This window comes from Erythranthe guttata, chromosome 14 (assembly GCF_056151865.1).
Source record: "Erythranthe guttata isolate IM_541 chromosome 14, IM_541, whole genome shotgun sequence".
NCBI classification, from domain to species: Eukaryota; Viridiplantae; Streptophyta; class Magnoliopsida; order Lamiales; family Phrymaceae; genus Erythranthe; species Erythranthe guttata.
The window spans coordinates 14,230,394-14,299,327 of NC_142546.1; the positions used below are offsets into that span (position 1 = coordinate 14,230,394).

The following is a 68,934-nucleotide window of genomic DNA, read 5'->3' on the forward strand; positions in this document are numbered from 1 at the left end:
CTAAACCTACGGCTCCTAACTAAATTAATACTTAATAATATATATTAAATAATAAAATAATAACTAATGAATAAATATACGATATATTAAATATATATCGTATCAAACCACCCCTCTTGAAATGAACCTTGTCCTCAAGGTTCGAGTTAATTTGATCCCTCTCCTTTGCGCTTCCACCTATGTTTGACTTCATTGACTTGCTTCCCGATTGACTCCGAAAAACACGATGAACGACCGAGCTTTTTAATACATTGTTCATGCTGATCCAACGAAATTCCAAAGGCTACTTTAGCGAAAATATTCAATCTTTTTCCCGACAAATAAACTTTTTCAATCGTCTTTGTAGATTTTGTCTCCTCCAAACTTACCATCGGTTCTTCGTCTCCTTTCTTTTGAACACCATGGAAATCTCCCAATATCCATAGTAACTCTTCGCTCTCCTCTCTGGTTAATTTCTCGTCTTCGTCCCACTTTATCTCGGTTGACTCCGATTCTTCTTCTTTCGGCTCTTCGTCCCACTTCATCTCAGTTGAATCCGATTCCTCTTCTTCTGGCGAACTCACAAAAAATTGGGGTTCTTCGAAAAAGTCATCGTCGTCCTCTTCCTCTTCCTCCGGCGATAGGCTCGGCAGCGGCGGCGGCGGTGGCTCTTTGAAAAAATCATCATCGTCCTCTTCCTCTTCCTCCGGCGATAGGCTCGGCAGCGGCAGCGGCGTTGGCGGTAATGGGCGGCGGTCCCTTCGACTTTTGTGTTGGTGTTGACGTCGTCTGTGACTTTGTTCGAGCAATTTCTGAAAATCAATCCGTAATCTCTCTACGGATTTCTCCAATCGCTCTAACCGTCTTGTTTCGGACATCATGATTTTCACAAAGTTTTGATGTGATCTCAACTTTGCTCCAGCTTAGCTTTGATATAATCTCAGCTTTGCTAACGAAGCGTTGGTGTTATCGCAACTTCGCTCTGATACCAATTGATGCGATCTCTTGTGTATCATAAGAATTCTTTACTGAACGTAAGAAAACTCTTCTTTATTATTTCTCTGCATAATAAAACCCTAGCACAATACGACTATTTAAAGAGAATAAAACCCTAGAATCCTAACCTAACTAGAAAACATAATGACCTATACTAATAAAATACTTAATATCTATCCTATAACCACTAAACCTACGGCTCCTAACTAAATTAATACTTAATAATATATATTAAATAATAAAATAATAACTAATGAATAAATATACGATATATTAAATATATATCGTATCATGCCCAATCACCTTCAAATAAGGTTTCAGTTCAACAAATTAACTAAAGCTCAATCAGAGAAGTATATATATCGTTTAATTTATTTTGTTAAAGGTACGTTATATTATTCTAACAATTCAACTGCTCATATTTTATCAACAACATCTATTATATACACCTGATTTGAGCGTCGGAAGTGTTTCCATCGGATCAACCCGACTTAATTTACGTGTATTCTGATTGCAGGTAATCTCCGAATCATCTAGCTCATGAGCAAGTGACTCCCTTGCTCTTCCAGTATATCCTATCACAATTAATATAAGTGATCTATCCTAGCACAATCACAGTTTTTTATTTATTTATAATTTAATTGTGAGTTTTCAATATTTTTTACGGGTTTAAATTTGTTTAAAATAATTAGTATTTTTGTATTTAGTAAAATAAAAATTAATATAACAGTCAAATCAAGTTACAAGACAAATCATTAAAGTGAGCTTTATAATTTTTTTTTTGAAGAAGAGATATATTATTAGGCGATGTTCGCCAAAATCATTGGAAGGATATCACCTTCAATACAATCATGGCCAAATAGTTTAGCAATAGCATGGGTCATATGGTTACCCGAACGCTTAACAAAAGTAAATCGACATAAACTAAAATAACTTGCAAGGGATAAACAGTCCTTTATGTAAGCCCCAAATGAAGACGTGGAATTTCTTTTGTCCCGCAACACCGTCATCACCTGGAGATTATCACCTTCGATCACAACATTCTCCCATCCCATTGCCCTAGCTTTAGATATTGCTCGTAAGACCGCATGAGCCTCACCGTTAACAGCACGGGGACGCCCGTTAATCATAAAAGCTCCCCACCATAGACATTGCCCTCTTGCATCACGAGCTACGCACCCTATAGAATAGTAGTTCACTCCTTTCGGAAAAGCCGCATCAACATTAATTTTCACCACACCATGCTCAGGCGGTTGCCAATGTGACGGATGCGAAAAGGGACGACCTAAGACGGGATTATGTTGGCCCTGCTTATAATTCCCCAAGAAAGATTTACACCAACTTATTACCTCTCCATTTAGCTTACCCTCTTCACCATGAGATTCACGATTCCACAACTCCCATAATTTCCACATAATAACAACTGCTAGACAAAAATCATCAAGGCCCAGCTTCTGGTGGAGATAATCTACCCACTGCCAATTGGTCATTAATACATCCATAGAGAGGCAACAAAATGGATGGACCTGCCAAATGGCTTTTGTACCACTACATGAGAATATAATGTGGAGAAAAGACTCAGATTCTGCACCACACTTGCGGCAACTAGGGTCCACCTCGATTTTTCTTCGGAAAAGCTCCAACTTGGTGGGGAGGATATTGGAGCACACTCTCCAAAGAAAAATCTGAACTTTCGGAGGGACGTTAAGCTTCCAAATCATTTTCCAGTTAAATTTGATAACTCCACTAGTCGACGACGAGTCCAACCGCCCATAATGAGTCGCCCCGGTGATTGATGAAAGAACATGATGGTAGCAAGAACGTACTGTGAACTTTCCGTGATTTGTAAATCGCCACACCGAACGATCTTCTGCAAGTACGCTGCCGATAGGGACCTCGAGAATGCGGTCTTTGTCCACGGACCAAAGATATTTATCAATACAACCTATGTCCCATGAGTGTGAGATTGGGTCCATTAGATCCGACACCTTATCCGGGAAGGGAGAGTGGATCGGTCTCTTAGTAAAGACCTTGAGTTGGCCATTATCCAAGAGCCACGGATCCGCCCAAATAGAAGTCGATAGACCATTTCCGATTCTCTTCCTCATCCCAGACCGTACAAAATCCCGAACCAACCAAATACTTCGCCACGTTGCGGAGGGTCGCCCACCAAGATCAGCCGAAAGAAACTCACCACTGGGAAAGTATTTCGCTTTCATAATTCGAGTCAACAAAAGATTAGGCTGAGTCATTAACCTCCACGCTTGTTTTGAGAGCATAGCTATATTGAGTGAGCTTTATAATTATTTATCCTAAAATACATAATAATTTTTATAAGGGGCAACTAAAACAAATCCCAAAATTTTCTCATTTTAGTACCTCCAAGTTTAAAACCATTCTTTATAGAAGTTTTTACAACTTTTTCTTAGTTTAAAACTATCAATAAAAAAAATTGTTAGCAAAGTACAAAAACGCCCTTCATCAACCAAAATACAATTTATACAAACAAAATTTTTATTCCTCGCTTCAATACCAAGGAAAAAAAGAAAAACAAATCATCTCTTCTTCTTACCAAACTCAAATCCCTTAAACCCTATCTTCTTCATCTTCTTAAATCCTCCAAAACATCTCCAAATTCAAAAAATCAAAACCTCACAAAACTTATAAAATGGAGTTATAAGACAATAATATGGTAGTATATATGGAAAGAGAACCCATTAAGTTATGTATCCATGTTTTTTTTGAGTTTCGAAGTCGATTTTGAAGTTATTTTCTTTTTAAACCCGCCGGCAATTTTCGACACATACAGGTCGATTTTTGGGTCAATTTTCGACACCAACGTGTCGAAAAATATAAAAAAAAATAATAAAAAAATTCGACACATACCTGTCGAAATTTGGAGAATTTTCGACAGTTATGTGTCGAAAAACACTATTGGTAAATTTTTTTTTTTTTTTTTTTTTTTTTACCAATAGTGTTTTTCGACACATAACTGTCGAAAATTCTCCAAATTTCGACACGTATGTGTCGAAATCTGGTTTTGTTTTTTTTTTCTAAATATATTTTTCGACACGTTGGTGTCGAAAATTGACCAAAAAATCGACTTGTATGTGTCGAAAATTGCCAGCGGGTTTAAAAAAAAAACTTCAAAATCGACTTCGAAGCTCAAAAAAGACATCGATACCTACCTTAATGTGTTCTCCTTCCATATATACTACCATATTATTGTCTTATAACTCCATTTTATAAGTTTTGTGAGGTTTTATTTTCTTTAGTTTTGAGATTTTTTAGAAGAGTTTGTTGTGAGGAAGAAGAAGGAAGAGGTTGAGGGATTTGTGAAGAAGAAGATGAGCTTGGAGAGATTTTGTGTGTTGGTATTGAAGAAAGAAAAATGAGATTTTTAATATTTGTATGAGATTTATTTTCATTAAGAGTATTTATGTCATTACTTATTTATTATTCAATTTTTATTTTTTTGATATTGATGTGAGAAAAATTTGGAATTTGTTATAGTCATTCCCTTTTTATAAATTAGATTTTTATATAGCTCGTCACTATAATATAGTACGGTCAGATTTATTATTTAATTAATTTCTTAAACTCTAATTTTGGTTTTGAATGAAACTTTAAAAAAAAAACATTATTTACGAACTATTATTTTCAAGAAATTGTTAAATGTGGGCCCAATATTGGAATGAGGAGGGCCTATCCATACGCAGCCCATTTTGGCTTATTGGGCTTTTCAGGTTTTATTTTATAATTTTAATTTTGTATTGCCTTTTCTTTTGTAAATACTAAAATTAAAATTATTATTTTCAACGTTTTTTATTTAGATAAAAAAAATAGAAAACAAAATTAATTTAAAATTAAAATGATATTTTAAGAAAAAAAATATTAATAGAGTTGGTTAAAGGATGATTATTGTTCAACCGGCTTTTGATACTTACCAATTATAAATAGGTTGATTGAAATTTTTAACCCGATCCAATGAGTTGGTTAAAAATTTATTATTCGCCTGAAAATACAGTGGATAATTCTGTAAAAACCAACCAAATCCGAGCCCAACATCCACCATACCTTCATTAAAAATACTGTAATAAATTTACAAATAATTGTACAGATATGTAAGTTGCCATATTTATAATAAAATTCATTTATTTTTTGAGAGGAGTATATTATAAATAGGGTAAATTACACCCACACCCCTGAGGTATACTTAAATAACTGTAAGGTCCCTGTGGTATCGATAATTACACTCACCCCCTGAAAGGTAGTTAAAAACTCTAACGGGATAATGCATTGGATACATTATTTCGATAGGGTTCTAATGGACTATTACTTTTAGCTAGTTGTGAAAATAACATAGAGTTATGGGGAGTTATGTTGTGACATGGCTCCCCCAATATTTTTTAAATCACCCATAACTCTTTGTTGTCTTCACTATTTCCTGAAACCAATAGTCCGTTAGAACTCTATCTTAATAACGTATCAAATGCATTATACCATTGGAGTTTATAACTACATCTCAAGGGGAGAGTGTAATTATCGATACCACAGGGACCTTAAAGTTATTTAAGTATACCTCAGGGGTGTGGGTGTAATTTACCCTTATAAATAAAATAATTATTACACGTCTAGAGAGAGAAGTTAGAGAGAGAGAGAGAGAGAGTGGAGAGCAGTGAAATCCCCTTCTATGTCAGAAACCACTGTGCTGTGACCGATAGATCAAACTCTACTATAGTACAGTGAAGAAGCTTCTTTGCTCGGAAAATTCTCACAGCTGCAAATGAATCCAAGCAAAATTGAGGACGATCTGTTCCACCACCTTGGCCCGCCGCCGGACCACCACGAGCAGTTCATGGACCCTCGCCTAATTCAGCCGCACACCTCCATCGACGACGACGAAGACGACGTCGACTTCTCCCTCACCGAAATCGACATCTTCCGCGACGACGAAGACGATGACGTCAGCCACACATCTTCCGATGCGGAAATCCCCCTCCCACCTCCAGACGGCGACGTTTCGTTTCAGAACCCTAATTCGCAGAATCGCCATCCTCCTCCTCCGTCAATCGAACGCAACAAGAGGCCAATTCATCACCCTCCGTTGTGCATTAGCCCCGAACCCTATATTTCGTCCCAATTCTACACCTTCAACAAGGATTCGCACGCTCTGATGACCCGGTGCTTGATCGAGTGCCGATTGGCGACGCCGGAGGAGATCCGGGCGGCGACCTCGCCTCCGGTGCTCGCGAGTTGGCGCTCGGTTTGGAAGGATCGGAACGAAGATACTGCGTATTTGACGGCGTGGAAGCGCATCCAGGAAAAGCTAACCATCCACTCGTCGGAATCCGCTGCCAGCACTGCCGGTAATAACAGCCATTTCATTTGTTTCAAGAATAATTCTACTCAATACGTTTCGCATGTTGATCAGTGGCAGGACATAGTGATGTCACTGCACTGTGATGGGGATTTTAAACACTTGGGGTTGAAAGAAACCATTGAGAGAATTAAGCAGGTGTGGACTGTGGGAGCAAAATTTTATGGCATACCTGAGAGTTATATCAAGACATGTGTGGCTGCTTGCCCGGTTTGCTCAGACGAGTCTTCAGGTTGTGCTCCGAGATCTAAGAGACGCAGGTTTGAATACACGGAGTCTTTTGATGTGCCCGCCAAGGAAGTACCAGTAAAGTTGCAACAGCTGGCTGCGACCCATAAGGTCGTGTTGTGTATACGACAGAAGTATATTAGGTACAAACCATTTATGGCGGAGGTTAAGGATTACGCGTGTCACAGGGCAGGTGAGCCAGCTTCCTCGAAAAAATCAAGAATTCAGAAGAGGGAGCCGTATACGTCAAAGCGGTGTGGGTGTGGGTTTCGTATAAGGGCGATAGTTCCAATATCAAATTATAATGAGAAAGATAAGACATTTGTCTACGAGGAAGAGGGGACAGCTGTGTTTAAGCTCTATGCGGTGCATTCAGGACATGAACCAGGGCCGTTGGATGGGAATGCAAGGATTATGCATCGAGTGGTTGGACATAAAGGGGGCTTTCTGATGGATCACGAGACTGTTTACGAGATGGCTGATGATGGGGAAAATGAGGGTTTCGGGTTCTTTGGGAAGGATCCAGGAGATCTGAGGAATTCAATTTTGCAACAAGTGCAAGAATTGAAGAATGAGTTGGGCATGCTCGAGGGTAGAATTGGGAAAGTTCCACCCCCGTTCTTGGGTTATGTGTCGCGCGATCTCTTTGAAATCGTGAATAAGCTCAAGAATGTTGCGGACGATGGATCAAAATCTGTTGGGCTGTTGTCAGAGAAGCAGCACATGGATGATGTTTTGGTGGTGGAGCACGATTTGCCGGATTGGGTTGACGATAACCACACAAGGATCTATGGGGATGGCAAAGATATAGATGTTATAGAAGATGATGAGGACAGCTTTGGGAGAACTCTTGGGGAGGTTGTTTCTTGGGAACAGATGAGGACTGAGTGCACAAATGAAAAGGATATAATCGGTGAGACTTGTAAAGAGGAGAAGTGGCTGAAGTGTGGTGAGTTTGATCAGAAGGTAATCCTTGGCTGCAGTAACCCTATGCTGACCAAGCCGTTAGGGCATGACGAGGCAATAGATTCAGATGTAGGTCTTTCTGGTTTGCAGGTGGATGGCTTCTATCAGGAAAATCCCAAATGGTTCGACTCTCCTTGTGCGCTGGATCCTGGAGCTGATTGTGGTGATGGTGGTTTCAGACATGGGGAGATCTAGTAGAGACCAGTTATCTCGGTGAACCCACTCAAACTTAATCTGAGTTTATTTTGGTGTCTTTAATCTTAATTTACTGTTGGAAGTCGGTTGTATGTTTGTGTCTGGGAGGCTATTATAATTAAAGTCCCTTATGTGTCTTAGTTGTGTGTAATTTCTGTAGTATAGCCATAATGGCATCTCTGCATATACTTTAAATGTCGCTCTGTTGACTTTGTTTGGTTTTGAATTTGAACTTTGAGTTGCTAATATGTTATGTTTGCTTCCCTTGCGACTGACCCCTTCAGCTTTATTTGGTATTTGTGCGTTTCCCATAGATGTATTTCTAATTTTCTATTGTTCAGATGCATCTTATATGTTATTGCTTAATGCCTCATTAGGTATTGTGACAACTTGCATTCTTCTTTTAGAGAAAATCTCACTATATGATTGTTAAGTAGTTTCTGTTTGCCAGTTCTTTCTTGATTGTTCCATTTTTACCGCCATTGGAGATACTGACAAGTAACAATATGTCGACTTTGATATCTTGAATGTCAGGTTCCAATTCTAACATTTCTGATTGTCTAGATGTTGGCATGTCATGGGTTCACTATATTGATGATATTTTCAATCTCCTGTCCCCTGCTTTAATGTTATTTAAGATTTGACTTTGATTTCAGTTAATATAATTGGTCTTTGTGGTCTTACGCCAGTCGTCTTGTTTTTTGCATGCTAATTATTTGTGCCCTTAATTTGGTTGAGGAACCTGTATGTTATTCTTTGCATACATGGTAATGAGCTGATTTAAGATTTTAACACATACTACAATGGGAATGGGCTGATTTATGGTTATTTTATCCGATAAAAAGATTTACCCTCTGTTATAACTGTGTTATTCTGTGAGCAGATTACATAATATTCTGTTGAAGTTATTATTTGAATTTGTTTCTCTTCTCTCTACTTATACTATAAAAGCTATTTCCATTTTTAAAAAGTAAAAACTCTTATTTTGCTGTGTTAAACATGGTAGAGCATCTCCAACAAGGAGAGCTGTATTCTTTATTTAAATGAAAGTTATAGTTACTCTACATTGTCTTTGCTACCCACTTTAGCTACTGAACCCGATATGCGATAAAACTTTTGAAACTCTAGTTAGTATTTGCCTAAACTATTTGAAGTTCGAGATTACTTTCTAATTTGTATTTTGAAGTTGTATCATTGAGACCTTTTGGCATAATTTGTTTTTTAATCATAAAATAATAAACATAATTAAAATACTATAAGAACATACATTAGGGAGATTGTAGTTGGGTACTTTTGGAAGAGAAAGAGAAGCTGAAATTTTAGCTCATCCTTCAAAGTTAAAAGGTTCTTATTCAAGGTTGAGGCATCCTTCAAATTTTTAGCGTTCGTTGTTGGAGCATCATTTTTTTAGATGGTTGACAAAAATCTTGAAATTTAGCTAACAAAAAGGTATATATATTTATTTTAATTGTTGGAGATGCTCTTAGACACCATTATTTGGGTTCCCAATGGTGTGATCCATGTCCGAAGCTGAGGTTGTGTAAGTTAGTTTGCAATTTAGGACTAATGCTTTAGACAGTTATGAGTAACCTAATTTTATGTCAAAGTTGGTTTATTAACTTTTATTGAGAAAGAGCATTTCTTCTTACTTTATAGAACATTGATTAAGGAAATCTTTCTCTTATTGATGATTAACTCGAAGGTAATAAACAAATAGCAGTAACCTACGGATGGGGTATTTATCGATGCTTAATCATGGGAACTAATTAATTCCGATGCTTATTTTGCAAAGCTGTTAATTTGATATAAATGCAAGAATTGATTCTGAGTGTTCCCTACCATTTTTTTCCTGGGATTCTGAGCCATTGTTTTGTTAATCTAGGCAACCATATTCATACATTAAAATCATTTCGCAAAGATTACAACTATTACCATTTTTAGGCGTGGGGGGATCTTCTATTGAGCACGATTGCATTTTGATTTATTTCAGTGGCTATGTTTTAGCATTATAAATTAAGATTGTTCTGATCTTATTGGTGATTCACTTTTAAATTTGATTTACTAATACTCCAAAATATGCTTGACATCTTATGTTTGCATTTTAACTGAGTAGCAACGATAATATTCTTTGACCTCTTACTTTAGATTTTTTTGCTTTTTAAGGAACAACTCAACCTACCTTTCATTCAAGATGTTTTCGGTTTCTAATACTTCAATTCACAAGTAGTTTTGCATAAGATGTCATCCGATTTGAAAAACTAATTCTGTTCGGGATAATGAATTTATTTTGAAAGACAGAAGTAAAAACTATGCTGAAGAGGTATTCCCCCTAGTAATGTGATTTAGAGTTTAAACCTTATCTATATGTAATAAATGTGTGACAACATTTGATGAGTTGGCTTTTAGCAATGTGCTTTGTGTTCTCGCTCATTAAAATGTGTCTTCTATGTTTTTACACTATCAGCCATAATTTGCTCTCAATTTTAGTTCCAGCTGTAAAAAGGCTAATAAACGTACGAGTTTCGAGTGTCTAGGCATAAATCAGCTTCTGGATTGAATATAAAGTATAGACATCACGTGGCATAGTGGATTATAATGCAGTGACAGGTGGAATTGATACCATTAAATGATATTGGTGACTTACCGCTAACAAATTGGCAATTGTAGATGCTATATGTGGAAATCTGGTTTTATCATCCCTTATATAATAATTACTGGCTGTTTACAATCTTTAGATTTGCATACGAGTCCACCTGTCACGCTGTATCTGCTTTTGTTTGTATATGGCTCTCATACCATATTCTTGACGTGTGTCTCCTTGCATTCACTGTATGCTGACGAAAACAAGAGCAATGTGTCATTTATGTATCACATACGACGTAAATGACTCGAAATAATGGTATATTTTTTACAATGGTAGTTGCATCTTACATGTGTCAAAATAACTCTGTATTCTGGTGAAGTATCCGAATTTCTTAGAAATCAATTCTGCATTATCGTTGCTCATTTAATACTTCACATTCAGTTATGTGAACTTCTAGATATGATTTGCTTTTTAATCTATTGTTAAGATCGAGTGAGATGGAGATGCTACTTAATTAGATATCATTCTCTTTTCAATGTGCTATGTTTTTTTCTTTACGATTTGAATAATGTGTTCCTCAATCTTTCGTTGTGGCTCATTTTAAATGAAGCACTTGGTTCTAAGAAGTTATATTCGGACTTGATTTTTTTAATAAATATTTGTGGATTTTGAAATGATTGATGTAGCTCAAAATCTGAATCTCTTTGAAGTTGTGTAGTTGTCCATACTACTCGTTTGATAGCCTATTTTTTTTCTTTTTTTCTTTTGCAGACTAGCGGCTTGTGTTAATCCAATTTGAGAGCATGCTTCATGTTGTGGCTTCAGGTGTCGAGGCAGGTTGCTCGATGTAATCTGAGAATTTGAGAAACTAGCACCTTCTTGATGAAATCCATTTGAAATGATGCTGCAAGCTTTGTTTATGAGCTCCCCCCCCTGGAAAATCGAGTTGCCTGTGGAACTTAAGAGATCACAGCTTTTTGGTCTTTCGTGATTGCTCAAATCTTGACGAGTGTGTACAAATGGTCTCTCTCTCTCTCTCACACACACACACACATACACACACTCTCACACTCTCTCTCTCACACACACACACACTCTCTCTCTCTCTATCTCACACACACACACACACTCTCACACTCTCTCTCTCTCACACAGACACACACACACACACAACACTCTCTCTCTCTCTCTCTCTCTCTCTCTCTCTCTCTCTCTCTCTCTCTCTCTCTCACACACACACACACTCTCTTTCTCTCTCTGTCTCTCTCTCTCACAGACACACTCTCTCTCTCTCTCTCTCTCTCTCTCTCTCTCTCTCTCTCTCTCTCTCTCTCACACACACACACACACACACACGCACACACATATATACAACATATCGCTCATTCACTCATCTACTTATGCAGGATTGGACCACTGCTTTCCATGGGTAAACGAACAACACGAAAATATTCTTTGATGATGAGTGACTTGATCTGATTATGGTGAAGATCACGTTACTTGAAGGTTTTTGCCGTTGGTTATGAGGGTTTCGTCTATCTATAAATGTTAGCAGGTAAAGTTTCATGTGCTCGGACACTTTAGCTTTTTTGTATCCGCAATGGGCTGATGTCATCAGCTGACATCATCATTGCTGTTTCTTTGCAGTAAACTTGGAAGTCTATGCTTCCATGGAGAAATCAAAATCTCAATGCCAGACAGAGCCCAGTTGATGTGCCCAAAGTTCTGGATATCACTGGAATGCGCGGAGAAATTTCATGTGCGTTTTTTACGTGGAGAAATTTGAATTTTGAATCTTTCCCTCGGTGGTTCATTTAAGAAACAATTGCATGGCTATATACATTTAACACTGCTGAATATTTCTGATTTAGTTTCGTCTAGTGTTCTTATGAGAGATCTTTGTGGACGGGGTTTTTGCGTTGCAACGCACTTGAGCGTTGATAAAGCTTAGGGCCCAATTCGGTATGAAAGTTCACTCTCTTATTTTTTCAAAGATGGGTCTGAAATCCAATCAAGTGGAGAGAATCCACGAATGTAATTCTGTTTGGATGATCTAGCGGTTGACAAGTGACGATGTATGATCGAACGGTTGGTAAGTAGTGGTGATCAATACAGAACAGAATTGATAAGATGATATAATTTTATTTTATTTTCTTTCAGAAATTAACTTTATATCTGGCCATTACAATAGACATGCACGAAAGAGTTCGAATTGTCTTGAATTTTTTCGGGTTTTTTGCACTTTGCACCCTTAAATTACACCCTTAAATTGCAAAATTGGCAGATTGCACCCTGTAAACATAAATTGTTTGGCACTTTGCACTCCAAGTCACTTTTGGCTTAGAAAAATTACCTGCAACTTGTTGAAACCCCGAAAGGTGGGTAAATTCGCGATTCTTTAATTATCTATCCTTTTTCCCTAGTTCTTAATCACCATTCCACCATTTTTATCTTTCATCCCTTCAATAAAAAAATCCTAAAATCTTTTTAACCCTTTCTTTCAATGGTAAAATTGGTATAAACACTAAACAATAATAGTAAATTACTTTTTTTTTCTTTTGAGTATGAAAAATAATGTAACTGAAAACTTTAGGCCGAGCCCTCAAATTTTAATAGTCAAATTCAAAATAAGGCTACGGAGAAGTTTATTTGGTGGTAGAAAGGTGGTGCCTATTAGTTTCATGATGGGAAGATTTTTGTGCTCTCATCGAATAGTTTGGATCTGCAAAATTATTAAAAAAAATAGTGTTGCCATGGAATAAAACTTGATTTTCTGAAGGTGTGTTATCGGACTCTTGTCTATATATTCCGACCATTCTTGAGTTTTAGTTCAAAATTTACATATTATGGCAAATAGAAACGGCTAAGAAGAATTTATGATTTTTTTTATTAATAGGACGAAAATAAAAATGGTGGAACGATGATTAAGAATTGGTGGAAGATGATATATAATTAGAGAATTGTGAATTTGCCCATCTTTCAGGTTTTCAACAAGTTGCAGATAATTTTTCTAAGCCAAAAGTGATTTAGGGCGCACAGTGCCAAACAATTTACATTTAAAGGGTGCAATCTGCCAATTTTGCAATTTAAAGGTGCAAAGTACCAAAAGGGGGTAATTCAAGTAGGGGTGGGTTCGGTACGGTTGCCAAACATTTGGCTCAATACCGTGTACGTACATTGCGGTATTGAAAAATTTCATACCGTTACCATACCAAAAAGTTCGGTATACCAATGTTCAGCATACCGTTATTTTCGGTACGGTACAATCGGTACGTGGTACTCTACCGTACTTGGTGATGCACAAAAATTAAAGAACAAATGAGTTAAAAATATACATATATATCCCAATTGAAAATAGTTCTAGTTACTCTTGTATGAGTTCTATTTTATTTTCTAAGAAGGTCCAGTGTATAATCGGAATAATTAACATAATTTGCTTCATCGAAACAAGAACATATATCATAATAATGTAAATGTTGTTAACAACTAGGTATTTGTTAGGAACTTGATTGTACTTAATAATTATTACATATAATAAATACTTTACCAATGCTATACATACATGTAGGTAAAAAAATAAAATATTCATACATCATATATAATAAAATTAGTTGGCTATAGGGAACATAAAAGACAATTTAGTAGAACATATATGTTCAATTGCAAAATTCAACTTAGTAGAAAAAAAAATAAAAAAAAAATAAAACAATACACTACCGCTAACTTAAGGGAAAAATAATTGTTGCCATTTATAAGATTCTAAGTAAACAAAATAGAATTACAAAAAATAATATCGGAAAAAACATATTAATCGGATTAAAATGTAAATTGCGGTACGGTACGGTATTACCGTGGTATTAGAAATACAATACCAATACCGTACCATATTGTAATGGTACGGTACTAATACCGTACCGTAGACAATGGTAACCGTTCTTTCGGTAATTTTTCGGTAATCCTTGATTGGTATACCATTGTATATGGTAATCGGTATTTTTTTTCCAGCCCTAAATTCAAGGGTGCAAAGTGCAAAAAACCCAAATTTTTCTCATAATGGAAGAAAGAATTATATACCATTGAAGCTAAAATAACCTCCTTGTTTGTATAACTAAGAGCACCACCTGAGGTAATACCTATTTGCAAAAACAACCTCCTTGTTTGTGTAATTATGAGCACCACTCTAAAACTAACGGGCTGCAAAAAAACCCTTTTAGAATGTTGTAATTGATCCATGTGTTCAAATAATTAAATGGAAGAGAAAAACAGGGCCATAAATTCATATTTTTTTTTCTCTTACACTTGGCCCCTCATGCAATGTAAAACCTTGCACAAAATCCCTTATGACACAAAAACGACTAGTTAACATTAAAAAAAAAAAAAGATTTATAAAATTATAAAATGGATATTCCATCGAATCTACCTGATTCCGTTATTAGTAACTATGTGAGAGTAAATTTGTTAGATGAAGAATACCTCAGAAGAGTGCTCGTAATCACGCAAACATTGAAGATTTTTTTTTTCGTAATCAAGTCTTACATAGGGAAGGGGCCGAAGGGCAGCCCTTGTTGTTTGTCCTAAATTAAAACAAAGAAAATCTAATTCGAAAATTCAAAACCAAGTGTGTGGACCCCACAATACGCTTCCTTTACGTTATATTTATATTATTTGATTTAAAATATAAAAGGAAAAAAAAGGCAAAAGAGAGAAATTCCATTCAATTTCATATCATCATTTCATTTCCCTCTCATTATAGTTTGATTCAAAAAAAGCAAGCGTTACAAATTTCCCTTACATTTTCTAGGGTTTTTCGATTCACAGTTTACTTACGCTATCGTCTCCCCCCAAAAAAACCCTCTGCTAATTCTCCAACAAGTTCGGAAGATAGTACGGAATCACCACTTTGATCAGGCGCGCTTCAATTTCAGGCATGCTCTTATTCTCTGTTTTTTTTTTTTTTTTTTTGTTTGTCGAAATCAATTTATTTGTCACCAAGCAAGTTATAATTTTTAGAAAAATTGAATTTTTTATGTTGTGAATTGTGAATTGTTTGAAATAGATGAATTTTCTGTTGGCTTTGTGACGAGATCAAATAGTTTGTGTACTTTTGTCTCGAGTTCTCTATATGTAAATGTTTTTTTTCTCAGTAGTGGATACTGTTATTTTTTTTTTGGATAATCTGATGTTTATATTTTGGGTCGATCTCGGTGCAGCAGGCTTGGCTTTACATGTATAGTAGCCACCGTATTGATCGACACTTGCAAATGGCGACCAATTGTGGTTCTCTTTTATCCGAGCTACAGGTGAGAATAGATGATCTTTGGTAACAGATTTTCTCATGTGCATGTGCTTTAAAAAAAATAAAAAAATAAAAATTGACCTTATACATATTATAATTTTTTTCTTTTCTATTTGCTAATGGTGGCTGAAATCAGAAAATATGGGATGAGGTTGGAGAAGTCGATAATGAAAGGGATAAGATGCTTTCTGAACTCGAACAAGAGTGTTTGGATGCATATAGAAGGAAAGTTGATCATGCAAACCGCTTTCGAGCTCAGTTGAGACAAGCAGTTGCAGATGCTGAAGCACAGATGGCAGACATTTGCTCTGCTTTGGGAGATCGACCGGCTCATATAATGAAGGTAAAAATAGGTGCAAGAAACGACCCAAAAAAAAAAATTGATATATTTACTATATATAGACTTTATAATATTTGTAAGTATTATTTGCTATCTGAAGCAGGGTTCTGGGAGCTTGAAGAAAGAGCTTCAAGCGATTATGCCTCAATTAGAAGATATGAAAAAAAAAAAACCCGAGAGGAAGGGTCAATTTGCAGAGGTTCTGAGACAAATAAATAGTATCTCTAACGAGCTTTCAGGATCCAAGGACGAGAACCTTAGCCCAATGGTTATTGATGAGAATGATTTGTCAATGAAAAGATTAGATGATTTACGAAAGCAGTTGCTTATTTTGCAAAAAGAGAAGGTGCCTTTTCTCGTATTCCATTTGTTCGTCTAATTGTTGTCACTTAGATTTACTCTTGATGTTAAATTGTTGAGACTATTTTGTTTATGGCAGTATGCCTATATTGTATGATTGCATTTAGTAGGTTGATTTTGAATATATATATATAAATTAACTGTAACATATATATATGCAGGGTGAGCGCCTGAAGTATGTGCATGATCAATTGAATGTTCTTAACGGTCTTTGTGTGGTGCTCGGTATGGATTTCAAATTAACAGTTTGCGGTGTTCATCCAAGTTTGGATGACTCTCGTGGCACGAGAAGTATAAGTAAAAATACAATAGAGAGATTATCCGGTACAATATGCAAGCTTAAGGATGTTAAGTTGCAGCGCATGCAAAACGTACACATGTTCTTTTTCTTTTCTTTTTTTCAAAAAAAAAATAAATTATCCTTTTCCCTAACTTTTGCATTTTCAGCTTCAAGATCTTGCAATGGCAATGGCGGAGCTTTGGAATCTGATGGACACACCAGTTGAGGAGCAACAGATGTTTCAAAATGTAACACGAACACTTGCTCTTGAAGAAAATGAAATAACAGAAGCCAATAGTCTATCTTTGGAGTTCATCAATAATGTAATTTCTGAATATTCCCTTAAGAAAAATAGTATTAAGTTTATTCCTCATTCCTTGTCTTTAATCCCTTTTTATGCAAATTCCATACTTTGCGTGTAATATGTATACGATGTTTCGTGTTCTCAGGCTGAGGCAGAAGTTATGAGGCTTCAAGAAATGAAAACGAGAAAAATTAAGGAAGTTCTTTTGAAAAAGAAATTGATTTTAGAGGAAATTTGTCGAGGAGCACACATGGTCGTTGGAGGAAATCTTGGAATGGATCTTTCTGTCGAATCTATTGAGTCAGGTACAGAGCTTTTTTGAAGAGAAAAAACAAATGAAAAAAATATGGATTTTAAAAAAAAAACTCTAGGAAATAACGAACAGTCGGAAATAACCTGCAAATTCCACCACTCCTTCCTTAATGTCATTACGATCTTGTAGGGGCAACAAGTCCATCTGATCTTCTAGAACAGTTAGAAGTTCAGATATCCAAGGTTCAAGACGAAGCTTTTAGCAGAAAAGAGATTCTTGAAAAGGTTCAAAAATGGTTGGCTGCTTGTGAAGAGGAATGTTGGCTGGAGGAGTACAATAGGGTTGGTCAAATACTATTAATTTAATTTAAATTAACTTATTTTACCTTCACATGTAAGCGTATTTCTAATGCAGGACGACAATCGTTATAATGCTGGGAGAGGCACGCATCTTATGTTAAAGCGTGCTGAGAAAGCTCGTCTGCTTGTCAACAAAATTCCAGGTATATGGCTTTTTTTTTTTTTCGGTTCTTAAGTGGGACTATCGAGTTACAACTATTGTGTAATAATCTGATCTGGGTATATTTGTATAGCAATGGTGGACACACTGAGATCAAAAGCAAAAGCTTGGGAGAAAGAAAGAAAAATCGAGTTCCTTTACGATGGTGTAAGCACTTCTCGTGGACACAATATATAACTCGTACTGTCAAATTGAACTTCAGTTTGGTTTTATCTTTTTTTTTTTTTTTTTTTTTTTGTTTATTTCGTATATAGGTTGGTCTTAGATCCATGGTCGATCAGTACTGCGAGTTGAAGCATTTGAAAGAACAAGAGCGCCAAAAGCAGAGGGTATGCAGAATTTTGTTTTGTTTTTTACATTTACTTTTGAATATGTGTGGGCTTACTGAAAAGTAAATATTAATAAATATTTAAATATAATTCTTGATCATAATTCATAACTATCACATTAGAATCAGAAGAAGCTCCAGGGGCATTTAATGACAGAACAAGAAGCCATATACGGGTCGAAACCGAGTCCAACGAAGAGTGGAAGCAAGAACTATAGACCTTCAACTGGCGGCGGCGGTGGTGGTGGTGCTGCTAATAAGAGGTTTTCATTAGGAGGGGCTGCTCTTCAAAACACGCTTATGAAGAATAATAATCCTCTAAAGCGGCAAACTTCTAATATTCATCACCAGAGTGGCTTCTTGGCTCATTCTTCGGGTAAATCAAATTCCGAAACTTTTTTTAAATTCAGTTTCAGTCATATGGGTGGAAATTGCAATGGAATTTTCAAATTTTGTTCCGTCCTTCGTTTTTGGAGCAATTTTTTTCGTAGTAAATTACATTTTAAATCGATACTATTCTACTATTATGTATTTTATATTACGGGTTGGAATCAATTTTTTTTTTAATTTCGCCAATTTTATCCGAAGATTTCTGAGTCTACATTCCAATTTTTGAAAAATATCGATTTTTTTACTTCCTAAAATATCGATTTTTTCTTTCTTCAAAAAATGCTAATTCCGATCGGATCTATACGATTAACACCCCTAGTTGTTTTGCATAATGGTGGATTATCTAATGTCACGATTATGTTTTGATTTAATCTTTGTCTTAACACAGGCAAGAAGAACACATCAGTTGGCCCTATGAAACACCACTCCACAAATGCATCAAGCAGCACGCGTAGCAACGGGCCGTCGGCTCTGCGTAAGGCTCTCTCTCCCATATCATCACTATGCTCGAATATAATTTCCTGCAACTTCGAGGACCAGAATGCAAATATCAATGAGTTCAAGGACCCACACACTGCGTGTAAAACACCGACGAAGATGCCGGTTCCAACTCCGGCCACTCCTCCAACGGTGTCTAACGCAATGCAAACCGCTACGACCCTTTTCACACCGGGGGTGGTGCGCGGTAACGAAGAAGTAGTGGATTATTCTTATGAGGAGAGAAGAGCTGGTTTTGACATTATGCCTAAATCATTTTCTAAGCCTTTGTTTTGAGTCAGTGACGGTTATTTTTATGCTACACTCAGTGAAGACTATATCGGGTGATCTTTTATCGTTTATCTACAGACCAATGTGGGTGTGTGTATCACTCGGTGTAGCATATAATAGACAAATTAGTGACTTTGTAAAATCATTAAGGAATTTTAATGAGGGATTTTTCACTTTTAATTTTTAAACCCTATTCTTTGTCAGAATTTGCTGTCAACCCCCTACGTTGAATGTCTGTCAGGTGCCACGTGTAATCTGCATAAATCTCTTTCAAGATTCTAATTCATCCTTAAAACAAATATAAAACCTATACCACACCAAAAACCATCAGTGGCATTACTAGTAATTTCAGACCAACTTCCAGGGCAATTTCATTTTTCACCTTTAACATCTGGAGAAAAAGAAAAGGCAGGTCAGCAGCAAAAGAAAAGAGGTTGACCAAAAGATCCACTCTCTATCACTATGGGTCCCCTACATGAATTATTTTTTTACTTCAAATAGAAAAATATTATCTGTAATTCTCAAAAAGAAAATTTTCACATTCAAGAACTTCAAATTTTTTTACCCCCATTTTTGCCAGATTAAATGTACCAGTAATTCTTCTCCCTTTTTCAAATTGAATCCTGATTTCAAATCCCTGTTCACATTTCTTTTTCTTGTTTTTCTTGATTAGAAAACACAATTAAATTAATTTTCTTCTGTTATTTTTTATTTTCTTCCCAATTAAATTAACAAAAGAAAACCAGCTGCAGTTCGTTCAGATTGGGAATTGAGCACCGTAGAGATTGTGTATGTATAATTTCTTCTCTCCCCCATATGTTGTTAAATATGGTGTGTTTATTTATTTATGTATTTATTATTATTTTTTTATGGGGTTTTGCATGGTTTGATTTTTAATGAGTAGAAAAATATTTTATTTTCAGTTTTTCTTAGTTTTGATCAAGGAAAGATTGAATTTTTTTTTCTTTGGTCTGAATGTAAAAGGTTGTCTGAACATTCAAGAAAATGGTGATTTTTATTGTAGGGTTGGTAAATTTGAGCCGGGTTAACTTATTTTGCCTGATTGTGATGTTTGAATTTCTGGGTTTTCCGTAATACTTGTGATTAGGTCGTGATTAGGGAATTTTTTTTAATAAAAAAATGATCTTTACTGTTTACCTTTGCTAGATCTTTGACCCCTTTATTATCAAATTCTTTGCAGGATTATTAGCTTTTTTTTTTTTTTTGGTTTCTTGTTTCCTGATTAGCAGCATTGAGATCTTAATAATTTGCAATTGCTATGGATTCGTCGAACAAAATATCGTCTGGAGCTTCATCGAGCCACCATGTCGCACAAAGGACCGAAAGTTCGCTTGTAATGATTTCACATTCGGAGAATAAGAAAAGGGGGAGGCCAAGAAAATATAAACCCGAAGCATCTTCGAGCATGGCTTTTTCTCCAATGCCGCCACCGCCACTATCTTCGTCGGCCCCACCTGCAACCGCCAAGTCCTACGTGGAGGGTAAAAAACCGAATCTTGCGCGCCAAATCAATTCGGACAGAAAACAAAGAAATAGAATCGGAGCAGAAAAACTAGGTAAAAAAAAAAAACAATGTTGGACTCGTGTCGTGTTTCTAAAATCGAAGAGTGCGTAATAAATGTGAACGTTTTTTAAGTGCATTCAGTTCGAAGCTATGGGGTTTATTAACTATGTTCTTTATTATAATGTATTGTAATTGTTCGATTGTTGTACTTTTCTAATCACTGAAATCAACTAATTAATGCAAGGTAGTCAAAATCGGGATTGTAAGTAAAATCGAAAGGGAAGCTATAAAATCGTAATCGTAAAATCATGGGATCATACATTATATAGCATGCCTAATTTTACATATATAAAACATCCCTAACATTAATAAAGTAAAATCGTAGGATTTTGCCTGGATTAGGTGTCCACTAGATTTAACAAGGTAGAGGGGGGTAAAATCGTAAAATCCCAGGATTTTAATCGGGACTTTAAGTACCTTGGATATAGCTTTAATATGAAATTGGTTACTACTCGTAGAATTTATGAATTAATTCCGTACAATGAATAAATATCTGATATTGTGTTCTTGTTGATCTGCAGATGATTGGGTGGATTGCTTCACCGGGTCAAGTTTCTTGCCTCACGAGATAACAGTGAATACAGGCGAGGTAAATTTATTAACATTGGAATGGCATTTTCGTAGTTAATACCTTTTTTCGTCTAATTCTTTTATACGACATCTGTGAATGGATCCATAAAGCTGAAACATATGCAGATTTAGCTCGTAATTTCTTTTTTCCTTCTATGTAATGAAGAATTTTTCGGTCGAAAAATTGTTGAAATATCTTCGACTTAGGGACTTAGTCATGTTTCCTTTTTACATAAACATTTGATCACTTTCGATTATTACTGCATTAATTCTACACGAGAGTTAATATATATATATATATATATATATATATATATATATATATATATATATATATATATATATATATATATATATATATATATATATATATATATATATATATATATAATCGAATTTTGCTGACCGATTTTATTTGGTTAATAGGATATCTCTACAAAGATAATGGAATTTGCGCTACAAGGCCCTCGAAGTGTGTGTGTAATATCTGGCAATGGGACGGTTTCGAGAGTTAAAATTAGGCATCCGAATTCTTCGGGGAGCAATTTAACTTATGAGGTTTGCTTACTAATTTGTCTATTTATTTATGTTCTTTAATTGCTAAAGATTTTTTTTTTTAAATTAGCAAAGTTTTCACATATTCGACAATATCAAAGTTTTGAAATATTGTATTATGTTTGCGTTATATTACATTTGGTTTGTTATGTTTCCTAGTTTGATCCTTGAAAATTGGAAGGAATTTAATTGTAGGGTCGATTTGAAATTATTTCTTAATTGTAGGGTCTATTTGAAATTATTGCTTTTTCGGGGTCGTTTACTCCGATAGAGAAACCAGGCTCCAAATTCGGCAGGCAAGGAATGATGAAAATAAGTTTGTCCGGAGCCGATGGTCGTGTCGTCGGAGGCTTAATTGATGGTCCTACAATTGCCGCCGCTCCCGTTAAGGTACATATATATATATTTACAGTTTATTGCATTTAGTACCCCTGTGTTATATAGAATTGCTAAAAAATGCCTCGTGTTATAAATATTAGCAAAAAGAAAACCCCTATTTAGTCCGAATAGGCAAAATTTAAAACATGGAAACAACTAAATATTGGATGTTGAGTGACAAAGTTACATATGAATGATATATTTTGATTCATGGATATCTTTCTCATCCGACATCCAATTTTGGTGATTCAAGTTTGATTAGAAAACCAACTCAAAGAAATACAAATTCCGTGTTTTGAGTTTTTCCAAATTCAGACTAAAAAATGGTCAAACTCACATCTGAAGTCGAAACGGTATTATTAAAACTTGAAACGACATTTATCACATCTCTTTGTAAAAGGAGTACTAACTCTCTCTCTCTCTCTCTCTCTCTCTCTCTCTCTCTCTCTCTCTCTCTCTCTCTCTCTCTCTCTCTCTCTCTCTCTCTCTCTCTCTCTCTCTCTCTCTCTCTCACACACACACACACACACACACACAGGTTGTTGTTGCGAGTTTTCTCATGGGCAGTCCCGAAGTGGTCAAACCTAAGAAACTGAAAACCGAAGCTTCTGCAGGCCCGGTCGACGAATCGAGCGCGCCCACTAAAAATGTGGAGAGAAATTGCTCAACTATATCTCAGAACCAAACTAATTGGGGAACTTCAAAAACTGTAGAAAGATCAACTGCAGACATTAACATTTCCTTGCATGGATAGTTCGGTCGAAAAGGTTGCCTAGCTGGCGACTATCGATTGGTCTCTTTACTTAGTTAGCTCCAAGTGGGCAGAATTTGAAACCCTATTTTCATTTTTTTTTCTCGGAAATATTCATGGCATATATTATTACTTCAGTTGCTGTCAAATAACATCATTAATTATGAACAATATTTGAATTTGATTAAATATTATTGTACTTATCGAACTATTTCAACAGCTCGTGTTAATCGATCGATTATGCAGAAATCACCATGGAAGAAAAACTTAATATATGATGATGATTGATCAAAGACTCTTTTCTGATGCCCATCCTTTCTTCTCCAGAGCTTCCCTCAAAGCCTGTACATATATATATATATATATATATATATATATATATATATATATATATATATATATATATATATATATATATATATATATATATATACATGCGCATGAATTACGACACAAACTGACTATATGCCAAATAAAATAATATAATTAAATTAAATTAAATCACCTTAATCCTCTTTCTGTTTACGTCAAAATCGAAATTCCCTAGACGTGACGCAGATCGATATTGCACGATAGATTTCTTGCCCGGTGCAAACCAAAACTCAACATCATCGACAAACTGAGATACATAGCACAAAATGGAGTCACACACACACACACACACACACACACACTTAGAAGGCAAGAGAAAATAATAATATACTTACCCCCAAGATTGGGCTTTCGTATTCCACTCGAACATAGTCGTCTCTTTTCTCTGTTATTTTAGGCGTGAATTTGTCTGGTTTCGTAGATTTTATCTATGACAAAGAAACGTTGGAAATCACCTTTATATTTCTGTGCACACATTTGCACACACACACACACATATATATATATAGAGAGAGAGAGAAAGAGAGAGAGAGATTTATTTTACCACTTGAAGAAGCTCTTCCATTGCTTGTTCTTTGCTCACGGGCTTTTTACTCCCTCTACCCTCCGGTGGATTATAATTCCTAACGAAAAAGATTACAACGTACAATGTATCGTTATGCATTCACTTGTTTCACTACACAAAACACAATATTTATACACACACACACACACACTCATGTATGAGAAAGATTGATACACCTTAATAAGACATAGGTTTAAATTTCGGTCCGTATAAAGTTCGACTATACGCATGTATGAAAAAGAGAGGCAAGTTATATAATGAAAATGAAATAAATAGAAAACACATGTTAATTGCTGGTTTTGACCATAGACAAAATTTGAATAAATAAAAAATTGAATTGAAGGAAAAAAGAAAAGGAATAATAATACCAAGGGGGAGCATAGTGTGTGAGATCAGTGATATTCTCAGAAGTAGAAACACAGTTGTTAGTGGCTGGGCATAATGCTAGTCCACCTGTGCTTTTCTGCACCCCCAAGTATTTTGGTTTTGTTCCACTGCATCGCATCGCACAGAATTATTATAAGAAATTCATTCAGCAAAATTAATGGAAACAGAGGAGTGAGATTTGAGAAAGCAGCACCTGAATTGGAAAATGGCTCCAAGTACAGCAATTTCACTGCTCCTCAATATTATTTCCCTAAAATCAAAAATAAATTGATGATTACCTAAGTAAGTGGTTAATACATCAGTGTGTGTGTGTGTTTGTGTGTGTAATTACCTTCTAGTCTTGGTTTCAGCGGGTGGGTCCTCCTTCTGTGAACGAATTGAAAGTTTGATTTGGGAATTTGGAGAAGAAATATATGATTTTTTATGAATGAACAAGTTAGTATTGGGGGTTGCCGCCATTGAACCCATTTCTCAAAGCTTGTTTTTCTTTTGTCCACATGGAGAGGAAACTACATATATATAGACTTCACACTATTCTAATTTACTATTCACACTACCTACCATTATTTCTCTTTTTCAAAAAAAAAAAACAAAAACGTGTTTTTGACAACAGCACTTTATTATTTTACCGTCCATCAGTGGTGGTGTATAAAGTAGAATTTTCTGTAGGATAAATTACGGTCGCCCTCTAAAGTAAGGTCAAATTACAAAAAATCCCCATCATATTTGAATAATTACAACCATCCCTCAATTATAAATCTTATTACACGTTCACCCTTGTAATGTAATGACAAATTCAACATAATCTTCTACTTTTCGTTGAATGTTCTCTAGTTTGTACTCATTTTGTGCAGCAATGCGGTTTCTGATGCACCACAATCCGATGTTTACTAGCCAAGAGACGCATCTTATGATCATCTTCTTTCAAAATATGGAGCTTTAATGGGGTAAAACGGGTACAAACTGAAAAAATATTCCACATAATTCAGAAAATTCAACTAAATTTGACACCGCAACGATGGACGTGTAAGAAGATTCATAATTGAGGGATGATTGTAATTATCAAAACATTAGGGAGTTGTTCATAATTTAACATTACCTCGGGGGTGGCCGTGAGTAATTTACCCTACAATTTATTGGCTTTTTATTATTATTATTATTTTTTTTTTAGCATAATTATAAAAGATTCATGAAGTACTTAATAATAAACCAAAACAAGATAAATAAAAAAATAATAAAAAATGTTCAGCCTTGCAATAGTTGGTTCAAGCCATTAAAGAAGCTGAAAGACAATAATGTATCTTGCCTTCTTTAGGATGTATAATAGTTTCACAGATGGCCCTCTGCTTTTTTAGACCACCATTTCTTTCAAAAATATTCAAAATTAAATCGAGACAGAAAAAAAAATGTGCTCATTTACGCACACCGACCAATTCAACATCATACACAAGCCACGATTTTGGTGGAACGTTTTCTCCTGCTCCGTATTTTCCCACACTGCACCATATTTAAAAAAAAAAAACAATAATTTGCGTAAAAAATAGTTTTACACAAAGGAGTTTAGCATTCACGATTTACGAAGATTTCGAGCATAATTACCTCATAGATGGTGGAACAATGAGTCGCCTCTTGTCACCTACATGCATACCTGAGCACATATTTTGTGTTAATAATTAACATTATATCTATAAAAACGAAGACTAGTCTATTTCAATTCACAAGATAGCTAATAATATACCATCGATGCCAAGATTCCATCCTTCAATAATTCTTTCATCGCCTGAAAAGTAAAACATACAAAGAAAGACCAGTTTTCATTTTATTTTCTCCGACCATAGAGAAAATAACCATGGTTCGTAAAATTGCATAAAAAAGTAAAAAGCACTAGAATTTTTTACCTAATCGGAACTTGCAGGCAGTTTTGCCCACATTTGAGTCGAAAACATGACCATTCTCCTTCAACATGGCAGTGTAATAAATTTTGACCTGGTGCAAGATTTCATTTACTCAGACTATTAAAAAAAATGGCATTATCGTAAATATACACAACAAAGTGAAAAAAATCAAGAATATACCTTTTTTCCTGGAGCAGCTACTTTTCCATCTGACAGTCCATTTGTCACCTCTTCAATGGTCAGCCCGTTTGATAAGGTCTTGTTTCGAATTGGGTTTGCATTTTCAGTCTGATTAGGCGAGCCCATGTTCGAGCCTCCTTCGCCTTGAGTTTTGTTCTTCGTCTTTTTCTTACATTTCTTCTCAGGCTGACTAGTAGCATTAGCACATTTTACGAGGACATCGCTGCAAATAAAAACTTCTACTATGTGACACCAGTTTCATGTTCTAAATTTAATTGTCAAACTAAACCCCATTTATTATCAACAAAGAAACGAGTAGACAAAGACGGTACAAACTTATCAATCTGTTGTCCCTTGTCTCCATTTTCCGCTGGCAGATCTTTCATTGTCGAGTCGTCGTGTACTAAACCCTGTCCTAATGCACAATCTTTACCAACATTGTTAGATTCCTCTACAGTTCCTTCTGTGCTCGTCCCTTCCAAATTAACTTTTTTCCTTCTCTTCTTCGATTTTTTACTACTTCCAGATCCATGTTCTACAACATCCCTGCTTGAGCAAGTAGCGTAAGATGAAAGCTAATTACAGTTTTACAAAAATTGCCAAAGGAAATAACATTCTTACATATTTGTCGGGGCTTCAACTTCGTGATCTTTATCTTGAATTTCAGAGGTTTTCTCAGAATGTTTCTTTCTTTTCTTTGTCGGCTTTTCACTGATTTATGCCCCAGAAAAGAGCAGAAATAATAGACGACGAGTAAGATTCGTGTAATAGTAGTTTACAAAAAAAAAATGAAGTAGAGGTACATACAGATCACCAGATTTCATCTGATTCTCTCCATTGCACATAGGCAGATTTTGGTCAATTATGTTGACTTCTACATCGTTTCCATGAACGTTATCATTAATTAAGGCAACATCGTTTTCCACAATAGCTTCACCCTTCACTTCCCTACATAGATACACGAATATAGATCTAAATCATGTAATAACACAAACATGTGTACGTATGTAAAATATCCATAATATCCTCACATCACAGGTGGGAGGCTGGAGCAACATTGAACAAGAATTACACGGGAAAAGTGATAGCAAAGTACAATAATTTTATGGCTCGATTACCTTTCCAGTTCGCCGTTTTTATCTATCGGATCAAGCTTGTCGTTTGACTTTCTGTCACATACAACGTTATCTTTTGCCTTTTCGCCCATGTGTACTGTTGCCGGAGCAATCTTTTCTCCATCATCAGTCGAAGCTGTTGTCTTTGCAGCTTTTTTATTCTTAAATATAGATAAAAGGAAGCCGTCGTCATCTTCACTCTCAGACGAATTAGCATCACCATCTTCTTCATCGTCTGACTCAACCACTTGGAATTTCTTCGTAAGCCGTTTACCGCGAGCCTTTCCATTCTCCAGCTTATCGTTTTCCGGTGTACTCTCATCCATATCTTTAATAATCACACAAATTTCAGAAAATAAAGTCGACTATCAGAATAAACGTTAATAGCATCATTGTAGATAACAATAACAATAACCATACAAATGATCAAGAAACTACATATCTTATAACAAGATATAACGAAACATAATAGATAATTTATGAGTCATATGCCTAAATCAATTGAATCATATACATTAGAACTCTTACAAAATTGCAGCTACAATATTCCAACACGAACATCTGATTGTAATTACATACCTTGGCTGCTTACATCAGGGGATGGTGAACAAACTTGCACTTCATTGTCATCAATGAAACTGTCCTCGTATTTATCCTCATCACTACAGTAATTAGATCCGTCTGACTGGCTATTCTGAATATCCACACCAAACGATTCTCTATTGACTCAAAAGTAAAGGAAACTCAAAATTACCACCATGTAAACTAAACATAAACTCGAGAACAACAAAACAATCCACACCATAAATAATGAAGGAGTTGAAAAATACCCGTCATTGCATCATAAGATATAAATAGTATTTAGGTGGCGGCTAAACTGAAGAATAAAAAAAAAGAACGACGATAAAAAAAAAAGGATACGTGTCGCTCTGAGGATGGTTTAGTTGACTTCGAGCGACATAGTAACCAGAGAGGAAGACGCTTCGAGGGCCGATAACAGAAAACATGACATCATACGATTCCTCGAATTCCAAATCTAACTGACACGACTCTGTTTGATTGGGAAACAAAGCACAGATCAAAACTGGAGTTCGTTTACCCACGTTGCACTGTAGTATACTCTTCTTGGTAGCATCACCGATTCCCAGCATCGCCTAAACAAAAACTCGTAATTACGTTTACTGCAATTGAATAGAACATATTGCAAAGAAAAATCACAAAATTTAAGATCGGGTAAGCGGTCTCCTTTCCCCATCATTACATTCACATATCTAAATTTTTGTTAACACAAATTCAATGTGCATTGTGTTCATAATATCATTATCTTCATTCAAATGGTTAAAAATTTAGTAATCCAAGAAAATCGTACCTGGGTAATTCGAAGCCTTCCACTAGTCTTTTCACAAGAATGAATTACGGGCTTCCCCGGTTTCACCTCAATACCTGAATAAACAGTAACAAAATTAAAATTCACACACACGAACACACACACACACACACACACACACACACACACACACACACACACACATAAAAGTTACACTCATGAAAGAAAACGCACAAAAAAAATCAAAAAATGCAAATCATCGAAGGATTTCGGAGGTGCGCAACATGAAATTTGAATAACAATAATAATAAAATAAAATGAATCGAAAATAAAACACAATCTTTAGATTAGAGACAAACAAGAAGAAGAGAGAACGGCTCACCCCAGAAAGCCATTCCTTATGTAGAAAAAAAAAATCAGGAATTCTCGGAAATGAAGAGCAAATCGTGATTGCTTTATGCTTACAATTCTTGCCTCTTTTGAACCCTAATACTGTGTTTTTGTGTGTGAGAGAGAGAGAGGTTTTGGTGTTTTGGGGAATATTGAACATTGATTAGGATCTTTAAACCCTAAAATTTATATACGCGCTGAGCGGCGGAACGCGGGAGTCGGCACTCGGGTGTGTGAGAAAATAATTATATTTATGACCCCTTATGTTTGCTTTTATTTCAATTGCACCACCCTTTTAGCTTAGGATGTAGCAATTAGCCCCTATGGACTCAAAACATAATTATTCAAAAATATGTGTCTGTGTATGTATATATTTACATTGGAGGTGAAATGTTTTGTCGTTATTAAATATGTATTATTTTATAAATTTGACGAATTAATAATTTAGCCCTAATGTGGTCTCACTTCAAGAATTAGCTCGAGCTGAGGGACACGAGCTGAGAATCAGAATGCGAGAAGTCCAATGCATGCGTGTTGTAGGGACGAATAATTACTGCGAGCACAAAAACTCGAGCACTTGAGCTCCGAACTCTCCAATTAGATGCAAACATTCACTCATAAAGAGCGTTAGGGGGCGCCGGGATGTTTCCCAGCAAAAATCCTCTCACGCTCAAGTCAGGAATTATGAAAAATGATACAATTCAAAAGTCGAAGAAAAATTCGAGAATATTCGGGATTGGGGATTTCTATTATAAGAGTAGGTAGTGCAAGACTCGTAATTAGGCTACGTAAGCTATGGGCTCAAGCCCGTTAGTATCAAACAATTGGGCATAGTTTACCAAGATCATGAATCACATTTTCTCAGTCGGAACCTATAAAAAAATTTAATTTACGCAAAGTTATTAACTAATCGAGTATTAGATTATCGAAGTTCTACTGTATTGTCACACAACAAACATTAATTCATCATCACACATGTAAAACAATACATTTGAATATATGAATTGGAATATATATATATATATATATATATATATATATATATATATATATATATATATATATATATATATATATATATATATATATATATATATATATATATATGAGTGGAAATTAAGAAAAAAAGACTAATCCCAAATCATAACAACTGCAATAACTCCAACACCCAAAACCACAGCCAAAAACTTAAAGAATGGAGTATCAAAGTAACACTTAGCCACCGGTTTAAATCCTTTGGAAATTAAATGATTAATTGCCACGTAGATAAATACACCGCAAGCGATTCCCATTGTGATAGCGTAAGTCCAATCGGCGCTTCGGCCTTGTGAGGTGGCATCGAGAGCGATGCCTATTCCGATGCCGACGGGGCTCGAGATAGCAAAGGCGAAGGAGTAAATTAGTGTCGTTAAAAATGGTCGCTTTGGTATCATTCTTAGGAGTGCAATTCCCATTGCTATTGCTGCGAATATCTTGTGTAGCGATATCGTCCATAGGTTTCTCCATGCATCGCCTTTTGTATCTGGCATAATCAAATAAGAAAAATTAAAAATTAAAAATTACGAATCGGGGTTTTTCACGTTATTAATTTTTCTAGCAATGTAATATTAATTAATTTGACATGCAATATGAACGCATAGTGGTAGGATCGGTAATGGTTTTCGATTTTCAGCAAAATCGGGTGGTGGGGTCGGATAGGTGAAATTGGCTGATAATTGTCCGACCCGACCCATGCTCAGCCCTAATTTATATAGTAGAATCTCAATGAATTAATAATTTCGATTAAATAATAATTTCTCATGATCCCGACTCGGTGAAAACGTATTAAATTATTAGTTCGATAATTTAATATTTCGTTAAATTAATAGAATTTTGTTAGTCTCAACTTAAATAATTTATAGATAATTTATAGAGATTTAACTGTAGATATACCTGCAATGCCGACAGCGATACCCTCGAAAACGGAGTGGAAGCAAAGAGCGAGTATGAGAAGTACGGTGTCGCCGACGGACGAAGTCGTCGTCAAGACAGGGTTATTATGGTCTTTTCCACCTTCCACGTCATCATTGCCGCCTCCGTTGTTTTCTCGGACAACGTACGCAACGACGCAGTCGCCCAGCATGGTCAGAAGATAGCCGGCCGCCGCCAGCATGAACGCGAAAGGGTACGGCTTCGGCGTAAGATCGGCGAACGTGGAGTTCGAATCGCTGAGGAAATGCATGAGCGCCGTCCCCAAGAATACCCCTCCGGCGAACTGAGTCCCCAGCAGGAGAAAGCTCTCGTTCCATCTGTAGAAGTACGGTGACACCCCGCCGGCGAACGTGGCGGCGAACATGATTATCAGGCACCAGATCTTCACCAGGACCAGCCCCTTCGAGTGCAGATCATTCTTGCTACCGCCGCCGTCGGCGGTGGTGGTGCCGTTTGCAGTTGAAGTACCGCCGGGAACCTCGTCGTCATCGTGGCCGCCGCCGCCGTGGCTTCGGATCTCCGGGAAGTGGAGGAGCAAGACGAGAAATATGATTACCAGAGTTGACTTGGCAGAAGCCATGTATATTAATATGGCTTTGATTTGATTTTTTTTTCTTTTTTTGGATAATATGTATTTAAATAGATAATTATATTGGAATGTGTATATATATAACATATGTATATATATTATATATATATATATATAGTATTGTGTCTTGGAGAGTAGTACAGATTTGACTTTTACAATATTGTACTGCACAAAGAGGACGACCAAAAAAAGAGTACTTTCACTTGATAATTAGCTGTTTTGTTCTGTCCAAATGAAATCTCTCCTGAAAAATGATTACGAAATTATATTTATTAATTAATTCATTATTGCAGCAATTAAACTGTGGTGACCACGGATCCAACAACATGAAACTTAGACAATCATTATATATGGGTTTAATAGCATTTTGCAATCTCGATTTTGTCCTTTTTTTTACTTTACCACCTTAAAAAAAAATTACACGGACACATCCGAGGAAACTCCCAAGGAGGAAGAAAAACCGGAGCTTTAGTTTAATTAGTTTCTAATCCAGGCAAGTTTTAAATAAGTTCAATTGACTCCTTAGAAATTTCATATCACACCCCCATAAGGAATTTCGGGTGTGGGGACTAAAAGTGAATAAAATTTTAACTTTAGAGGGTTAAAATACATAAACTAATAGATAAATAACACACTAATGGATCTGCCCCTGCATATGATATCTAAATTGCTCCGGGCGATTTAATTTGATAATAACATATTGGGCCAAACTCTGAGAATTCACATGAATTTGGGCCATAATGATCATTGTGAAAACTTAATGGGCTATCATCTCATTACAAAAAAATATTAAATAATAAATTAATTAATTAAATTAAAAATACCGATATGACCACACTATTTTATTTTACCCTTGGTTTGTTGGAATATAACTTGTGCATGACAAATTAAATTAATTTTTTTTTCTCTAAATAATCAACACAGTTAAACGTCTATAAATTAATACAATTGGCTCATGGAAATCCTATTAATTTAGCGAATTATTAAACTATCGAGTTAATAATTTAACACATTTTCACCAAGTCGGGATCGCGACAAACTATTATTTAATCGAGATTATTAATTTATCGAGGTTCTAATGTAGAACAAAAGTAGGGTAATATCGTCTTTTGCACGCACTTAAGAAGGGTTATAAAGTCATTTCACACGGCCTTTAAATTGGCATTAAAAAAGGACTACTAGAGTGTAACAAAAATCAGTTGAAAATGATGGATACAAATAACTTATCCCACTAGTAGAACTCATCAACCAATTAAAGGAATTACGGAGGATGTTATTTCAATATATATATAGTTTATGAAGCAAATTATATAACTAAGATTGATTTTCATGATTTATAATAAATTAAATAAATAAATAATTGTAAAAGAAAGTTATCTCATAGGGTTTAGGAGTTGGTATTTAGGGTTTAGGGTTTGGTATATGTATATATATATAGGGGTTGGGGGGATTTTTAGGGTTTCGGCTAGTTACAAACTCAAATGTGAACACATACGCTTTCGGAAAATTAGATGCTACACTTTTTTTTTTTTTTTTTTTTTTTAAGAGAACGACACCCAATGAGGGTGGGGGGTTAGGCTTGACCCCCTACCTGTTTATAAAACAAAATTTAAGAAGTACATAATGAGTTTCGCTCAAATTGCTACTGCCCAACATATGGCTAATAATAGCAATTGACAAACAAAAGACAATAGGTAACTAACAAAACGTTAAGAAAACGGGCAAAACAGGTGGCCCAAATAATAAAAAGGACGGGGTGGGAATGATCATAAAAGGTCGGGGAAGACCAAGGTAGACCGTTCGCCTCACCACAACAGCCGAGGCCACTTACACTTTCGCCAAAAATGGGCGAAACAGGTATAACGGCTGCGAAATGTGTGGCACCATTCGGCAAACAGTCTAGTCTTGATAGACCCAAACAATCCATAATCACCCCAACCCTTCCTAACATGTAAAGTTCACGAAAATTCCTAAATTGCCAATAATATAAAAACGTGGAATGCGTGGCACCTATGTGCGAGACTGTCGTCGAAATGATGGATATCCAAGCTGGTCCATCCGAATCATCTGCTGAATAGGTCGAGGAAGTTCCGCTGTTGTGAAGGTACGAGCCAACTCGGTCTGACACCCCAAGTTAGCTAATGCATCAGCTACTTTATTGCCCTCCCGGTAGATATGTGTAATCCTGTACTCCAAAGTAGAAAGAGAGTTCCGGATCGCCGTGAGAGAACTCTGAAGACTCCAATGACCTTGGTCCGTGTGCGAAAGAAGTCGAACAGCGACATAATCATGTATATGTGGGCTTAGCGGTTTTATTATTATTTTTGTTGTTATTATTTGGAGAAAGTTTTTTTATTTTATTATTAGATTTTTTTTTTTAGTTTTTTTTTTTTTTTTGTAATGAAGGAACCCGCAACCAACTATATAGGTGCACTCGGTAAATCTATACTCTCGTATAACAGCTTGCAAACTATACGAGATACGTAAACTACACTAGGCTGAACCATATATGACAAGCTCGACCTAATGACCGTTGACAGGGGGATTCGATAGGAAATAGAACCAATAATCTAATACTCTCTCCGTCCCAATTTAAATGACGTTTTGGGTTGTGGCACACATATTAAGAAAATCAATAAATGTGTATAGATTATAGTGAAAAGCATAGGAAAATACTAATATATCCTTGACATTAATTATTTTACAACTAACTAATTAGGAGTGATAAAGGGTAAAATTGAAAATAATGCAATTAATGATGCATTGAAAATCTAAAATGACAAATAATTTGGGACAAAAAAAAACTCTCTAAAAAGACATATAATATGGGACAGAGATAGTAATATCTTCATAGCTAGTTAACTTCTACAATTAATTAGTAGATATGTCAAATTCGGTAGACTTAATTAATTACTTTTGACTTACATGTTACATTCAAGACCTATATATATATATATATATATATATATATATATATATATATATATATATATATATATATATATATATATATATATTAATCCCATGTTAAACAAAAAAGGTTAAATTTTTTTTTAATTAAAACAAAAAATTATTTAAACTCTTCCAATATATAAGGAAGATTAATGAACGGTAAGAAGAGGGACACCCTCTTATTCGGTGAACCATAAAAACAAGAGCAATAAAATATATAAAAGTAAATTACAACTAGCTCCCTCACATAAAGATTATTTAAAAAAAAAACTCTTTATTTTGTGCAATTACACCCCATATAAAAGGGTGTTAATGTAAAAAATCTACAAATTTCAGAAGCAAATGTAATTATGAAAAAATAAAGGGGTTTTTTCGTAAATATACTTTACCTCGTAATTTATCCTATATATAATTATAGCACCAAACATTTCTCCATATTTTGTTCTTTCTCCAACTGGTAATTCATCCAACAGTTATCTTCACCCCCTCCCACATTTTTCTTCTTTTCCTTTCTCTCTCTACATTCTAGAGAGAGAGAAAATGTTGCCGTATCGAACCCTAGAAGAAGCATCGGTTTCTATCGGAAGAAACCTGTCGTTCTTGGAGACGTTGTGGTTCGAATACTCTGCCGAGAAATCGGATTACTTTCTTTATTGCCATAACACGATTTTCTTGTTTATATTCTACACGATTCTGCCGTTGCCGTACGTGGTTATCGAGCTTTTACGTTCGAAGAAGATCGACGGTTTCAAGATTCAGCCCAACATGAAGAACTCTTTGTCGGATATGTTGGATTGTTACAGAAAAGTTGTGATCACCTTTGTTCTTGCTGTTGGCCCTCTCCAAATCTTTTCTTACCCAGTCATTAAGGTAATAATTATCATAATATATATATATATATATATATATATATATATATATATATATATATATATATATAATATGTGTGTGTGTGTGTTTTCATTTTTGCATGTTTATTAGAAACCCTAAAGAAATTGTATTTGATATATATATATATATATCTTCTGGTTCTGATTAATTGACAGGACGGTCATTATTTTTTTTTTTTTTTTTTATGTTTTAGTAATAAAAAAAATTATATTTCTTCTGTTTTTTTTTTAATATTTAGATTTCGTTTTTGCATGTTTCTTGGAATTATCCTAAATAAATTGTATTAATTGGCATCTTTTGGATCATTTAAAAAAAATGAAAAAAATCATTGTGTGCATTCATGTAAAATTGTGGGATTTTTTATTTTTTATTTTCCATAAATATTTATGATTTATGTTTTTTTGTTGGATTCTTGGAATATTTTAACTGCCAATTTATTATATAATTCTCCGCGATTCCGTTTCGTTGCAAAAGAATTTCGTATAAATTGAAATACGGAATTAAATACTAACTCCGTTTCGTCGCAAATTATAGAAATCAATAATAATTGATATATATGTTAATTTCTGCAGATGATTGGTATAAGAACAAGTTTGCCACTACCATCAACCTCAGAAGTTTTATTACAGCTCTTCGCGTACTTTCTCGTCGAAGATTACGCTAACTACTGGTTACACAGAATGCTCCACAACAAATGGGGCTACGAAAATATTCACCGAGTCCACCACGAGTACACCGCTCCGATCGGATTCGCAGCACCTTACGCACATTGGGCCGAGATTATAATACTCGGTTTAGCCTCGTTTCTTGGCCCGTTAATTGCTCCGGGCCATATGGTCACTTTCTGGCTCTGGATGATTGTTAGGCAAATGGAAGCCGTTGAAACTCATAGTGGGTACGTACGTACAAAAAATCTCGTATTTATTTATTGGGTAAATTACAACCACCACCCCTGAGGTATTGTCAAATTACGAAACCCTCCCTCTTGTTTGTGTAATTACAACCACCCATTTAACTATAAATCTTCTTACACGTCCACCATTGAGGTTTCAAATTTAGTGGAATCTTCTAGATTATATGGAATATTCTCAATTTTGGACTATTTTTTATCCCATTCGAGCTCCAAATTTTGAAGCTAGATGATCATAAGATGTGCATCAGAAACTGTATTTTTGCACAAAACGAGTACAAACTAGAGAACATTCCACGAAATCTAGATGATTATATTGAATTTTACACCATAAGGGTAGAGACGTAAAAAGATTCATAGTTGAGGGGATATATGTAATTATCCAAACATGATTGGTTTTTTCATAATTTGGCCATACCTCAGGGGTGGTTGTAATTTACTCTTATTTATTTTTTTTCAAAAAGAAAGTTAGATGGATTTATTAAATAGATTAATTAATATTGGTATTTAGGTATGATTTTCCATGGAGTCCTTTGAAGTATATTCCATTTTATGGAGGAGCACATTTTCATGATTACCATCACTTTGTTGGAGGGAAAAGCCAAAGCAATTTTGCATCAGTATTTACATACTGTGATTATATCTATGGAACCAACAAGGTTTAATTTGTCGATTCTATCGTATTATTTTATTATCGTCCTATTTTACGCATCTCTCGTTTCTTCATCGTTTTTTTTCCTCGTGCAGGGATACTTGTACAAGAAGGAATTCGAAAAGGTAAATTAATTGTGCACGTGGTTTTATTGTGATGCCAAACCTTGAAACAGAGGAATCTTGATTTTTTTCGATTTCTAGATTTTTTTTTAGGAAATGGATTCGTAATTGATTTTTTTTTTTTTTTTTCAATTTGTATGTTGAGTTTTTGCAGGCAAGGGAAAAACTCAAGGAAAAATGAGGAATGTATGTTTGCAGAGGTTTTTTTTTTCTTTTTCTTTTTCCATTTTTACAACCGAAAGATGATGTAATATTGTAATGTTAGTTATATTACAAAAACAAGAATAATTAAGTCAAATGAATGCATATATATATATATATATATATATATATATATATATATATGTATATATATGCATGCTTAATTCCACTTTGCACCCTTGATAAATAGCATTTTGACATTTTTGCACCCTCGAAACAAATTAGTAGCACTTTTCACCCTAGAAACACAATAAATGATGCATAGAGCACCCGAAATGAATTTTTAAAGCTAATAAAGGTAATTTAATAATTTTAGTGGTAATATGGGAAATGATTAGAATAATTTTATATAATCAATTGCAGTATAACCCCTAAAGTAGAATAAGCTGAATTTTGGGAAATAACTAAAAGTAGCTTATAAGCTTATTATCCAAACATTTTAAAAATTAATTCTAAAAGATAAGATGTTACAGCTTATCAACTCTTTAAATAGTTTGTCAAACGCAAGAGCTTATCAGTTGAGATTTAATGACAGTTATATTTTAGGAAGTTTGAGTTTCGAGGACAATATCTTTCCCGCTCACTTAAAGGTCAAATATGTCATATCAAACAATATATTACCCGATTGCATAAATTGAGCCATATTTATAAGGATAATAGATAATATTCAAAATAAAAAATAAAAAATAAAAAAATAATAATGAATGAAACATGACTTTCGTTTCACGTTACCTCAATGATTAAATTAGGGTTTATTAAATATGATTGGTTATTTGATTTACAAAGATTTGCAGAAAAAATACAAGACGATGGGAAACTATATCTCTATGAAACCAGCAGCAGATAATGGTATGATAATTTTCATTTCTTGTGTGTGTATACATGTGTTTGTGTGTGCACATGTGTGTGTGTGTGTGTGTGTGTGAATTTATTTGAATCTATATATTAGGGTTAGAGGTTGCCACAATGGAAACAAGAAAGGCACCACCTGCACATTTTCTGACGAAGATCGAATCTTTCTCCTCTTTTGGCACGTGCGGGATCGACAAATTCGAAACGAATGAATTTAAGGCCGGAGAATACAAATGGTGTGTGTATTTCATTTTGTTATATCTTTGTTGTAACGAAAAGAATTGCAACCAAAAAATGTTTATGAAAAAGTGATAGATACGATGAAATTGAATTTGTACAGGAGACTAATAATCTATTGCAACGAAAACGATAGCGACTATGTATCCGTAAACTTGGCTATGGCGGACACAAGTTGTCTTTCCGCGAACGAGGAAGTCAATGTTGTCTTCAGCATCTTTCTTCTTAATCAAATTTCGGGCAATTATCTTTCTTCAACGGGTATTCTTTTGATTTCTCGGTTTATTTAAACGGCTAATTAAGGAGTGATAATAATTTATTACAACACAAAAAAACACACTGATTGATTGAGACAGGAAGAACAAGACGTTTCATAGGAATAAAGTCGGAATGGGGTTTTGCGAAATTTATCTCTAGGGATTTTCTATTAGATTCGTCAAACGGATACCTAGTCAACGACAACTGTGTGTTCGGCGCTGAGGTTTTTGTCCTTAAAAGAGAAGCAGTCGTCGAATGTGTGTCTTTGACAAGCGTTCGTGATTGGACGATTTCAAGCTTCTCTAAAATCAGATATATTTGGCATTCTGAAGAATTCATTGCTCAAGGGCAAAAATGGTACCTTTTTGTTATGTGTTTATTGCATTTATGCCCCTGTATTATATTCAATTGCTAAAAACTTCCCACGAGGGTGCCGTATGCAATAAACCTCTCTATTTTCTTTTTAATTAGGGTAAATTACAACCACCCCTTATGTATGGTCAAATTACGAAAACCCCCCTCGTGTTTGGGTAATTACAACCACCCCTCAACTATAAATCTTCTTACACGTCCACCCTTGCGGTTTCAAATTTAGTGGAATCTTCTACATTATATGGTATATTATCAATTTTCGGACCCATTTTATCCCATACGAGCTCCACATTTTGAAGTTAGATGATCATAAGATATGTTTTTTGACTTGTATATATATCAGATCGTGGTGCAGCAAAAACTATATTTGTGCACAAAACGAGTACAAACTAGAGAACATTCGACGGAATCTAGATGATTATGTTAAATTTGACACCATAAGGGTGGAGATGTAAGAAGATTCATAGTTGAGGGGTAGATGTAATTATCCAAACATGAGGGGTTTATTCATAATTTGACCATACCTCAGGGGGTTGTTGTAATTTACCCTTTTAATAATTGGAAATATATAATTGTTCCGAACTAGATTTTTTTGACATGATTTCTGTCGATAAATTTTAGGAGAGTCGTAGTTTACCCGAGAGGAGACACTAATGCGGTTAAACGAGGCGTCTCCATCTATTTGTGCTATCTCGGTTCTGAAATAGTGCAACTACGTAATTATACTATATGGATCGAAAACCAGGTTTCTGATAATCACAAGAAACGAAACTGTACGTTATTACATTACAGCATCAATATTTGGTTAATTACACACATTTTTTTAAACCTCTCTCGCGAAATACTTACGTTATTTTTTCTCGCAGCTGCTGATAGGGTGTTTACGAAAACCGATTGTGATTGGGGATGGGCTTCATTCATCGAGGTTGCAACTATTAATGATCCTAAAAATGGATTCATTGTCGACGATTCTTGTCGTCTACATGTTGAAATCTCTTGTGCCAAAGTTGTTGGACAATAATCATGTAATATTAGTTGCACAAAGTAGAGATTTTTCAGTTATACTGCTGTGCTTTTTTTTGTTTTCCTTCTTTACTTTAGGTAGCGAGGATTGATAGTTTTACTAGCAAATATTTCTAGTTAAAGCCTCTTTCGATCTTGATATTTTGACGTATGCATCGACTAATGAAGACGATTGTATTGAATGATAAAATTTAGGGTAGATTTGTAAGAAACCTACAAAATTTCAGGGGTGGATGTAATTATGAAAAAACTAGGAGGTTTTCATAAATTTCTTACATCCACCCCTTACAAAAGGGTGTTAATGTAAGAAATCTACAAATTTCAGGAGTTGATGCAATTATGAAAAAATGAGGGGGTTTTCATAAATTTCTTACATCCACACCTTACAAAAGGGTGTTATTGTAAGAAACCTACAAATTTTAGGGGTGGATGCAATTATGAAAAAACGAGGGGGGTTTCATAAATTTCTTACATTCACCCCTTACAAAAGGGTGTTAATGTAAGAAATCTACAAATTTTAGGGGTGGATGTAATTATGAAAAAATGAGGGGGTTTTCATAAATTTCTTAAATCCACTTACAAGGGTGTTAATGTAAGAAATCTAGAAATTTCAGGGGTGGATGTAATTATGGAAAAATGAGTGGAGTTTTCGTAAATAGACCTTACCTCAGGGGGTGCGAGTCGTAATTTACCCTAAATTTAAAACAAGTGCAGGCTTGAAGGCTTATTCTTTGAGAATTTCTTCGTGGAATCTGAGCACTCTAAATTAATTGAAACCTCGAAAAGATCGACTAGTCAACGATATTTTTCATTGAGTACACTAATTATGTTCAATAATGAATTTATGATTTATAGATTTTAAATCGGTATATCAAATTTTCAAACAAATTCATTCGAGAAATTACAATTTACAAGTACTGAAACATCTTTGTATGTCAGTGCCTGTAGTTTCGCAACGTATAAACAAATCAAACTTTAAAGAGTAAATCATAAAATTTCGTCAGCTGCCCAGCATGTTTTATCTAGTCGGTTATTTTTCAAACTGACGATGGATATATAGCAAAAATGATTAAGCTATAAAAATTTAGAACAATAAGACCAACCTGCAGAGGTGTGTGACGAAATTATATTGTATGGACATCGTCAATTGAGGAGCTCTTTTTCGGACAAGAGCTTAAGTTTCTGTGGAGCATGAGACGACAAGCAAATAATTACTATATCGCCATCGTTTCAAAATCAAGAAAACAGAACATTCGGTGCGAAAGAACTTTTCGTTTTTTTCAAAAACCATGGGATGCATGCATGAAGAGTAACAAGTTGTGTATGTTTCGTTTCAGAATCAGGAAATCCTTATTCAATATATTATTCTACAGATTCCTATATATATATACACATATACATATAATGCGAATAATGTGATCTTAATTACCGTAATGTATTGAGGTGGATCATCGATACTTGTTGTACCGAGAACTACTTCCCTCCCTAGTTTTGCTGTAAGCTTATGACAAACCCTAAGCTGAGAACGAACAATACACCGAAAAACGACCGTTTCAAAAAATCCCATGTAAAATAAACTACTTGCTTAAAAAGAAACACAACTATAAATTTAAAAATTTACCTCAGATCTAGTTGCCCCTCCGATTATGAAAACGAATATTCGCTGCCCCATCTTCTTGCTATTTCTCGAAACTGAATCACTGAAAAAAAAAAAGAGGGAACTTATAAATATTTCTCATACTTATTATAATGGGCCAATATTTTCTTGATTCAGAGAAAGAAGGCCAGGTGGCTACCTTGAATATCCATCGTCGGAGGAGCCAGATTTCGCCCATGTGGCAGTTCGTCTTGATCTCATTGAATGTGGACCATGTGAGGCTCCACTATTATTCATTTGGTTCCCATTACTTGAAGGACTAGGATTATTCATGCACTGGTACTCGTCTTTCGGCAATTCTCCTTTGCTCAACTTTTCGATCAACTCCTGAAAAAATAAACCAAGTTATTATTATATGTGTATTCAAACTCGAGAAAACATCAAACATATGCATTTTGATCTTAAATCAAACCTCTATCATTGGATAAAACCGAAATAGTGCCCACGTCTTTTCTTCTCCTGATCGATCCTTCCTTAGTTTATGCTTACTCTGATAATTAAGCAAACAAAATTAGTGACTTTCATGTCTAAAGTTAGCCTCGTGCTACGATTACGCGTATGAATATAGCGAGTCTATTAATATATGGGTAAATTACAACCGCCCCCTGAGCTAAGGTCTATTTACGAAAAAACCCCTCATTTTTTCATAATTACATCCACCCCACAATTTGTAGAAATCTTAAATTAACCCCCTTTTGCAGGGCGTGTATGTAAAGAATTTACAAACTGCAGGGGCTGGATGTAATTTCTCAAAAAGAAGGGTTTTTTTGTAATTACACTTTACCTTGGGGAGGTGGTTGCAATTTACCCATTAATATAAATTACCTTTGCTGAATCAAACTTCAGCGAAAATGCACCTTTTGAAGTCTTTCCAGTATCGGATCCCGCAATCAGTTTCATATTTTTCACAGCTTTCGTGTCCGCATGTGGTAACTTTGCCAACTGAAGAAGCATAAAAAAAAATAACCATATGAAAATTTAGCCTTCAGTCTGCAATTGAATTTCTTGGTTTAATTTGGCCGAGATTTTAATGCAGAATAATCATCTCTAAATAGCGGCGGATTGTTGCATTTCCGTAAAAATACGAGGCATCAGAAATTGGAAAGTGAACAAATACGCACGTATGGATAAAGAATAAGTACAAAATTTATAAAAAACGTATAGAAAAAAACATATGCATTCAAGTATGCGAGCATGTGTACCTGCATGAGTTGTGATGCTTTGTCATCCTCAAAATTTTCCGGAAAGATACTAGCGTAAATCATCATAAGCCGCAGTTTATTTTCATTCATTACATCCTGTAGGATAAATAAATAATTACCATGATATATCATAAGTTCATAACCGAGCATGTAACTCCTGGCGGTGTATCGGAGTATAGCTATAAAGATAATACCTGCTTCATTCTCAAGAAATTCATAACTTCCTTCGTTCCTGCATCGCCAAATACAAGGTCCTGCTCAAGTTGACCGAGTTCTCGAAGATCCATATCTCTAATTATTTTATTAAGTTTTCCAGCAATCTGATTGAAGGAGAGAGAGAATCAGCATTTTGCAAGTTTATATGAAGCAAATACAATTTTGTTTTCGTAAATCAATCACATTTTTCATGTTTCATTGGTCCTCCCCTAAATAAAATTGATATACAGTTAAACCTCTATAAATTAATACAGTCGGGACTGACAAAATTCTATTAATTTAGCGAAATATTAAATTATCGAGCTAATAATTTAGTATGTTTTTACCGACTCGGGACTGTAAGAAATTATTATTTAAACGAGGTTATTAATTTATCGAGGTTCTATTGTATCAGAAGGAAAATTAGAACCCTATCCAACATTTCATTACGTAAAATAACTATCATCATCAGCAATTTAGAATCAAGGTTACACGATAGTTAGTGAAACGAAATTCATTGAACAATTAGTAGAGACAACCTCAACATGGATAGACAATTTCTCCATCTGTTCGCTGTATTGCGGCAAGGCTTGAACCATTTTCTGAAGGTCGTGTGTAGAAAGCTCACCACCGTTCCTACATAGAGGTAGAGACTCGAAAATCGGAAATTGGTTACGAGGGCAAGATTAGTCAAATAAAAAACTTTTTTTTTTGTTTTCTCGAACCTCTGCTGCAATTGAGCAGCTTTGTTTTTCGAAACAAAATTTGTCATCTTGTCGTGCAACCGTTCACTAGCCTGAAAATTTTGAGGTGAGAAAAATGGCACCGACATGAAATCGAGCAAACTACAAAAGGGGAAATTCAGTGCGTGATTAAACAAACACCTCTGCTATGTGAGTGTGACGGAGCTCGAGCCAAATAGGATCGTGATCTTCCAAAAGGACTTCCTTTTTTTCGGGCGGACCACCTGATTTTCTGGGAACCTAATCCTTTATACGTCATCAGAAGATTCCTCATACGCAATTATTGGCATGCAAAAAGAAAAAAAAAGTATTTGGGCACGGAATTTACCTCGTACACATATTTATTGCCGTCCAGATTAAGCAGATCATGACACATAGCATCATAGGTCCATTCATGAATGATTGGAGCAATCTAAAGCAACAACTTCATAATTAGTCAGAGAGAGAGAGAGAGAGAGAGAGAGAGAGAGAGAGAGAGAGAGAGAGAGAGAGAGAGAGAGAGAGAGAGAGAGAGAGAGAGAGAGAGAGAGAGAGAGTAAACTTATGACACCTGGTCAACTGATCGGTCCACTATAAGTAATTCGCACGTCTCTGTTTGGGGAAAGTTGGGAACAGATGATTTGTACGTTGTAATGCAGTTCCAAACTGCTGCAGCTAGCTTGGTAGGAACTAAATCACGAACAGTAGTCATCGTGTCACCATCAAGATTGACTGCTCTATACCGCACGAAAGGAAATTCCTGAAGTGGGAAATTATATGAAAACGTTGACTAAACATTGATAACAAATGAATTCGATCCAATTACATATTTTACCTCATCGGGGGGGGGGGGGGGGGGGGGGTCAACAGAGATAATCTTCCAAATACAAGAAAATATTTAAGAATTCCATGGTGCCACCCACTATCTTTATGTTAGATAAATATTGACAAAAGACAAACTTGCGATAACCGAAATGATAAACAAAAACAAGAAGACATCAGATAGTCAACTGAGATTATCTTTTGGTACCTTAAGTGAAGCGAAAACAGTAGCGATTCGTGTGGCCATTACATTCAAGCAAGCATCAGATTTTCGAGAATTTTCAGCATCATCACCAAATAGTTCCTCGAGTGCTCTTTCATGATCAGTTATGAACCCCTGTAAATAAAATTGCTACACTGATGCCATTTCCAGCACACTAAAGACAGCACCATATACATATACTACTAGCAGATAAAGATGCAAACTTATTTGAGCTACGCTATAGTGCAACTTGGATTTTATCTTTTTTCCACGCTGCAAGTTGCATGATCAAGACGTAAGCACCAAAGTGAATTATCAGTTACCTGATTGTCTATCGTGACGTACTCCAAATTCATCTGAAATTTGCCAAAAGGTTTCGAAATAAATTATTTAACTATATATTAATATGTTCAATTTATTACTGCAAAAATGAGCAACTTCTAACCTCTCTTAATGCCCCAATGCGCGGTAAAACACTAGTATCTCTCTTTATGCGAGCAATAAGGTCTTTCGATATAGGTGCACTGAAGTAAACATATGCTCTGCATCCACACGAACACCAAGAGAAGAAGACATCCTGCAGTCAGACTCGGTACAGCAGATAGGCAAGACATTAATTCAAGTATAGAAAGAGTCCTTTAACATACTTCCTGTATAAAGGTTCTCTTCCCGACATGTCAGACAAGAACAACACGACGCTGAAAAGGAAGCAGAGATTAACAGTCAGTCCTGTATCATCTTAAGTAATTCTGAATGAGATTTCAATCAGATAATAGATAAAATGGCAATAACTGCTAAAACTATACTAAAACATCCGTTAATATAGAAATGTTTGAGGAATGGGTTTCGAATAACTTATAGTAAGAAAAAAATTCAAAATTATGGGTTGATTTGAACAAATATGACCTGCTTTTTAATTTGTACATACTGACTGAAAAACTGAAGACAACGATAAACATACTTCTCTTTCGAAGGTTGAATAAAATATATGGCATCCATTGAAGTTAAAGGTTGTCTTCTTCTGTAAAGGTCTTCAACCACTGAGAAACCGAGAAAAGAAAAACGATAAGAACAGATATCTATTTGAAAAGAGACATAAGATCAGATTACTATTGGTTAAAATGAAAGTTAACAGATATTTTTTATGACCGCAATCGTAGAAATGCTTACACGAAACTCCTTGGTCTGTGATATCTGACATTTTGCATGAGTTCGACATCACTTTTAGAGTAACTTTATCCATGATAAGTACCTGCCGACCAAAACTAGGTAGCTAAGAAGAGTATATTGTAACAACTAAAGCGCCATAAAAGAACAGAGGAAACAATGAAAAACTAAGTGCAATTACAAGAATAAAGAGCTCCGTTTCATATGCAAGCCTGTTTGGGAGGTTTAGCGTATCCAATAAGTACTTACGATACACGAACCCAAAGTATGCTAACAGATTAAATATGTCAAGTCTTATCTTATAATCAGATCATATAATAAAACATGAACCCCCTAATTCTAAATTTGACTGAAAATGTTCACAAATCCCTAGAAGCAAAACTATCTCCGTTTGCTTGTTTCCAGATAATTCTATCAGTTTATCTTCAAGCTCGATATAAACTAATAAACCACTACTTCTGAACATAGAGCAATAAAAATTCTATTATTAGCTCAATGAGGACTACCTTAATCAAACAAATCAAGTTAATATTCTACGCCTTCATTCTCCAAGTCCAATTTTACGGTTTCAAAAAAGAACGCCGAGTCTTGATAAGCAAAATTATTCAGCATTTTGAAGTGTGAATCAAGACAACAGATAATCAAATCTAACTAGATTGGTAAATAATCGAACAATCTTCTCTGCAGAGACAGAGTTATTGAGCATAGTACAGCCTAATAGCAATGTGTAGCAAGATATATACCTTCCACGATGATCTCGAATCTCCTGATTTGGGTGTTTGAAGCATTTCATATAACAATCCTATAAGAAAATATTTACCGGAAAAAATCAATCCGAAATACTAATTCAAAATCTCAAGCTAACAAAATGTTGTTCAATCGTAAACCCTATTCCAAATCACCTTCCAATAATAACACAGAGAGAGGGGTTTTAGAGTGATAGAGAGGGGGGTTTGAGAGAGAGAGCGCTTACGATCGCGGCTGACATGGCGCAAAGTTTTGTACTCTCCGCCGTGGGAGGAGTTATCGGAATCGGAAAACGACATGGCCGGCAGTTAATTTTCCGGTGCCGGCAATGAATGATCAGCAGCTTGCTTTCCGAAATTCAGTCTGCTAGAGAGAGAAGAGAGTTGACCATGGTAAAACAAATTCAAGGGAAGTATGCCCGTTATGTTATATGCAGCTATTTTTATTATTTCACTTTCTTCCCCAATATTTTCCCTTATTTACTTACGCCCCTTTTATTATTATTTTTAGTGTAAATTACAATCACCCCTAAGGTATGGTCAAATTACGAAACCACCCCTAAACTATGAATTTTCTTACACATCCACCCTTATGGTGTCAAAATCAATAAAATTTTCTTGATTCCGTGGAATGTTCTCTAGTTTGTACTCGTTTTGTGTAAAAATGCAGTTTCTGATGCATCACAATCTGATATTTACAAACAAAAAACACATCTTATTATCTCATTTTGCTTCAAAATGTAGAATTCGAATGGGATAAAACAGGTACACAATTAAAAATATTCTATAAAATCTAGAAGATTCCACCAAATTTAACATCGCAAAGGTAAATGTATAAGAAGATTTATAATTGATGGGATTGGTTTTAATTACCCAAACATGAGGAGTTTTTTTAATTTAACTATACCTCATGGATGCTAGTAATTTACCATAATGTTAATTATCCATTCGTTTTTTTTTTAAATCTACTTAATACTTATAATTTGGAATAAATTGAGTACTTTATTTCAATATGACATGATAGTGGATATATATATATATTAATATATATAAATATATAATATTAAATTGAGTTGGACTCATTCAAATGAAAGGTAAAACGAAGTCAATAGCTATTCTCATAATAAAACTATGGAAACAAAGTAGTGACAGGTTCACCACTCTTGTCATTTATCTTGTTTTATTTTTTCTCTCCCTCTCTTAAATAATGTGAAATAAATTGAAGGAAATTAAACCAATTATTAATAAAAATGATGTGCATGAATGCCATCCATGATGTTGCCACGTGGCATGCAACAACATCTTCAAATGTCTATGATGGATAGGGTACGGGTATGGCCTATGGGGCATGGGTTGACTTGTGGCATCGGCCGCCAACATGTTGTATTGACAAGCTCTAGAAAAAAGTTGTACTGGCATTAACATAATTAATGCCTATAAACTTTATCATATAAATTATACAAAACAAATAAATATTATGATAAATTACTGCCATCCCTAAGATAAAGTTAAATTACGTAAAAAAAAATTCATGTTTTGGTAATTGGAACTACTCTCTTCAATTATGAATTTGCTTACACGTTGTTACGTAGTAATTTGAGCAAGAAAACATAGTTTGGGAATTAAGAAAGAATCGAGAGATGTGAATTAAGAGAATTAGAATTAGAAAAAGAAGTATAAAAGATAGAATAAGAATCGAGGAGATAAATTAAAAGACAAGAGAATATTGATTTCAATAATTTTGCATATCCCTTTACTTTGCCAATTACCATGTATTTATAATACTACAAATAACTACCACACCACTAACCCATTAATTAACCAAATTACCCTACTAATTAGCCCACTAACTAAAATGTTTGTATAATGATTTATGCACAAATAGAAAATAATTATATTTGACTGGCTCGTTCGGTTATCTATATTGGATTAGATTGGATTACATGAGATTCGATTAACTCCCTACTGACTAATTAATTATTTAGCTAGTAGCATGTACGGTTTCTTAGATTAGATTTTCTATTAAATTTGTTAAAATTAGTTATTACATATGAATTGTCTATAAAACCACTTAGTTTACAATAATAAAACGTAATTTTAAGGATACAATTCTATTTTTCCTTTTTAGTCACCCCCTATTAAATTAATCTCAATGGGAGGGGTGCTACTAATTTAATGAAATAGTAGCATTTAATAGCGGGCTTTGAATTTAGTAGCGGGATTGAAAAAGTCTGAATCTTACCAACCGGACATGCTATTAGCCCCTACTATTTAGTCAGTAGAACCTTATAGCGGTAACCAAACGAGCCATAATTCTATTAAATCTCCCACTAACTTACTAATCTAACTAACTATTTCACTAATTAAATTATGCCCGTATCACAAGCCTATCCTTATGATATCAAAATTAACAAAATCTTCTAGATGTCGTGGAATGTTCTCTAGTTTGTACTCGTTTTGAGCAAAACTGCAGTTTATGTTGCACCACAATCTAAGAGACACATCTTATGATAATGTTATTTCAAAATGTGGAGCTCGAAGGAGTTAAAACGAGTACAAATTGGAGAATATTTCACTTAATCTAGAATATTCTACTAAATTCGACATCACCAGGGTAGACATATAAAAATATTTATATTGAGAGAGTGATTGTAATTACTCAATCATGAAGTGACTTTCGAAATTTAATATTACTTTATAGAGGCCGTAATAAGGGGAAGTTGAAATGGGCCTGTGGACAGCTGGGCTTTTAAGCGGAGTAATTAATGTTGGACTAATTGACAATTACCAAAAGAAAAAAGGAAAATAAAGTCAACAACAAAGTCATACAGGAAGAAGTCAACAACAAAGTATCTTCCCTTTGTTATTATTATTTTTATAATTTTTTTAATCCATGAAGTTTTATAATCCAGCCGACTATTGAGCATAAATTATTCATCTGCATAATTGGTAAAATATTGTTAATTCTTTAATGTTTTTTTTCCTAATTAATTTTGGGTTTTTTATTTGTTATTATTTGATCGTTAATAATTGGTATTGATTTTCCTGAAATTTTTAAGATAGATGTCAATGTCATACGTCGAGTTCCGGGCCATGCCCTACGAGTACGAATACAATTTCTGTATCAAAGAAGAACTACTTCCCGCATTGATTTTCTTGATTTTTTTTTATTCAATACATAAAATAAAACGAAAAACCGACAATGAAATACGTATAATGTATGTATCAAGAAAATGTCACATTTGAACAATATCTTTTGTTGCATATTGCTATTGGATAGATGGGTTGTTATAATCTTTAAATCATTGTTTCTATTTGGACTAATCAATATATAATCATGTGTGTGTGTGTTTTATATATATATATATATATATATATATATATATATATATATATATATATATATATATATATATATATATATATTGATGATGCTAATTACTTAGATCACCTGGGGTAGTGTAGAAAACGAACTGGGAGAGCAAAGCGGATCAGTAGCTTGACAACTTGATGATCCTGAGGTACCTGCGATCATAGAACACGTGAACTAGGCCGGGGGTTGATCCGGCGGAAACCCCTCCGACGCTCAAGTCAGACGTGCTGATAGAAGAAATAGTCCAGAGAATACAGTTAATCGTATTGCTCAGTTAATAGGACGTACCTTAAGGAATGAGTTCAAACCTTTATTTATAGTTTAGTTGAGATTGTCGGGCCAAAACCTTACTTGAAGGTGATTGGGCATCGGTGATAATGGTCTTTGATATTGGGCTCGTGGCCCAGTAGGTAAAGAAATTGTAGGCCCATTGGGTTGGCCCAATTAGGCATATCATTAAGCCCCCCACTCTCGAGTCGATGCGGGGGCCATGTCGAAATGGATTCTCGATCGTGTCGAGAGTAAATTGTAGTCGCCGTTCTTTGGAATATGGCATGATGGTGTGCAAATATGCATTGGAGCATGTGTCGGAGGAGCGTGAAGGCGCGTAGCGCGACCAAGTTGTCGCGATGTAAGTTATTTGAGTCGTCGGTGTTGTCCCGCGACGATGTAGTAGCTCGGATCAAGTTATCTCCTCGTGGGAGTTGTCTCGTCGCGGGGTAATAGAGTTGATTGAGTTATCTCCTCGTGGGAGTTGTTTCGCAAATGTAGTAGCACAGAGCGAGTATTCTCCTCGTGGGAGTTGTTATTTATTGACATTGTCAATGTTTGACGCGTTGCTTGTATGTATTTACATATAGCCTTGTGCGTGATGTACTTGAGGAGGGGATCAGGCTCTCAAGATTTTTTATGGGGATCGTGCCCCTTGTTAGACCTCGTGGGTCGTAAGTCTGTTTGGACCGTGGCCAGGTTTTAATGAAGGACCCATCGAAAACAAGTAGGTAAATTTGAGTAATCAAGCTGGCCAGGCTATATAGATTCTCATAATATCTCTAAGTGTTTCTAGGGTTGTAATCGTGCTAACTTGAGCTTGCGATTATATAGTGAATTTCGGGCGAGTTGTCTCCTCATGGGAGTTGTCTCGCAGCGAAGTTGTAGGAGCATTGGATGATGCGCGACTGAGGAACGTGCGGATTGAGGTTGCTCTGAGCGAGTTGTCTCCTCGTGGGAGTTGTTTCGCAGCGAGTCTTATTATCGAGCGAGGTGGTTGTACGTGGGAGTTGCCTTGCAACGGATTTGTAGTATCGAGCGAGTTGGCTCCTCGTGGGAGTTATCTCACAACGGGTTATAAGACGGAGCGAGTGGTCTCCTCGTGGGAGTTATCTCGCTATGGTTATGAGACCCGAGGGAGTTGGCTCCTCGTGGGAGTTATCTCACAACGGGTTATAAGACGGAGCGATTGGTCTCCTCGTGGGAGTTATCTCGCTATGGTTTCGTAGACCCGAGGGAGTTGGCTCCTCGTGGGAGTTGTCTCTGTTAGAGTAGGTGACCAACAAGCCAACTTGTGGCTGTGGTCTTTCGTATTTATTATTGTAATAAACGAACCTTTATTCGTATTAATGATAAAACACCTTGGCATTCTATATCTTTGTCCCTTTGTCACAAGCATAGATATAGTCCTTACAGTTATTACAAGTACTAGTAATTGATCGTTAGGATCGTGAGATATTTACTTAAGTATTATAACTGTTAAACGTGTTCCTAGTCGAAGGGTTACGCCACTAATGAGGATATCGGCCTTTCCCATTAAGACTAGCACTTAGTGTATGTGTACTGCATCTCACCAGTAAACGGTATTGTGATATCGGCATGCATAAGTGGGTGCTCGTAAGTTGACGAGTTCACTGAACTCCCTCACCCTAGAAATCTCTAAGTGGTTCCCAATAATCGAGTAGAGATATCTATGGTATAGTTGTACACCATTAGTCCTTATGACCTAGACATCACCGTGACTTCACTAGAGGACCAGCTGTATCGTGACCTGTCCCTGAGTTCCACCGAGGACCATCCCAAGGGCCAGTGTTCGTGCAGTCCGAAATCTAGTGGGAGGTCTGTGCATTGTAGTCGGGGATTCGATCGCTAGAATAGTCTTGGATGTCCTGTGTGTTCTGAAAGTTTGTAATCATTCTAAGTCTCTGGCCAGAGCTGACTAAGTGATGATTAGAGAATTTGATTCTCTAAGTCATGCACGTAAGGATTACAACACTTGGAACGATCGCACCGTCATCGAACATATAAAGAGGTCTCGATGAACCAATGCCTCTAGTTCGATCGGGACATATGAATCGAAGGGACCGTACTGTACGTTAACTATATCTGAAGGTTCTTGCAGGCACTTCATTTGTATCTAGGGAATCATGACGCGTAGTTGCTAGACGCCAATCTTGATTCGTTGGGTGATTAAGGTGAAACGAGCTTCATCTTAATCGTAACTCGAAGGGGACGAGTTTTGACCACAAAGGGTTGTGGGCCCACGGCTAGCTTACACCTGAACCATCGAGGGTCACACTGCTCGTGCACATGAGATCTTTGAATAAACGGTCAGAGATAAAGTAGTTTATCTTTGCATGATTGGAAGTCAATATGATTGAGTCCAACATTCGTAATTTGGAATTATGAATGAGAATAAGAAAAGGAAAAGAATAGGCGAACGTATTAGTGAACTTTCTAAATCGGGAAGTTTCCAAATTTAGAAAGTGCACTGAACTAGGGTTTCCACTTTTGGAAAGTTGGAAAATGAGAGATGGCACTCGTAATGACGAGGAAGTTATAATGAATCCGAAAATGTAATCGTTGCAATTTTTCGGTCATTGAATTAAGAGAGACGAGCAAGTAAAGATACTAACGGACTTAAGCTGTTGGGCCCGGTCCAACTTAAGCCCGCTAGGGTTTTATGCAAGACATATAAATACTTGATTTATAGGTCTTGCACAACATAACACTCAAACCCTAACCCTAGCCGCTCACACACTCTCTCTCTCGGCCCTCTCTCCTCGGCCACCGCGCCGCCGTCGCCGGAGCTTCACCGGAATCGGCCATTCATTGGCCGATTGTTTCGGTATTGTTTTTCCTTCTCTTTTTCTTCCGTTTTATTCTAACATCTTCGTGTCTAGTGCCACGTTTTAGTAGATCGAAGTATACGAGGTGAAATCCGAGAGGAGGAAGATCGTAGATCGAAGAATCGAGGAGCAACGCACGAGCCGAAGCTGCACGCTGCCCCACGCGCCGCCCTGAAGCCGCGCGTATACCGCACGCGCCGCCGTGACCTCACGCGCCGCTGCTGCCGCTGCACCGCTGCTGCCCCAATTGTACGGATTGGTTTCCGTAGCAATCTCGACGTGTTAAACGCTCCTACCTCACGCGTCAAGAGGTAAATCCACGAAACCCTAGTTTCGTTTCGATTAGGTTTAGACTATGATTTCATGTTTGTTTCGTATGATTTTATGTGATTATGTGTAATCGTTTTAAATCATTGCAAGCATGTTATTTGGTTTAAACGCGAGCATGTTAATTGATTTAAATTCGGTTAAATTTATTAGCATGTATGTTGTTTTTAATTTCGCTGGAAGCGCAAAGGTACGCAATTAATTGATTTAATTTGTCGGGCATGTTCTATGTGCGTTTTAAACTCGTTTAATTCGCATAAATTTTTGTTTTCCGCTGCGTATGCGTGCCCGAAACCCAACAGTGGTATCAGAGCTCGTTGCGTAATTAATTGCGTTCGTATTTATATGCTATGATTTTATGCATGTTCGATTTATTAAAGTAGTGATTGTCGTATTATGTAATTGGGAGTTTTCGTAAGTTTAAAATATTTTTGAAATATTGTTTAGAATTTTTCCAGCTTTAAAATTGTTTAAAATTGGAAAATCGGATCTGAAATTGTTTTAAAAATGTCGGATTTTTAATTGTTCGGATCGAACCGGTCGGACCGGCCGGTTCGATGGTTGTGTGCGATTTAGTTGACCGAATCCACGTGGATTCGGGTCGGTCAGACCGGTTCTCGGTCCGACTGACCCGGCCCACTGATTTGGGTCAGCTGGACCGGACAGAACCGGACCGCTTCGGTCCGAACCGGTCAGACCGGTTGGGCCGAACCGGTTCACTGAAAATAAATAAAAAAAAAAAAAAAAAAAATTATTTCAGATTTCAAAAATTAAACTTAAAACAAATTGATTTTAATTTTTGGAAAATTATTTTCAATTAATCCCAATTAGATAATTGGATCGACAATCATCTATTTTAGTAAATAGGTGTTAGATTAATTAAATTGATTTAAATTGTTAAATTGATTTCAATTAATAGAACATATATATAATATTGATTATAAGTTCAACTTAATTACTAGTACCTCAACATTATTTGAATGATTTATGCTAGTTGAGGTTCTATAATTATTTTGAAAACTCGATAATTAATTAATGTAATTAATTATGAAATTAGGTCGTATGTTCCTCTTAGGACAATATGCGCTTCCATATACCTTTAGAGAACATAGATGTAGGAATCACATAGACCAATCCAAAACCTTCTGATGAGATAAACATTTTAATAAAATCCCTCATTCTTTTAATTAAGAATCATTTCAAGCTATAAAGAAAAACCCAATCTGTTGAGTTATTTCTTTCCTTCTGCCAACGGTTGGATTATGTGTAGCCCTTTGCTGTAGTGCAGTAAGCCGTGTTAGCGGGGAGTGCTATGGTAGAGTAAGCTGTAATTCAATTGACATATTGATGAAGGTAGCCATAGAAATGGGTTATGTTGGATTAACGTGGTCGGCTAGATTAACTAGGGACTGCATTAGTTTGGCATAATCAAGTTCTATGAGCATCTTTGATTGGTAGGTTAAACTTGACACACGACGATTTTGATATTCGCGAGATTAACTTAGGTCATTATCAAGTGTGAGGAAAATTAATTTAGGGTCATATTGTGGATATGATTGATTGTGATCTACCTTTGGGCAAATATAATCGGGCTAGATTAACTACGGGTTATATTTGTCTATTGGACCTAAAGCCCATTAAGAAAAATCAGTTTTCTCGTTTGTCTACTAGAGGGAAGTGGAACTCGATAAAATTAGTGGGAGAACAATTAAACAACACAAGTCCAAACATTTAATTGTAACAATCATTTAACGCGAATCTCTAATAATCCTCTTCTCTATATGTCTCAGATAATTATGTCTAAGAATCCCATAATGTCAATCCTCGACAATAAACTCAATGGCCCTAATTACCTAGATTGGTTGCGTAGTCTTAAGCTTGTATTAACCGTTGAGGGGCGTCTCTATGTTTTGAACGAGAGACTTCCCGCCACAATACCTGCCACAGCGACTGATGCTGAAAAGGAAACTTATGAAGTTTGGAAGAAAGATGACACTCATGCTAGGTGCTATATGATAGCCGCCATGGAGCCCGCGCTTGCGAGGAAATATGAGTCTCACTTGCATGCTTTCGATATAAAGGCTCATCTCGATAGCATGTATAGTGAGAATATTAGGGCATCGAGGTACGCTGCTACAAAGGAGTTGATCACAGCGAGACTGCGCGAAGGGACTTCGGTCCACGAGCACTGTCTCAAAATGATCACTCTCCTTGAAAAGCTAGTGAATCTTGATGTCACCCTCCCGGCCGAGCTCTCGTTGGATTTGATCCTGTTGTCTCTTCCTAGTTCCTATGAATCGTTCATAGTGAACTTCAACATGAACAAACTAGATCCTCCCTTGGATGAGTTAATGAACATGTTGGTCAGCTTCGAGTCCACCATTAAGAAAGAGAAGTCTGTTCTCATTGCTGCTACTTCTGGAAAGAAGAGTTCTTTCCAAAAGAAGAGAAAGGAAAGAGTTCCCTTCCCAAACAGCAAGTTCGAAGTGGGTGAAGGTAGTGGGGGCCCCAAAGCAAAGGTTGGTAAGCAAGTTGATGATGCTTGCCATCACTGTGGAAAGAAAGGACATTGGCGCCGCAACTGCAAGGCTTAGCTAAAGCAGAAAGGTTCTGAAAAGGGTACGTATTTCATTGACGTAAATTTGTCTGTCAACTCTTCTTCTTGGGTATTGGATACGGGCTGTGGCTCACATTTGTGCAATGATTTGCAGCTAATGACAAGAAGTCGAAGACTTAGAGCGGGTGAGACCTACCTAAGGATGGGGAATGGAGCAAGAGTTGCTGCTGAAGCCATTGGCACTATTTACTTAAATGTTTTGGATTCTAGTTTTCCTATTGTTTTGAACAATTGTTTATTTGTTCCGTCGCTCATTAGAAACCTTATTTCTATTCCTGTATTAGATATTGAAGGTTTTACTTTTGTTTTTGGAAATTCGATTTGCATTATACAAAAGAATGAGAATTTAATTTGCAAATGACGACTATTAAACAACTTGTATGAACTAAATCCAAATGAAATACCTATTAATGTTATATCAGCAAAACGTAAGGAGATAGATCAAAACCCCGCACAACTTTGGCACGCTAGATTAGGTCATGTCTCTTTAAGAAGGATGAACGATTTTGTCAGTGAAGGATTGTTCTCTTTGGAGGACGTGAAATCACTACAAACTTGTGAATCCTGCCTTAAAGGGAAAATGACCAAGTCACCCTACAAAGGGAAAATGGAACGAGCCGAGGGTCTTTTGGATTTGATCCATACAGACGTATGTGGTCCACTAAGTGTTAGTGCGAAGGGTGGATATAACTACTTCGCTACCTTTACCGACGATTATTCTAGGTATGGGTATGTGTACTTGATGAAGTACAAGTCTGAAACATTTGAAAGGTTCAAAGATTTTAGACACGAAGTAGAGAAGCAACTCGGACGAAGTATTAAGAAGCTGCGATCCGATCGTAGTCGAGAATACTTGAGCATCGAGTTCATTGACTATCTAAAAGAGAATGGGATACAATCCCAATGGACTCCACCGGGAACTCCTCAACTTAATGGAGTCTCCGAACGTCGGAATCGAACTTTATTAGATATGGTTCGATCAATGATGGGGTTCACAAACTTACCGGCATACTTGTGGGGTCATGCACTTCGTACTGCCGCGTATTTGCTGAATAGAGTTAACACCAAAGCAGTTAAATCCACACCTTATGAACTTTGGCATTCCCGGAAACCCAATTACAAACATATTAGGATATGGGGTTGTCCCGCTTATGTGAAACGATTAGTGGGAGATAAGTTGGATAGTAAATCCGACTTGTGCTATTTTGTGGGGTATCCCGAAGACTCAATGGGATACGAGTTCTACTATGTCAAAGAAGCAAAGACGTTTGTTTCGAGAAATGCCACCTTTTTGGAAAGGGAGTTTCTATCCGATAGAAAGGGCAGCATGATAGAACTTGAAGTAGTTCAAGAACCACAAAGTGAAGTTCAAACGCAAGAACAAGTAATCGAACCAATACAACAAACCACTGATATACCTCCTGAACCTACGGTACGTAGATCCGAAAGAGTTCGGAAAATGCCGGATAGGTTATTCCTCCTCGAAAATGATGAAGATCATGTTGATCTTGGACGAGATCCAAGAACATACAATGAGGCCGTATCGGATGCGGACATGGGACATTGGCTAACTGCCATGAAATCCGAAATGGACTCCATGTACTCCAACAAGGTATGGACCTTGGTAGATCCACCCAAAGGAATTGTTCCTATAGGCTGCAAGTGGATCTATAAGAAGAAAATTGGAGTTGATGGAAAGGTATCGACCTATAAAGCTAGATTGGTAGCAAAAGGATACACTCAAAGGCAAGGTGTTGACTATGAGGAAACCTTTTCGCCAGTCGCGATGCTGAAGTCCATTAGGATTTTGCTGGCCATAGCTGCGTGGTACGACTACGAGATATGGCAAATGGATGTGAAGACCGCCTTCCTTAATGGAGATATTGAGGAAGAAATTTACATGGCGCAGCCGGAAGGCTTCATATCTTCTGGAAGTGAGCAAAAGGTTTGCAAGCTCCAGCGATCCATTTATGGATTGAAGCAAGCATCCCGTAGTTGGAACATTAGGTTCGACTCAACTATCAAAGAGTTTGATTTTGAGAAGAATCCGGAGGAACCTTGTGTATACAAGAAGGTTAGTGGGAAGGCAGTAATATTTCTAGTGCTTTACGTTGATGACATTCTACTCATTGGGAATGACGTAGGAATGTTACAGCAAACGAAAGCATGGTTGTCCACACGTTTCTCAATGAAGGATTTGGGAGAAGCGTCTTATGTATTAGGAATACGCATCTATAGAGATAGAGCGAGAAAGATGCTTGGTTTATCCCAAAGCCTGTACATAGACACCGTTATGAAACGGTTTAGCATGGAAGAATCCAAGAAGGGATTCTTGCCAATGTCCCATGGGGTTCGTCTCTCGAAATCTATGTGTCCCCAAACACCTAGTGAAATCGAGGAGATGAAAAGGACGCCCTATGCTTCTGCCATAGGAAGCATAATGTATGGCATGCTATGTACGAGACCCGATATCGCGTATGGTGTGAGTGTCACAAGCAGATATCAGTCTAACCCCGGCCCGGCTCACTGGAAAGCCGTGAAAGATATCCTCAAGTACTTGCGAAGGACTAAGGATATATTTTTGGTCTATGGGGGTGCCGAGTTGAAATTAGAGGGTTTTACTGACTCTAGTTTTCAATCGGATGTGGACGACTCAAAGTCGAATTCTAGATTTATATTCATGCTTAATGGTGGTGCCGTGTGTTGGAAGAGTTCCAAGCAAAGCACGACGGCCGATTCCACTACCGAAGCGGAATACATTGCAGCGTCCGAAGCTGCAAAAGAAGGGACTTGGATAAGGAAATTCATCCAAGAGTTGGGTGTCATTCCTGATGCTAGTGATCCAGTACCGTTGTACTGTGATAACACCGGAGCCGTGGCGCAAGCTAAGGAGCCACGATCTCATCAGAAGTCGAAGCATATTCTGAGGAAGTATCACGTGATCCGAGAGATCATTGATAGAGGTGAAGTTAAGGTTGAACGAGTCACCTCGGAAGAGAACGTTGCAGACCCCTTCACGAAGCCTTTACCGAGATCGGTCCATGAGAAACATCGAGAGTCGATGGGATTGCGATTTATGGGTAGTTGGCTTTAGGTCAAGTGGGAGATTGTTAGAGTAGGTGACCAACAAGCCAACTTGTGGCTGTGGTCTTTCGTATTTATTATTGTAATAAACGAACCTTTATTCGTATTAATGATAAAACACCTTGGCATTCTATATCTTTGTCCCTTTGTCACAAGCATAGATATAGTCCTTACAGTTATTACAAGTACTAGTAATTGATCGTTAGGATCGTGAGATATTTACTTAAGTATTATAACTGTTAAACGTGTTCCTAGTCGAAGGGTTACGCCACTAATGAGGATATCGGCCTTTCCCATTAAGACTAGCACTTAGTGTATGTGTACTGCATCTCACCAGTAAACGGTATTGTGATATCGGCATGCATAAGTGGGTGCTCGTAAGTTGACGAGTTCACTGAACTCCCTCACCCTAGAAATCTCTAAGTGGTTCCCAATAATCGAGTAGAGATATCTATGGTATAGTTGTACACCATTAGTCCTTATGACCTAGACATCACCGTGACTTCACTAGAGGACCAGCTGTATCGTGACCTGTCCCTGAGTTCCACCGAGGACCATCCCAAGGGCCAGTGTTCGTGCAGTCCGAAATCTAGTGGGAGGTCTGTGCATTGTAGTCGGGGATTCGATCGCTAGAATAGTCTTGGATGTCCTGTGTGTTCTGAAAGTTTGTAATCATTCTAAGTCTCTGGCCAGAGCTGACTAAGTGATGATTAGAGAATTTGATTCTCTAAGTCATGCACGTAAGGATTACAACACTTGGAACGATCGCACCGTCATCGAACATATAAAGAGGTCTCGATGAACCAATGCCTCTAGTTCGATCGGGACATATGAATCGAAGGGACCGTACTGTACGTTAACTATATCTGAAGGTTCTTGCAGGCACTTCATTTGTATCTAGGGAATCATGACGCGTAGTTGCTAGACGCCAATCTTGATTCGTTGGGTGATTAAGGTGAAACGAGCTTCATCTTAATCGTAACTCGAAGGGGACGAGTTTTGACCACAAAGGGTTGTGGGCCCACGGCTAGCTTACACCTGAACCATCGAGGGTCACACTGCTCGTGCACATGAGATCTTTGAATAAACGGTCAGAGATAAAGTAGTTTATCTTTGCATGATTGGAAGTCAATATGATTGAGTCCAACATTCGTAATTTGGAATTATGAATGAGAATAAGAAAAGGAAAAGAATAGGCGAACGTATTAGTGAACTTTCTAAATCGGGAAGTTTCCAAATTTAGAAAGTGCACTGAACTAGGGTTTCCACTTTTGGAAAGTTGGAAAATGAGAGATGGCACTCGTAATGACGAGGAAGTTATAATGAATCCGAAAATGTAATCGTTGCAATTTTTCGGTCATTGAATTAAGAGAGACGAGCAAGTAAAGATACTAACGGACTTAAGCTGTTGGGCCCGGTCCAACTTAAGCCCGCTAGGGTTTTATGCAAGACATATAAATACTTGATTTATAGGTCTTGCACAACATAACACTCAAACCCTAACCCTAGCCGCTCACACACTCTCTCTCTCGGCCCTCTCTCCTCGGCCACCGCGCCGCCGTCGCCGGAGCTTCACCGGAATCGGCCATTCATTGGCCGATTGTTTCGGTATTGTTTTTCCTTCTCTTTTTCTTCCGTTTTATTCTAACTACTTCGTGTCTAGTGCCACGTTTTAGTAGATCGAAGTATACGAGGTGAAATCCGAGAGGAGGAAGATCGTAGATCGAAGAATCGAGGAGCAACGCACGAGCCGAAGCTGCACGCTGCCCCACGCGCCGCCCCGAAGCCGCGCGTATACCGCACGCGCCGCCGTGACCTCACGCGCCGCTGCTGCCGCTGCACCGCTGCTGCCCCGATTGTACGGATTGGTTTCCGTAGCAATCTCGACGTGTTAAACGCTCCTACCTCACGCGTCAAGAGGTAAATCCACGAAACCCTAGTTTCGTTTCGATTAGGTTTAGACTATGATTTCATGTTTGTTTCGTATGATTTTATGTGATTATGTGTAATCGTTTTAAATCATTGCAAGCATGTTATTTGGTTTAAACGCGAGCATGTTAATTGATTTAAATTCGGTTAAATTTATTAGCATGTATGTTGTTTTTAATTTCGCTGGAAGCGCAAAGGTACGCAATTAATTGATTTAATTTGTCGGGCATGTTCTATGTGCGTTTTAAACTCGTTTAATTCGCATAAATTTTTGTTTTCCGCTGCGTATGCGTGCCCGAAACCCAACAGTCTCGCTGCGGGTTGTAGGACGGAGCGAGTTATCTCCTCGTGGGAGTTGTCTCGCTACGGGTTGTAGTTTCGAGCGAGTTGGCTCCTCGTGGGAGTTGTCTCGCTACAAGTTCGTAATACCGATGGAGTTGACTCCTCATGGGAGTTGTCTCGCAACGAATGTGTAGGGCCGAGCGAGTTTGCTCCTCGTGGGAGTTGTCTCGCGGTGGGTTCGTAGACCCGAGGGAGTTGACTCCTCGTGGGAGTTGCCTCGCAACGGGTTATATGACTGAGCAAGTTATCTCCTCGTGGGAGTTGTCTTGCTGCCGGTTGTAGTACCGAGCGAGTTGGCTCCTCGTGGGAGTTGTCTCGCTGCGAATTGTGGGACAGAGCGAGTGGTCTCCTCGTGGGAGTTATCTCGCTGTGGTTATGAGACCCGAGGGAGTTGGCTCCTCGTGGGAGTTATCTCGCTGCGGGTGGTAGTACTGAGCGAGTTGGCTCCTTGTGGGAGTTGTCTCGCAAGCCCCCCACTCTCGAGACGATGCGGGAGCCAAGTCGAAAGGGGTACCAGATCGTATTGAGAGTAGATCGGTGTTGTAGTCTTGCGTTAATCGTTGGCATGGCGTGGAGAAATAATTTTTTTTTTTTATTTGATAGCGAACGCAATTTGGTAGGTGCGTTAAAGAGCTCGCGCAATTTGGGAGGAGCGCATTGAAATTCTCGTGCGATTTGGTGAAGCGAGTCAAAATCTACGCGCAATTTGATAGAGCGTGCGATTTGGTGGAGCGCGTAAAATTCTGGGCACGATTTGGAAGAGCGTGTCGAAATTCGTGCGTGATTAGATTGCCTTAGAAGCCGCGCGCGATTTTCATGTGAGAGGAGCCGCGCGGCTTAAAGCCGCGCGAATTGGCATGTGAGGGGAGCCGCATAAACGAGAGCCGCGCAGCTTGAAGCCGCGTGATTTGGCATGTGAGGACGAGCCATGCACGGAGCCCGAGGGTGGAGAGAGAAATGTTGCAGCAGGCTTGGGAAGTGAGTGATGTCACGCCCACGTGCTGCCCCGCCCTCCCCTATTCTCTCTCATTTTCTTCTCTTTTTCTTTTTCTTTTTCCTTTTTTATTTTTTATTTTTTTTATTTTGTAATTACTGCCGCGCGCGAGGACCGAGGTGGCAACTGACAGATCGTGCGGCGCCCTCCCCCGCACGCGCTTTGCACGCGTCCAGTCCATCTCCCTTCTTTTTTTTTTTGTTTTTTTTTGTTTTGCTGGCGCGCGTGCAGTGCACGCGCGCCTCCTGTCTCTCTTTTTTTTTTTTTTTTTTTTTTTAAATGGAGCCGCGCGCGCACGGCTTGGCTCGGCTCGCGCGCGCGGCTCGACTGCATCTCCTCCATTTTTTTCTTCTTCTTCTTCTTCTTGTTCTTGTTTCATCTTCTTTTTTCTTCTACTTGTTCTTGCATTTTTTCATCTTCTTTCTTCTTCTCTTTTTTCATCATCTTCTTTTTTTTTTTCTATTTTTTCATCTTCTTTTTTCTTCTTCTTTCTTCTTTTCTTTTTTCATCATCTTCTTTTTTCTTCTATTTTTTCATCTTCATCTTTTTTATTTTTCTTTTTTATTTGGTTGATATTCACCCCCTTGGGGATGTTCTATTTTTTGAATAGGGAGATTACCCTCGTTCCTTGAGATGGGATGTGCACCCCCTTGGGGATGTTCTATTTTTTGAGTAGGGAGATTATCATCGTTCCTTGAGATGGGATGTGCACCCCCTTGGGGATGTTCTATTTTTTGAGTAGGGAGATTATCATCGTTCCTTGAGATGGGATGTGTACCCCATTGGGGATGTTCTATTTTTTGAGTAGTGAGATTATACTCGTCTCTTGAGATGTGATGTGAACCCCCTTAGGGTTGAAAGGTAAGGGTGATGCCCAACCTTAGGATGGGGATAACTGCCCACTGTAGGATGAGGCGCTCGAGACCTATGGTCTGAGGTTGATGCGCACGGTTGTGCCATTGGTTCGTGCGCGCGCGTCAGACCTTTTTTCTGTTTTTTGAAGTAGGGACGTGAAACACTTGAAAGGATGTGAAACCCCTTGGGGTTGAAAGGTCAGTGGATGTACCACCCTTGAGAGGAGATGCCCAACTTTAGGATGGGATAGCCCCCCATTTAGGATGAGGCGATCACGAACCACTGGGGTGAGATGCCCCACCTTGGCGATATATGGTGTCACGGATTCAGTGGCAGCACGAGTTGAATCTTCCGTGATCATACGCTGAAGGTCTTCTTCGGTTATCTGAACCGTTCGAGAAGTAAGTAGAAATTGATCATGTTGAGGACCCAGTGGAGCCTCACGAGGAGAAGCGTTGGCTCCTGCTATGACGAATGAAATGTTTTGGGGGCGATGTGACCCTCAGGGAGTCGATAACCCTTGGCGAACGAAATATTTTGGGAGCAGATGTAAGCCCCCAGGAGTCGATAACCCTTGGCGAACGAAATATTTTGGGGGCGATGTAAGCCCCCAGGGAGTCGATAACCCTTGGCGAGCGAAATATTTTGGGGGCAGTGTAAGCCCCCAGGGACTCGATAACCCTTGGCGAGCGAAATATTTTGGGGGCAGATGTAAGCCCCCAGGGAGTCGATAACCCTTGGCGAACGAAATATTTTGGGGGCGATGTAAGCCCCCAGGGAGTCGATAACCCTTGGCGAGCGAAATATTTTGGGGGCATATGTAAGCCCCAGGGAGTCGACGGCGGTGGTGCCATAGTTGGCTCCACATGTGGAGCAGGTGCTGGTATCGCGTTGGGAGCATTTGCTCCCATCGTGGCGATATATTGGGTCACGACCTCTATGGCAGCGCGAGTTGAAGCTTTTGCTATCATGCGTTGAAGCGCATCCTCGGTTATTTGAACCATTCGAGGAACAGGGAGCGGTGGATCGGCGAGTGGTGGGTCCCGAGGGGATCACCTGAACCTCGCGAGGCGGATCCATGGGATGTGGAGGAGGTGGCAAGTCAGAGCCTCAACGAGGTGGGAGGTCGTTAGCTGTGTCGTTTTCTCTCCGAGCAGACGCCTCAGGAGGATCTTGTTGGCTACGTGATCTGGTTTGCATCGTTCCCACAGACGGCGCCAAAATGATGATGCTAATTACTTAGATCACCTGGGGTAGTGTAGAAAACGAACAAGGAGAGCAAAGCGGATCAGTAGCTTGACAACTTGATGATCCTGAGGTACCTGCGATCATAGAACACGTGAACTAGGCCGGGGGTTGATCCGGCGGAAACCCCTCCGACGCTCAAGTCAGACGTGCTGATAGAAGAAATAGTCCAGAGAATACAGTTAATCGTATTGCTCAGTTAATAGGACGTACCTTAAGGAATGAGTTCAAACCTTTATTTATAGTTTAGTTGAGATTGTCGGGCCAAAACCTTACTTGAAGGTGATTGGGCCTCGGTGATAATGGTCTTTGATATTGGGCTCGTGGCCCAGTAGGTAAAGAAATTGTAGGCCCATTGGGTTGGCCCAATTAGGCATATCATATATATATATATATATATATATATATATATATATATATATATATATATATATATATATATATATATATATATGGGCGAATGGCAAAAAGTTCTATCACATGGGACTTAAATGCATTTTGGTCCACAAAAAAAACAGTATCTCAATTAAACTCATCTCCATGTCTTTAGTCTAAAATACACTCCATAATATAATTCTTATCAATTCCATCCATTATGCTCTAACTTCTTTAATATTACACATTGACCCCGGATTTAAACAAATATATCACATTAACCCCCTAAATTTTTTTTTTTCAGAAAATATTTTTTTTTCTGAAATGTTTTTTTCCGGCCAAATTCCAGCGTTGACCGCCGGAGACCGCCGGTCTCCGGCCTTGACTTTTTTTTTTTTTTGAATTTCTTTTGAATTTTTTTTCTTAGAAAAAATATTTTAATTAATATTACTGTCTTGGCTACTAAATTACTGTCTCAGACAGTAATATTACTGTTTGGGACAGTACTATTATGAATATTATTTTCCCAAACAGTAATATTATTAATATTATTCTCTAAGACAGTTAAATTACTGTTGGAGACAGTAATTTAGCAGCCAAGACAGTAATATTAATTAAAATAACTTTTTTTAAGAAAAAAAAAAAAAAAAGTCAATTAACAGTTAAATTACTTTCTCCGACAGTTAAATAACTGTCGGAGACAGTAATTTAGCAACAAATACAGTAATATTAATTAAATTTGTTTTTTAAGAATAAAAAAGTAAATTAACAGTTAAATTACTGTCTCCGGCAGTTAAATAACTGCTGGAGACAGTAATTTAGCAACGAATACAGTAATATTAATTAAAATATTTTTTAAAAAAGTCAATTAAAAGTTAAATTACTGTCTCTGACAGTTAAATAACTGCTGGAGACAGTAATTTAATAGCAAAGACAGTAATATTAATTAAAATATTTTTGAAGAAAGAAAAAAAAAAAGTCAATTAACAGTTAAATTACTGTCTCCGACAGTTAAATAACTGCCGGAGACATTAATTTAGCAGCCAAGACAGTAATATTAATTAAAATATTTTTTTTAAGAAAAAACAAAATTATAAAAGAAAAAAAAAGTCAACTCCGGAGACCGGCGGTCAACGGCGGCGACCGGCGGTCTCCGGTGGTGGCGGACCAAAATTGAAATTAGGTTAAAATTGGTTAATTGGTAAAATTGAGCTAAATTGGGGTGTAAATTATGAAATTGGAATTGTATTGGGTTTCAATGAATTGGGGGTAATTTTGGTATATATAAAAGGATTTTCTTATTTGCAAATAAGTTTGAATAAGCTGGATTTATTTGAAAAACAAAAAAATTGGATGTATCTCTTTTAATTAAGTGCCTTATCATGGGCTATTTAATTAGGTGCCTTATCATGGGCTATTTGCCATTTGCCCTATATATGAGCATATATTGAAATATTGAAATGTTTCTTGATGCCGGCCAAATTTTCATGACACCTGAAACTATGATCAATTCCACCACAGGAAAAAAAATCAGTGATTATATCCACCCAGCAAAGTAAAAATAAATAAAATAAAATTAAAATTAAAAAAAATAATAATAATATTTTAATGATAAATAATTATAATGTTCGTTTTTTAATTACAGAACACCATCTGCAGTTATACATAAATCAGAAGAAGTGAGAATTGCAGCTCCTTTGGTTGCTTCATTTTCTTCTAGGGGTCCAAATCCTGGTTCACACCACCTTCTTAAGGTAAATATAAATTTACAAAAAATAATAATTATTTATTTATTTAAAATTATTTTTTTGGGATGACAAAATAATGAAATGAAGAGAATTGCAGCTCCTTTGGTTGCTTCATTTTCTTCTAGGGGTCCAAATCCTGGTTCACACCACCTTCTTAAGGTAAATATAAATTTACAAAAAATAATAATTATTTATTTATTTAAAATTATTTTTTTGGGATGACAAAATAATGAAATGAAGAGAATTGCAGCTCCTTTGGTTGCTTCATTTTCTTCTAGGGGTCCAAATCCTGGTTCACACCACCTTCTTAAGGTAAATATAAATTTACAAAAAATAATAATTATTTATTTATTTAAAATTATTTTTTTGGGATGACAAAATAATGAAATGAACAGCCGGATATAACGACGCCTGTAATCGAGATACTAGCACCGTACACACCGTTGATTAAAAGGCGACACACAATATTCAAAGTTCACATTCATGTCGGAGGGGCCACGGCCTACGTAAAATCGTTCCGTCCTAATTGGTCTCCGGCTGCAATTAAATCCGCCCTCATGACTACCGGTAATTTAATTCAATTAAAATTCGCAAGTTACACGGTTAAATTCTCGCTTAAATCGCCAAAGAAACAAATAATCTTTGAACTAATTGAGATCCCGTTTTGGCAACAACTTATTTTTCATATAACAAACTTTACGAAAGTTTTTTTAAGAGCTTATAAGCTTAGCTGAAAACTCTCTAAAATTATTCCATATATATATATATATATATATATATATATATATATATATATATATATATATATATATATATATATATATATATATATATATATATATATATCAACACCAATGAGCTCTAAGGTGGAGAAGGATGCGGAATTCGCATAGGGTCGTGACAAGTTAACCCAACCAAGGCATTTAACCCTGGTTTAATATACGACATGGACGACATGTCATAAATTCAATTCCTATGCCACGAGGGCTACAATGGATCATTAATCGGGAGTTTAATCAATCAAAGCCCAATAAATTGCTCGAATTTACTCCCTTTGAACGGTGAAGATGCAATAAACTATCCCACGATGCAACTACCCTTCAAGAGCGATCAAGAGCCAACGGTGGGTGTTTTCCGAAGGAGGGTCATTAATGTGGGACCCGCATAGTCGGTTTGTAGTGCAACTATTACAATCCCACCTGTTTGTGTAATTACAATCACCGATCAACTTTAAACATTCTTACACGTCCACCTTTGCGTTTTCAAATTTAGGCAGAATCTTCTAGATTATATGGAATATTCTCGATTTTGTACCCATTTTATCCCATTCAAACTCCACATTTTGAAGCAAAATGAACATAAGATGTGTTTTTTGGCTTGTATATATTAGATTGTGGTGCATCATAAACTGTATGTTTGCTCTCTATCTTCTCTCGGAGTTTCTAAAACACCACCGATAATCCGTCGCCATGTCCGGTGGCAAGCCGCCGGAGGTAACTAATAGTTCATCGTTTACCTTTTAAATATCTGTGTATATGAACCGTTTGCGCATCTGATGACGCATTTTGGCATATACAGGACTTGGCGGATCTACATTCCTCTTAACCCAATTCCTCTACAACCTTGAGACTGAAGGTTCTCTTACATCCCTTCTCAACCCACTCTATTCCTCTTCCTTTTTCATCTTTCAGGATCTCAATTAATGTTAATCGTGTTTCTACTTTATTTGTGATTTTTAGCTTCTTGATTGTTTGATATTGCAATTGGGTTGTAAAGTTGCTAGAAAATTGTGATCTCTGTTTGTTTTAACCATAGTTGATGCACTTTGCAAACCAGGGTTCTCGAGAAGATGAGCATTTGTACCTGGAAAGCCATGTGAACAAGAAACTATTGATTCACATTCCTCTTAAGAAAGTCGTTCGACTTCATTCTATTTCTATCAAAGGA

General features: G+C 36.8%; 8 protein-coding genes and 1 non-coding gene across 19 annotated transcripts; 5 read left to right on the forward strand and 4 right to left on the reverse strand.

The window, feature by feature from the left end:
• The first annotated feature begins 5,579 nt into the window (after positions 1–5,579).
• On the forward strand, positions 5,580–12,491 carry LOC105965589 (uncharacterized). Of its 6 annotated transcripts, none has more exons than XR_016029936.1 (5): positions 5,605–7,549; positions 7,640–7,762; positions 11,100–11,350; positions 11,735–11,883; positions 11,976–12,491. XR_016029936.1 is itself a non-coding variant. In XM_088814578.1 (2 exons), the coding sequence occupies exons 1-2, from the start codon at positions 5,762–5,764 to the stop codon at positions 7,742–7,744; spliced, it is 1,893 nt and encodes a 630-aa protein (XP_088670704.1). In that variant the 5' UTR covers positions 5,605–5,761; the 3' UTR covers positions 7,745–7,990. The 6 variants fall into 6 exon arrangements, 1 of the variants encoding a protein (XP_088670704.1); XR_016029937.1 differs by having other exon boundaries at positions 11,131–11,337; XR_016029935.1 differs by having other exon boundaries at positions 5,580–7,762; positions 11,131–11,337.
• A 2,473-nt stretch (positions 12,492–14,964) lies between these two features.
• LOC105965595 (65-kDa microtubule-associated protein 3) lies at positions 14,965–19,354 on the forward strand. Its single transcript, XM_012990162.2, has 13 exons — positions 14,965–15,253; positions 15,539–15,628; positions 15,761–15,967; positions 16,068–16,310; positions 16,486–16,695; positions 16,772–16,927; positions 17,054–17,213; positions 17,351–17,502; positions 17,576–17,663; positions 17,754–17,827; positions 17,935–18,009; positions 18,132–18,384; positions 18,787–19,354. The coding sequence occupies exons 2-13, from the start codon at positions 15,554–15,556 to the stop codon at positions 19,170–19,172; spliced, it is 2,079 nt and encodes a 692-aa protein (XP_012845616.2). The 5' UTR covers positions 14,965–15,253; positions 15,539–15,553; the 3' UTR covers positions 19,173–19,354.
• Positions 19,355–19,656: 302 nt separating this feature from the next.
• Positions 19,657–23,222, forward strand: LOC105965594 (AT-hook motif nuclear-localized protein 1). Of its 5 annotated transcripts, none has more exons than XM_088814579.1 (6): positions 19,657–19,955; positions 20,368–20,743; positions 21,273–21,340; positions 21,748–21,879; positions 22,102–22,266; positions 22,793–23,222. In XM_088814579.1, exons 2-6 carry the CDS (start codon positions 20,446–20,448, stop codon positions 23,006–23,008), a joined length of 879 nt encoding a protein of 292 aa, XP_088670705.1. In that variant the 5' UTR covers positions 19,657–19,955; positions 20,368–20,445; the 3' UTR covers positions 23,009–23,222. The 5 variants fall into 5 exon arrangements, with proteins under 5 accessions (XP_088670705.1, XP_088670709.1, XP_088670708.1 ...); XM_088814583.1 differs by having other exon boundaries at positions 19,662–19,959; positions 20,417–20,743; XM_088814582.1 differs by having other exon boundaries at positions 19,690–19,955; positions 20,417–20,743.
• On the reverse strand, positions 23,144–24,867 carry LOC105965575 (DUF1499 family protein). Of its 2 annotated transcripts, XM_088814584.1 has the most exons (7): positions 24,661–24,867; positions 24,523–24,579; positions 24,311–24,436; positions 23,922–24,000; positions 23,713–23,805; positions 23,511–23,624; positions 23,144–23,347 (listed from the first exon to the last, which is right to left on the reverse strand). In XM_088814584.1, exons 1-7 carry the CDS (start codon positions 24,795–24,797, stop codon positions 23,294–23,296), a joined length of 660 nt encoding a protein of 219 aa, XP_088670710.1. In that variant the 5' UTR covers positions 24,798–24,867; the 3' UTR covers positions 23,144–23,293. The 2 variants fall into 2 exon arrangements, with proteins under 2 accessions (XP_088670710.1, XP_088670711.1); XM_088814585.1 differs by lacking the exon at positions 24,311–24,436 and having other exon boundaries at positions 24,661–24,804.
• A 694-nt stretch (positions 24,868–25,561) lies between these two features.
• LOC105965599 (peptidyl-prolyl cis-trans isomerase FKBP43) lies at positions 25,562–29,397 on the reverse strand. The gene is made up of 13 exons (XM_012990167.2): positions 29,229–29,397; positions 28,889–28,962; positions 28,441–28,673; positions 28,099–28,238; positions 27,523–27,847; positions 27,212–27,352; positions 27,026–27,115; positions 26,741–26,950; positions 26,405–26,627; positions 26,228–26,315; positions 26,068–26,109; positions 25,929–25,977; positions 25,562–25,826 (listed from the first exon to the last, which is right to left on the reverse strand). The coding sequence occupies exons 1-13, from the start codon at positions 29,239–29,241 to the stop codon at positions 25,742–25,744; spliced, it is 1,713 nt and encodes a 570-aa protein (XP_012845621.2). The 5' UTR covers positions 29,242–29,397; the 3' UTR covers positions 25,562–25,741.
• Positions 29,398–30,356: 959 nt separating this feature from the next.
• On the reverse strand, positions 30,357–31,858 carry ZIP2 (ZRT/IRT-like protein 2). The gene is made up of 2 exons (XM_012990137.2): positions 31,169–31,858; positions 30,357–30,758 (listed from the first exon to the last, which is right to left on the reverse strand). Exons 1-2 carry the CDS (start codon positions 31,785–31,787, stop codon positions 30,367–30,369), a joined length of 1,011 nt encoding a protein of 336 aa, XP_012845591.2. The 5' UTR covers positions 31,788–31,858; the 3' UTR covers positions 30,357–30,366.
• Positions 31,859–35,177: 3,319 nt separating this feature from the next.
• On the forward strand, positions 35,178–37,621 carry LOC148765252 (methylsterol monooxygenase 1-1-like). The gene is made up of 5 exons (XM_088813996.1): positions 35,178–35,618; positions 36,212–36,534; positions 37,061–37,208; positions 37,297–37,326; positions 37,478–37,621. The coding sequence occupies exons 1-5, from the start codon at positions 35,289–35,291 to the stop codon at positions 37,502–37,504; spliced, it is 858 nt and encodes a 285-aa protein (XP_088670122.1). The 5' UTR covers positions 35,178–35,288; the 3' UTR covers positions 37,505–37,621.
• A 1,075-nt stretch (positions 37,622–38,696) lies between these two features.
• On the forward strand, positions 38,697–40,456 carry LOC105965573 (MATH domain and coiled-coil domain-containing protein At3g58370). The gene is made up of 4 exons (XM_012990136.2): positions 38,697–38,874; positions 38,970–39,228; positions 39,865–40,016; positions 40,110–40,456. The coding sequence occupies exons 1-4, from the start codon at positions 38,697–38,699 to the stop codon at positions 40,262–40,264; spliced, it is 744 nt and encodes a 247-aa protein (XP_012845590.2). The 3' UTR covers positions 40,265–40,456.
• A 770-nt stretch (positions 40,457–41,226) lies between these two features.
• LOC105965596 (protein transport Sec1a) lies at positions 41,227–47,424 on the reverse strand. Its single transcript, XR_016029926.1, has 21 exons — positions 47,207–47,424; positions 46,977–47,035; positions 46,237–46,318; positions 46,028–46,106; positions 45,714–45,764; positions 45,512–45,608; positions 45,390–45,422; positions 45,073–45,201; positions 44,614–44,802; positions 44,392–44,475; positions 44,205–44,303; positions 44,046–44,116; positions 43,860–43,956; positions 43,320–43,445; positions 43,126–43,221; positions 42,749–42,865; positions 42,336–42,413; positions 42,063–42,250; positions 41,888–41,966; positions 41,696–41,785; positions 41,227–41,448 (listed from the first exon to the last, which is right to left on the reverse strand). It is a non-coding gene; the product is annotated as a protein transport Sec1a (transcript).
• Positions 47,425–68,934: the final 21,510 nt, after the last annotated feature.

What these genes read in the sequence shown, in the direction of transcription:
- LOC148765252 (XM_088813996.1), top strand. Translation starts at nt 35,289, where the DNA reads ATGTTGCCGTATCGAACCCTAGAAGAAGCATCGGTTTCTATCGGAAGA. An exon ending in TTTCTTACCCAGTCATTAAG is followed by an intron (nt 35,619 to 36,211) that starts GTAATAATTATC and finishes TAATTTCTGCAG; the next exon opens with ATGATTGGTATAAGAACAAG. An exon ending in ACAAGAAGGAATTCGAAAAG is followed by an intron (nt 37,327 to 37,477) that starts GTAAATTAATTG and finishes GAGTTTTTGCAG; the next exon opens with GCAAGGGAAAAACTCAAGGA.
- LOC105965594 (XM_088814579.1), top strand. Translation starts at nt 20,446, where the DNA reads ATGGATTCGTCGAACAAAATATCGTCTGGAGCTTCATCGAGCCACCAT. An exon ending in AATCGGAGCAGAAAAACTAG is followed by an intron (nt 20,744 to 21,272) that starts GTAAAAAAAAAA and finishes GTTGATCTGCAG; the next exon opens with ATGATTGGGTGGATTGCTTC. An exon ending in TTGCCGCCGCTCCCGTTAAG is followed by an intron (nt 22,267 to 22,792) that starts GTACATATATAT and finishes ACACACACACAG; the next exon opens with GTTGTTGTTGCGAGTTTTCT.
- LOC105965599 (XM_012990167.2), bottom strand. An exon ending in GAAGGCTTCGAATTACCCAG is followed by an intron (nt 28,674 to 28,888) that starts GTACGATTTTCT and finishes GTTTTTGTTTAG; the next exon opens with GCGATGCTGGGAATCGGTGA. An exon ending in AACCATCCTCAGAGCGACAC is followed by an intron (nt 28,239 to 28,440) that starts GTATCCTTTTTT and finishes TTGAGTCAATAG; the next exon opens with AGAATCGTTTGGTGTGGATA.
- LOC105965589 (XM_088814578.1), top strand. Translation starts at nt 5,762, where the DNA reads ATGAATCCAAGCAAAATTGAGGACGATCTGTTCCACCACCTTGGCCCG. An exon ending in GTGGTGAGTTTGATCAGAAG is followed by an intron (nt 7,550 to 7,639) that starts GTAATCCTTGGC and finishes TCTGGTTTGCAG; the next exon opens with GTGGATGGCTTCTATCAGGA.
- LOC105965575 (XM_088814584.1), bottom strand. Translation starts at nt 24,797, where the DNA reads ATGGGTTCAATGGCGGCAACCCCCAATACTAACTTGTTCATTCATAAA. An exon ending in GCTGAAACCAAGACTAGAAG is followed by an intron (nt 24,580 to 24,660) that starts GTAATTACACAC and finishes TTTTGATTTTAG; the next exon opens with GGAAATAATATTGAGGAGCA. An exon ending in TAAACAGAAAGAGGATTAAG is followed by an intron (nt 23,348 to 23,510) that starts GTGATTTAATTT and finishes ATATATGTACAG; the next exon opens with GCTTTGAGGGAAGCTCTGGA.
- LOC105965573 (XM_012990136.2), top strand. Translation starts at nt 38,697, where the DNA reads ATGAAATTGAATTTGTACAGGAGACTAATAATCTATTGCAACGAAAAC. An exon ending in CAATTATCTTTCTTCAACGG is followed by an intron (nt 38,875 to 38,969) that starts GTATTCTTTTGA and finishes TGATTGAGACAG; the next exon opens with GAAGAACAAGACGTTTCATA. An exon ending in TAATCACAAGAAACGAAACT is followed by an intron (nt 40,017 to 40,109) that starts GTACGTTATTAC and finishes TTTTTCTCGCAG; the next exon opens with CTGCTGATAGGGTGTTTACG.
- LOC105965595 (XM_012990162.2), top strand. Translation starts at nt 15,554, where the DNA reads ATGTATAGTAGCCACCGTATTGATCGACACTTGCAAATGGCGACCAAT. An exon ending in CTCTTTTATCCGAGCTACAG is followed by an intron (nt 15,629 to 15,760) that starts GTGAGAATAGAT and finishes GGCTGAAATCAG; the next exon opens with AAAATATGGGATGAGGTTGG. An exon ending in CTTCTTGGCTCATTCTTCGG is followed by an intron (nt 18,385 to 18,786) that starts GTAAATCAAATT and finishes GTCTTAACACAG; the next exon opens with GCAAGAAGAACACATCAGTT.
- ZIP2 (XM_012990137.2), bottom strand. Translation starts at nt 31,787, where the DNA reads ATGGCTTCTGCCAAGTCAACTCTGGTAATCATATTTCTCGTCTTGCTC. An exon ending in TATCGCTGTCGGCATTGCAG is followed by an intron (nt 30,759 to 31,168) that starts GTATATCTACAG and finishes TGATTATGCCAG; the next exon opens with ATACAAAAGGCGATGCATGG.